This window comes from Hypanus sabinus, chromosome 7 (genome assembly GCF_030144855.1).
Source record: "Hypanus sabinus isolate sHypSab1 chromosome 7, sHypSab1.hap1, whole genome shotgun sequence".
Lineage (NCBI taxonomy): Eukaryota > Metazoa > Chordata > Chondrichthyes > Myliobatiformes > Dasyatidae > Hypanus > Hypanus sabinus.
The window spans coordinates 10,894,228-10,966,316 of NC_082712.1; the positions used below are offsets into that span (position 1 = coordinate 10,894,228).

Genomic DNA, 72,089 nt, shown 5'->3' on the forward strand with positions numbered 1-72,089 from the left:
AGACTTGGCCTCCACTGCCTTCTAGGGCAGAGCATTCCACATATCCACCACTCTCTGGGTGACAAAGTTTTTCCGCATCTCTGTTCTAAATGGCCTACCCCTTATTCTTAAACTGTGGCCTCTAGTTCTGGACTCACCCATCAGTGGGAACATGCTTCCTGCCTCCAGCGTGTCTAATCCCTTAATAATCTTATATGTCTCAATCAGATCCCCTCTCATTCTTCTAAATTCCAGTGTATACAAGCCCAGTCGCTCCAACCTTTCAACATATGACAGTCCCGCCATCCCAGGAATTAACCTTGTGAACCTACGCTGCACTCCCTCAATAGCAAGAATGTCCTTCCTCAAACTTGGAGACCAAAACTGCACACAGTACTTCAGGTGGGATCTCACCAGGGCCCTGTACAACTGCAAAAGGACCTCTTTACTCCTATACTCAATTCCTCGTTATAAAGGCCAGCATGCCATTAGCTTTCTTCACTGCTTGCTGTACCTGCATGCTTTTTTTCATTGACTGATGTACAAGAACACCTAGATCTCATTGTACTTCCCCTTTTCCTAACTTGACTCCATTTAGATAGTAATCTGCTTTCCTGTTCTTGCCACCAAAGTGAATAACCTCATATTTATCCACATTAAACTGCATCTGCCATACATTCGCCCACTCACCTAGCCTGTCCAAGTCACCCTGCATTCTCATAACATCCTCCTGACATTTCACACTGCCACCCAGCTTTGTGTCATCAGCAAATTTGCTAATGTTACTTTTAATTCCTTCATCTAAATCATTAATGTATATTGTAAACAGCTGTGGTCCCAGCACTGAACATTGTGGTACCCCACTGGTCACAGCCTGCCATTCCGAAAGGGACCCATTAATCACTACTCTTTGTTTCCTGTCAGCCAGCCAATTTTCAATCCATGTCAGTACTCTGCCCCCAATACCATGTGCCCTAATTTTGCCCACTAATCTCCTCTGTGGGTCTTTATCAAAGGCTTTCTGAAAGTCCAGGTACACTACATCCACTGGCTCTCCCTTGTCCATTTTCATAATTATATCCTCAAAAAATTCCAGAAGATTAGTCAAGCATGATTTTCCCTTCATAAATCCATGCTGACTTGGACTGATCCATCTACTGCTATCAAAATGTGTCATAATTTCCTCTTTTATAATTGACTCCAGCATTTTTCCCACCACTGACGTCAGGCTAACTGGTCTATAATTCCCTGTTTACTCTCTCCCTCCTTTCTTGAAAAGTGGGACAACATTAGCCACCCTCAAATCCTCAGGAACTGTTCCTGAATCTACAGAACATTGGAAAATGATTACCAATGCATCCAAGATTTCTAGAGCCATCTCTTTAAGTACCCTGGGATGCAGACCATCAGTCCCAGGGACGTATCAGCCTTCAGACTCAACAGTCTATCCAACACCGTTTCTTGCCTAATATAAATTTCCTTCAGTTCATCTATTACCCTAGTTCCTTTGGCCACTATTACATCTGGGAGATCATTTGTGTCTTCCCTAGTGAAGACAGATCCAAAGTAACTGTTCAACTCATCTGCCATTTCCTTGTTCCCCATAATAAATTCACCCGTTTCTGTCTTCAGTGGCCCAATTTTGGTCTTAACTATTTTTTTGCTATTCACATACTTAAAGAAGCTTTTACTATCCTCCTTTATATTCTTGGCTAGTTTACCTTTGAACCTCGTTTTTTCTTGGCGTAGTGCCTTTTTTGTTATCTGTTGCTCTTTAAAAGCTTCCCAGTCCTCCGGTTTCCCGCTCATCTTTGCTATGTTATACTTCTCTTTTATTTTTACACTGTCCTTTACTTCCCTCATCAGCCATGGCCTCCCCTTACTCCCCTTAGGATCTTTCTTCCTCTTTGGAATGAACCGATCCTGCACCTTCTACATTATTCCCAGAAATATCTGCCATTGTTGTTCCACTGTCTTCCCTGCTAGGGTATTGTTCCATTGAACTTTGGCCAGCTCCTCCCTCATAGCTCCATAGTTCCCTTTGTTCAACTGTAATACTGACACATCCGATTTTCCCTTCTCCTTCTCAAATTGTAGGTTAAAACATATCATATTATGGTCACTACCTCCTAATGGTTCCTTTACCTCGAGGTCCCTGATCAAATCCGATTCATTGTACACTAAATCTAGAATTGCCTTCTCTCTGGTAGGCTCCAGTACAAGCTGTTCTAAGAATCCATCTCGGAGGCACTCCACAAGCTCCCTTTCTTGGGGTTCAGTACCATTCTGATTCTCCCAGTCTACCTGCATGTTGAAATCCCCCGTGACAGCTGTATCATTACCTTTGCGACATGCCAATTTTAACTCTTCATTCAACTTACACCCTGCATCCAGACTGCTATTTGGGAGCCTGTAGATAACTCCCAATAGGGTCTTTCTACCCTTAGAATTTCTCAGTTCTATCCATACTGACTCTACATCCCCTGATTCTATGTCCCTCCTCGCAAGGGACTGAATATCATTCCTCACCAGCAGAGTCACCCCAACCCCTCTGCCCCTCAGTCTGTCCTTTCGATAAGATGTATATCCTTGAATATTCATTTCCCAGGCCCTGTCCGCTTGAAGCCATGTCTCTGTTATTCCCACAACATCGTACTTGCCAATTTCCAACTGAGCCTCAAGCTCATCTGCTTTATTCCTTATACTTCGTGCATTCATATATACTTTTAATTCGTTACTCCCCTCACCTTTCATATCAATTCCTATTTCACTTGACCATATTGTATGATGTCTTCTTGAAGTTTCTGCTCCATTGATTCTGTTGTCCTTTTTAACTTTTCCTATTTTCACTTTCCCTTTAACTCCATCTTTATATTTCCAGTTTGTCTCCTCCCCCCCACTTATTAGTTTAAACACACCCGTGTAGCAGTGGCAAACCTGCCTGCCAGAATGCTGGTCCCCCGCCTGTTAAGGTGCAACCCTTTTAAGGTTATTAAGATGGCCTACACCTACTCCTATTTCTTATCTTCTTATAAATTGCTATCGGAAAGATGTCATCCCAGGAATCGTTGATCACTGGCAGCAATTTGACCGGAAGTCACAATCTCTGTAAAACCCTTTTACTTTTAACAGACCCTGACTCAATGATTCAGGAAGAGCTTCTTTCCCTCCACCATCCGATGTCCAAACCCGTGAACACTCCATTACTCCAGAACACGAGATTCTGCAGATGTTTGAAACCCTGAACAATACACACGAAATGCTGGAGGAACTCAGCTGGTCAAACAGCATCTGCAGAAGGAAATGGACTGTTGATGTTTCATGCCGGGACCCTTCATCAGGACTGAGAGGGAAACAGGGGAATTAGGGGAGGGTGGGGGTGGAACAGGAGCTGCCGTCTTCAAATAAACTTCGAGCACAGGTCTTGCCGATTCTGTGATTCTTCTTCTTGTGTTGGCAAACCAGCTTTAAGGTGCATTACCGCCACCTACTGGACTGGAGTGTGTGGATCGTTTGATAAACAGGAGGAATGAAAAGAATTGCATTCCCTAAGTTCTATATAATAAACCAGAGCCTTTCAGATACTTCATGATATAGGTCTGTATTTCTCTTGAACTCCAACCTAAAATGTCTTCTACACCCACAGCAGTTTTTTTGTTTATCTGAAGCGCTGCTATCATCTTCACTCTTTCTCTTTCATACTCCTTACATTTTATCAATACATGTTCGACTGTTTCTGGCTGATTACAGTATTCACACAACCCAGTTGGATGTTTCCCTATTTTGTATAATGTGTAATTAAGACTTGTGTGACCAATTCTTAAACGACTGATGATCACTTCTATCTTTCTATGCCCACCTGGGATTCTTTGGTATCTGGCTTGCCTTTGTATTTTGTACAATTGTCTCCCTGTTTCACTCTCATCCCAATGCTTCTGCCATGTCTCCTCAATACGTGCTTTTATAACAATTTTGACCTGCTTTGCTTAGAGGGATCTGGACCTCTATTATAGATGATTTGAGTGATTGTTTAGCAATAATGTTCACTTTTTCATTACCCTCCACACCACAATGAGCAGGAACCCAAAGGAAGCTGACTTCTACTCCATTTTCAGTCAGTATATACAACTTGCATAGAATCTCCAATAAAATATCTTGTCTACTTTCTAATTTTCTTGATTTGATAGAGATTAATGCAGACAAACTGTCTGAACAGATTACAGCCTTTTGACATTATTTTCTTCTATCCAAGATAATGCACTCGATATTGCCGTTAATTCTGTTGTACACACTGATAAATGGTTTGATGTTCTATTCTGTGATTCTGGCTCAAGGCCTCCATCTTGTGGCCAGCTGCCAGCATTGCCTCAGAGAGATCTCTTGCAGTGGAGGTAATTGCCACAGTCGTACCTACAAAAGGTATCAAAATTTCAAGTTTTAAATCATGTTTATTGTCTTTCGACTGTATACATGTATACAGCTAAATGAAGCATTATTCCTCAGGGATTAAGGTGCAAAGCACAATACATGTTTCACATATGACACATAAAGTAATATTACCAGGTCCAAAAAATATTATTCTGAAGATGTACAAGTTCACATAAGGTCCATGTACCAACTTATAGGAATGCCATGAAAGTTAGCAACAGCACAGAACATCACAAAACTGCAGTGAACCAAAACACAATCAATCATACTCCCCCAACCCCTCCGTCGGCAAGAAGGTACAAAAGCCTAGAAATCTGAGAGCGGGTTGCGGCACCGAGCTGTAAGCGAGCTCTGGCCAGCAGCCAAACCGGACGTCAGATGTTTGCGAGGAGGGAATTCCACTGCCCGAGTTGCAAAAAGCAGTGGCAGATCACTGCAGCCAGGACAGGAGTATCACGGGGTGCGGAAAGGGATCAGTCCTCCCAGGCGGAACTTGTCTGTGCTTTCCTGAGGCTCCCAAGTCCCAGTCCCCGGCTCCGACAGGGGCTTCACCTAAAGGTGCACTAGCACCAATAAACTGGTCGCCACCAGAGCCAGTCTGTGCACAGCAAGGTGCCACAAACTGCGAGCGTGGTGCCTGAATCTGATTGCTTATTGCTGCTGATTATGACAGACAAGAGACCGCAGATGCTGGAATGCAGAAACACCTCACGTTTGGTACAGTAGCAGAGCAGTTAGAGTTACAGCAACAGCAACCCATGTTCAATTCCCACCGCTGTCTGTAAGGAGCTTGCACGTTCTCCCCGTGACCACGTGGGTTTCCTCTGGGTGCTCCAGTTTCCTCCCACAGTCCAAAGATGTACGGGTTAATAGGTTAATCGGTCGTCTGGGTGTAATTGAGGGCATGGGCTCATTGGGCTGGAAGGGCCTGTTATTGTGCGGTATCTCTACATATAAATAAATCTAATCTAATCTGCTCATTGCTCACTGGCTCCCTGCTCCCACCACCCCCTACCCCCTCCCCGACACTGTTTCCCACCTCCCTTTATTTGGTTCCACACTCCACCTTCCTCTCCTATCAGACTCCACAATCACAGATGGCAACCAGTTGTCATCTCCACCCATCACCTCCCAGTCTCTGTCACTATTCCCACTATCCCCTCCTCTGTCCGTCCATCACTCTCCCTCACCTGGATCCACCCATCCCCTCCCAGTCTCTGTCACTATTCCCACTATCCCCTCCTCTGTCTGCCTATCACTCTCCCTCACCCGGATCCACCCATCACCTCCCAGTCTCTGTCACTATTCCCACTATCCCCTCCTCTGTCCGTCCATCACTCCCCCTCACCCGGATCCACCCATCACTTCCCAGTCTCTGTCACTATTCCCACTATCCCCTCCTCCGTCCGTCCATCACTCCCCCTCACCCGGATCCACCCATCCCCTCCCAGTCTCTGTCACTATTCCCACTATCCCCTCCTCTGTCTGCCTATCACTCTCCCTCACCTGGATCCACCCATCCCCTCCCAGTCTCTGTCACTATTCCCACTATCCCCTCCTCCGTCCGTCCATCACTCCCCCTCACCCGGATCCACCCATCACCTCCCAGTCTCTGTCACTATTCCCACTATCCCCAACTCCGTCCGTCCATCACTCCCCCTCACCTGGATCCACCCATCACTTCCCAGTCTCTGTCACTATTCCCACTATCCCCAACTCCGTCCATCCATCACTCCCCCTCACCTGGATCCACCCATCACTTCCCAGTCTCTGTCACTATTCCCACTATCCCCAACTCTGTCCGTCCATCACTCCCCCTCACCCGGATCCACCCATCACCTCCCTGTCTCTGTCACTATTCCCACTATCCCCTCCTCTGTCCGTCCATCACTCTCCCTCACCCGGATCCACCCATCCCCTCCCAGTCTCTGTCACTATTCCCATTATCCCCTCCTCCGTCTGCCTATCACTCCCCCTCACCCAGATCCACCCATCACCTCCCAGTCTCTGTCACTATTCCCACTATCCCCAACTCTGTCCGTCCATCACTCTCCCTCACCCGGATCCACCCATCCCCTCCCAGTCTCTGTCACTATTCCCACTATCCCCTCCTCCGTCTGCCTATCACTCTCCCTCACCCAGATCCACCCATCACCTCCCAGTCTCTGTCACTATTCCCACTATCCCCAACTCTGTCCGTCCATCACTCTCCCTCACCCGGATCCACCCATCCCCTCCCAGTCTCTGTCACTATTCCCACTATCCCCTCCTCCGTCTGCCTATCACTCCCCCTCACCCGGATCCACCCATCACTCTCAGCTTTTGCTTCCGCCCCCCATCCCCCATTCTCTTCTCTTTTTACCAGCTATCACCCCCACCATCCCCATCCCTCCAATCTGCCATTAAAAAGCAGTCCTTCCAGGTGAGGTGATGGCTCATTTGCGAGTCAGTTGTGGTCATCCCGTGTATCTGGTGGCTCCCAGTGTGGCCTCATCTACACTGGTGACACTGGGTCGTAGGTTCATCGAGCACCTTCATGCCATCTGCCACAAAGGTGGAATTTCCTGGTGGTCACCCATTTCAATCTGCCCTCCCATTCACATCGGTCTATCCATGATGTCTTCTGCTGGTAGAATGAGGTCACACTGAGTTCGGAGGAGCAACACCTCATATTCCGTCTGGGTAGCCTCCACGAGCATCGGTTTCTCTAACATTTCTCCCACTTCCCCTTCTGAATTTTACCATTCCTCGTTCTAGTTGCCTTCTCACCTCCACACTCCTCCTTTCCCCACCCCCGCCCATCACCTCCCTCTGGTTCCTGCTCCTTCCCTTTCTCCCATGGTCCACTCTCCTCCCCAATCAGATACCTTCAACCATTTACCCCTTCCATCTATCGTCTCCCAGCTTCTTATTTTATCCCCTTTGCCCCCTCACTTGGTCTCACCTATCACCTGCCAGCTTGTATTCCCCCCTCCCCCTTATTCTGGCTTCCTCCCCCTTCTTTCCCAGTCCTGGTGAAGGGTTTCAGCCCAGAACATTGACAGCTTAGTCCCCTCCATGGACGCTGCCTGACCTGCTGAGTTCCTCCAGCATCTGCTGTCTGTGCCACTGAGTTCTTACCCCAGCCAGTCCCACCTGTAGGTGACCTCAGGCCCTCTAAATCATTGAGAACTGCACTCAGTGGACACCATGTATAGAACATAGAACAGTACAGGCCCTTCGGCCCACAATGTTGTAACGACCCTCAAACCCTGCCTCCCATATAAACCCCCACCTTAAATTCCTACATAAACCTGTCCAGTAGTCTCTTAAATTTCACTAGTGTATCTGCCTTCACCACTGACTCAGGCAGTGAATACCACGCACCAACCACTCTCTGAGTGAAATATCCCCCTTGAATATTAGAGTGAAAAACCTTCCTCTAATATCCCCCTTGAACTTCGCTCCCTTTACCTTAAAGCCATGTCCTCTTGTGCTGAGCAGTGGTGCCCTGGGGAAGAGGCGCTGGCTGTCCACTCTGTCTATTCCTCTAAATATCTTGGCAACTGGTGTGGTTATCTGCTGATGTAGCCCGTCCACTTCAGAATTCAACGTGTTGTATGTTCAGCGATGTTCTGCACACTACTGTTGTGGTGGTTGTTCATCCTGTCTGACATGCGGGAGAGTGTTTAAGTGGAAAAGCCGTTGCACTGGGGCGGTTCCACTCTCTCGATCTTGGAAGTCTGGGTCCAGTGCTACGAACAAACTGGGGTCTTCCTCGGTTGCAGTGGGTAACCATGACGTCTTCTGTGTCTTGTTTTGCCGTTCGCTCCCCACAGAACCACCTTCCTGGCCGTTGGATCTCTCTGTAGCTCTCATCCACCCAGACCACCGGAGTTGACTTTGGATGGTCAGACAGGCAGGTCCCTATCTCACTGGGGTATGAGACCATCGGCTGTCCTCACTTGCTTTGCCCACCTATCGAAGGAGGGCTAAGGCACCGGTGACCTCTGTTTCCATCCAGGGGGTCAGTGTGGACATGGTGGAGGATTACAAATACCTGGGGATACGAATGGACAATAAACTGGACTGGTCAAAGAACACTAAGACTGTCTACAAGAAGGGTCAGAGCCATCTCTACTTCCTGAGGAGACTGAGGTCCTTTAACATCTGCCGGACGATGCTGAGGATGTTCTATGAGGCTGTGGTTGCCAGTGCTATCATGTTTGCTGTTGTGTGCTGGGGCAGCAGGCTGAGGGTAGCAGACACCAACAGAATCAACAAACTCATTCCTTAGGCCAGTGATGTTGTGGGGGTGGAACTGGACTCTCTGACAGTGGTGTCTGAAAAGAGGATGCTGTCCAAGTTGCATGCCATCTTGGACAATGTCTCCCATCCACTCCATAATGTACTGGTTAGGCACAGGAGTACATTCAGCCAGAGACTCATTCCACCGAGATGTAACACTGAGCGTCATGGGAAGTCATTCCTGCCTGTGGCCATCAAACTTTACAACTCCCCCCTCGGAGTATCAGACACCCTGAGCCAATAGGCTGGTCCTGGACTTATTTCCACCTAGAAATTATTTATGGTTTTATATTGCTATATTTCGACATTATTCTTGGTTGGTGCGGCTGTAACGAAACCCAGTTTCCCTCGGGATCAATAAAGTAAGTCTGTCTGTCTGTCGGTCTGTCTGTCTGAACCGGTGCACCAGGGTGTGGCCACTGTCACATGCACACAGCTACTTGGAGCCACAGGTGAGATCTCAGTGTCTGGTGGGCACCAAAGGTGAGTGAGCTGCCCCAGAATGGACACGACAAGCACCTTCACCAGTGGTGCCACACCTCCCTGGACACCTCATTCGCCCCATCACTGTTGTAATGTGTGGTTGTTTGAGTTACTGTCTCCTTCCCGTCAGCTTGAACCAGTCTGACCGTTCTCCTCTGCCCTCTCCCATTAACAAGATGTTTTAACCCACTGAACTGCTGCTCGGTTGTTTTGTGTAAACTCTACAGACGGTTGTGTGTGAATATCCCAGGAAATCAGCAGTTTCTCAGATACTCAAACCACCCCATCTGGCACCAAAAATCTTTCCAAGATCAAAGTCACTTAGATCACATTTCTTCCACATTCTGATTTTTGGTCTGAGAAACTGAATCTTTTGACAGTGTCTGCATGCTTTTATGCATGGAGTTCCTGCCACTAAATTTTGCATTGATGAGCTGGGGTACGGGTGTACCTAATAAAGTGGCCATTGAGTGGCTGGCGGGTGACATACGTTTCCACCAAAGGAGGGGAAAGGTGCTCCTCCCCTCCTCTAGCCTGCAGGTCACCCTTGGTCAAACACCTGCTAGCAACCCCCTTCTCACCCCTTGTCGTATGAGCAGCCGGTGCAGACCTCCAGTCCTGGTTTTGTGACCAGCGATGCCAGGCAGACGATCTCTGAAGAGACACGTACAAACAAGCTGGAGGAACTCAGCAGGCCAGGCAACATCCGTTGAAATGAACAGTCAACGTTTCAGGCTGAGAGCCTTCGTCAGCACTGAAGAAGGAGGGGGCAGGGGCCCTATAAAGAAGGTGGGGGGAGGGTGGAAGGTGCCAGGTGAAAAACCAATCAGAGGAAAGATATATAACCATATAACAAATACAGCACGGAAACTGGCCATCTCAGCCCTTCTAGTCTGTACCGAATGCTTTACTCTCACCTAGTCCCACCGACAAGCACTCAGCCCATTACCCTCCATTTCTTTCCTGTCCATATACCTATCCAATTTTACTTTAAATGACAATACTGAACCTGCCTCTACCACTTCTACTGGAAGCTCATTCCACACAGCTACCACTCTCTGAGTAAAGAAATTCTCCCTCATGTTACCCTTAAACTTATGCCCTCTAACTCTCAACGCATGTCCTCTTGTTTGAATCTTCCCTACTCTCAATGGAAAAAGCCTATCCATGTCAACTCTATCTATCCCCCTCATAATTTTAAATACCTCTATCAAGTCCCCCCTCAACCTTCTATGCTCCAAAGAATAAAGACCTAACTTGTTCAATCTTTCCCTGTAACTTAGGTGCTGAAACCCAGGTAACATTCTAGTAAATCTTCTCTGTACTCTCTCTATTTTGTTGACTCTTTCCTATAATTCGGTGACCAGAACTGTACACAATACTCCAAATTCAGCCTTACCAATGCCTTGTACAATTTTAACATTACATCCCAACTCCTATACTCAATGCTCTGATTTATAAAGGCCAATATACCAAAACCTTTCTTCACCACCCTGTCCACATAAGATTCCACCTTCAGGGAACTACGCACCATTATTCCTAGATCACTCTGTTCTACTGCATTATTCAATGCCCTACCATTTACCATGTATGTCCTATTTGGATTATTCCTACCAAAATGTAGCACCTCACACTTATCAGCATTAAAATCCATCTGCCATCGTTCAGCCCACTCTTCTAACTGGCCTAAATCTCTCTGCAAACTTTGAAAACCTACTTCATTATCCACAACTCCACCTACCTTAATATCATCTGCATACTTACTATTCCAATTTACCACCCCTTCATCCAGATCATTAATGTATATGACAAACAACATTGGACCCAGTACAGGTCTCTGAGGCACACCACTAGTCACCGGCCTCCAACGTGACAAACAGTTATCCAGCACTACTCTCTGGCATCTCCCATCCAGCCACTGTTGAATCCATTTTACTACTTCAATATTAATACCTAACGATTGAACCTTCCTAACTAACTTTCCATGTGGAACCTTGTCAAAGGCCTTACTGAAGTCCATATAGACAACATCCACTGCTTTACCCTCGTCAACTTTCCTTGTAACCTCTTCAAAAAATTCAATAAGATTTGTCAAACATGACCTTCCACACACAAATCCATGTTGACTGTTCCTAATCAGACAATGTCTATCCAGATAATTATATATACCATCTCTAAGAATAGTTTCCATTAATTTACCCATCACTGACATCAAACTTACAGGCCGATAATTGCTAGGTTTACTCTTAGAACCCTTTTTAAACAATGGAACCACATGAGCAATGTGCCAATCCTCCAGCACCGTCCCCGTTTCTAATGACATTTGAAATATTTCTGAGAGCCCCTACTATTTCTACACTAACCTCCCTCAAGGTCCCAGGGAATATCCTCTCAGGACCCAGAGATTTATCCACTTTTATATTCCTTAGAAGCGCCAGTACTTCCTCCTCTTTAATCGTCATAGTTTCCATAACTCCCCTACTTGTTACCCTTACCTTACACAATTCAATATCCTTCTCCTTAGTGAATACCGAAGAAAAGAAATTGTTCAAAATCTCCCCCATCTCTTTCAGCTCCACACATATCTGTCCACTCTGATTCTCTAAGGGACCAATTTTATCCCTCACTATCCTTTTGCTATTAATATAACTGTAGAAACCCTTCGGATTTATTTTCACCTTATTTTCACCTTACTTGCCAAAGCAACCTCGTATCTTCTTTTAGCTTTTCTAATTTCTTTCTTAAGATTCTTCTTACATTCTTTACATTCCTCAAGCACCTCATTTACTCCATGCTGCCTATATTTATTGTAGATATCTCTCTTTTTCCAAACCAAGTTTTCAATAACCCTTGAAAACCACGGCTCTCTCAAACTTTCAACCTTTCCTTTCAACCTAACAGGAACATCAAGATTCTGTACCCTCAAAATTTCACCTTTAAATGACTTCCATTTCTCTATTACATCCTTCCCATAAAACAAATTGTCCCAATCCACTCCTTCTAAATCCTTTCGCATCTCCTCAAAGTTAGCCTTTCTCCAATCAACAATCTCAACCCTGGGTCCAGTCCTATCCTTCTCCATAATTATATTGAAACTAATGGCATTGTGATGACTGGACCCAAAGTGCTCCCCAATACATACCTCCGTCACCTGACCTATTTCATTCCCTAACAGGAGATCCAACACTGCCCCTTCTCTAGTTGGTACCTCTATGTATTGCTGCAAAAAACTATCTTGCACACATTTTACAAACTCCAAACCATCCATCCCTTTTACCGTATGGGCTTCCCAATCTATGTGTGGAAAATTAAAATCTCCCACAGTCACAACCTTGTGCTTCCTACAAGTATCTGCTATCTCCTTAAATATTTGCTCCTCCAATTCTTGCTCTCCATTAGGTGGTCTGTAATACACCCCTATAAGTGTTACTACACCTTTCCCATTCCTCAATTCCACCCAAACAGTCTCCCTAGACAAGCCCTCTAATCTATCCTGCCATAGCACCTCTGTAATATTTTCTCTGACCAGTAACGCAACACTTCCCCCTCTTGTCCCTCCGATTCTATCACACCTAAAGCAACGAAATCCAGGAATATTTAGTTGCCAATCACACCCCTCCTGCAACCATGTTTCACTAATAGCTACAACATCATATTTCCAGGTATCAGTCCATGCTCTAAGCTCATCCACCTTTCTTACAATGCTCCTAGCATTAAAATAAATACATTTAACAAACTCTCCACCTCTTCCTCTCTGTTTATCTCTAACAGTACAAAGAACTTTACTGTCTTCTTTTTCTTCCTTCCCCCATACATCTGTTCCTACACTCTGGTTCCCCTCCCCCTTATATCTAGTTTAAATCCACTGGAGCCTCTCTAGCAAACCTACCTGCAAGAATATTTGTCCCCCTCCAGTTCAGATGTAAACCGTCCCGCTGGAATAGGTCCCACCTTCCCTGGAAAACTGCCCGATTATCTATAAATCTGAAGCCTTCCCTCCTGCACCATGTCCTCAGCCATGTGTTGATCTCCACTATCTTACTATTTCTAAACCCACCTGCACGTGGCACTGGTAGCAATCCTGAGATTGCTATCCTGGAGGTCCTGTCCTTTAACTTGGCACCTAGCTCTCTAAACTCACCTTTCAGGACCTCCTCACTCTTCCTAACCATGTCATTGCTCCCTACAAGGACCACGAATCTGGCTGCTCACCCTCCCTCTTGAGAATACGGAGAACATGATCCAAGATATCGCAGACCCTGGCACGAGGGAGGCAACAAACCATCCAGGATTCTCAATCTCTTCCACAGAACCACCTATCTGTCCCCCTAACTATCGAATCCCCTATCACTACAGATCTCCTCTTTTCCCTCCTTCCCTTCTGTGCTGAGGGACCAGTCTCGGTGCCAAAGACGCAACCACTGCAGCTTGTCCCTGGTAGGTCATCCCCACCAACAGTAACCAAAACAGTATACTTATTGTTGATGGGAACGGCCACAGGGGTGCTCTGCTCTTCCTGTCTATTCCCCTTCCCTCTCCTGACAGTCACCCAACTACCTGTTTCCCGACTCCTAGGGGTGACTATCTCCCTGGGTGGGATCAAGGGGTGGGGGAGGGGAAGCAGGGAGGGGATAGGCAGGAAATGTGAAGAAGGAATGTAAGGGGAAAGCTCTATGGGTAGTAGAAGAAGGTAGAATCATGAGAGGTGATAGGCAGCTAGAAGAGGAGAAAGAGTGAAGGTGGGATGGGGGAAGGGAGAGGGAGGGAATTACCGGAAGTTGGAGAATTCAATGTTCATACCAAGGGGCTGGAGACTACCCAGACGGTATATGAGATGTTGCTCCTCCAACCTGAGTTTGGCCTCATCATGGCAGTAGAGGATCTCTGAAGAGTATTGATAATGGCTGGGGTCACCTGACTTGTAAAGACCCTGCCCAGAAGAAGGCAATGAACAAACATGGCGATGGAAAGACCATGATCGCCCACGTCATACGACACGGCACAAAACGAATGAATGAACTGAGTTTGAATGTCTGCAATACTTGGAGAGGAAGTCGGTTTTCGGTATCCTGTGGTTAAATGGTTGCATCTCAGTTAGTGATATCTCTGTGCATCGCAGTATTTCCAACACTGTCTGCACGGCGAAGGGGCTCGGTCCCATCAGGGATGAGGTGGGTGCCATAGAAATGCAGCCTCCCGGGAAACTTGTCAATCACTGCAGCGGTTGCGCAGCAACAGGCAAACACACCGTGTCCCAGGGTCGACCATCAATCACGAGCTAAGAGACGCGTTGATTGGCGGCGATGCAGGCTGGAGTCCCGCCTTTACGCTGGCCTTCGCCTGCCATTGGTGGGAAGGCCGCTGTCAGTCAGAAGCGAGCGGCGGCCGGCGGGGCAGGTGTGGTTTGGCGGCTGCGGTGGTGCGGAACCGGCAGGGACCGGAGCCGGTACAGGGACATCCAACAGGTGAGGCAGAGCCAGCGACCATCATCGGCCGGTTCACAGGTATAGGAGGGGCAGAGGGTTAATAGACTATGGTCAGGGTGTGGTGTAGGGAGAGCAAAGGGTTAGTGGACCGTGCATGGCTTGGTTTATGGGGGAAAGGGGTTAATTGACACATGGTGTAAACAATGGGAGGGAGAAAGGGGTTAATGGCCTTACAGGCTGTGAATTATGGGGGGAAGAGGCTGAAAGACTTTCAAGCTGTTGTCTGTATGGACAAGGGATTAATAGGCTGTGAACTATAGGGGCAAGGAGTTAATAGATCGTGTACAGGATGTGGCTTATAGGAAGTAAGGGGTTAATATACACTGTAGTCTATGGAGGTGAAAGAAGTTAATAAGCTGTTCAGGATGTGCTTTATGGAGGGCAAGGGGTTAATACACTATGTTCAGTGTGCAGCTTATGAGGAACAAGCTGTTAATAGACTATGAACAGGGTGAGGTTTATGGGGTAAAAGGGGTTAATAAACTATACAGGGTATGACCTCTTGATGGCAAGGGGTTAGTTGGCTCTACAGAGTGTGGTCTATTGGGTGCAAGGAGTTAATGGACTGGGTTGTAATAGTGGATCAGTCTATTGAAGTGGATCAAGGGTTAATAGGATATATGTATTTGATGGAATTCTTCGAGGGGATCAGGGTTAATTGACAGTATGCACAGGGTGCAATCTGTTGACGAGATTCAGGGGTTAATAACCTGTATCAATAGAGGAGGTTCAGGTGCTAATGATGTGTGTAAGATTCAGTATACTGAAGATGTTCACATATAGACTGAGAGTGCTCTGTATCGATTGGACTGGATAGTTAATAGAGCAAACAGGTTGAGGATGATTGATTGAGGGTGTTCACAGGTTAATGCATGGTTTTCCGGACACCTGCTGGTGGTAGAATCTCAGCAGATGAATACTCAGGAGTGTTATAATGCTAAAGATTAACGATTAGCTTTATTTGTCACGCGTACAATGAAATGCATCATTTACTGTCCGAGGATGTGCTGCACGTACTGTGTAGCAACACAGGATGCCCAGAACTTCCTAACCCTAACTTGTATGTCTTTGGGATGTGGGAGGGACCTGGAGCAGCTGGAGGAAACGCACGCGGTCACGGAGAGAATGCGGAAACTCCTTACAGACGGCGGCAGGAATTGAACCCAGATTGCTGCCCCTATAAAGCATTGTACTAACCGCCACACGACCATGTCGTCCCTGGGCTAAAACACACTCGTTGCAGAGTCTCAGTACGTGATGGGGTAAATCATTCAGTGTGAGGGACGTGAGAGTGAGGTCTGACTCAGTGATGAATTTACTGGACTAGTAATCTAGGCTGGCACACACGAAGATAACGGTTAGTGTAATGCTTTACAACAGCATGGAGCAGGGTTCAATTCGCGCTAGCACAAGAGGGCACAGTTTTAAGGTGCTTGGAAGTAAGTATAGTGGAGATGTCAGGGGTAACTTTTTTTACACAGAGTGGAACGGGCTGCCAGCGACGGTGGTGGAGGCAGATACGATAGGGTCTTTAAAGAGACTCCTGGATAAGTACATGGAGCTTAGTAAAGTAGAGGCTATGGGTAACTCTAGGTTATTTCTAAGGTAAGGACATGTTTGGCACAGCTTTGTGGGTTGAAGAGCCTGTATTGTGCCGTAGGTTTTCTATGTTCACCCCCGAGACTGTGAGGGTTTCCTCCGGGTGCTCTGGTTTCCTCCCACAGTCCAAAGACATATGGTTAGGGTTAGCGAGTGCTGTGTTGGCACTGGGTGCGTGGTGACTGTGGTGGGCTGCCCCCAGCACGTACCTGGAGTGTGTTCATCACTGATGCAATAAAGAAGGTGGATTGCAGTGGCTGTTTGGATTAGTATTGGTAACAATCGGCATGAAAATGACCAGATTGTGATGAGACTGACCTACTTACTCCCCATTTCACTGCTGCCATTTAGAGCAACGATGAAGTCTCTCAGTTGTTTCTGTAACGACATTTTTTTGACCAGTGAGGGTTGTTAGCCCTGATCTGAACTCTCAAACCTGGAGGACTGGTGGCCCACTCTTACTCTGGCCTCTACCCTTTGATCTGTTTGGCATGGGTAACCCCACCGAGAACCAAAGCCTAAAGCCCTGACTCCAGCCAACGTAGCTGTCCGGATCATTGAGGCACACAGGAGTCCAAACCCAATGACAAGGTTGTGGTCCTCTTGAAGGATAAGACTAACTCGTTGTCTCATATCCTCAGTGTAGTGTTCTCGCTCGGGTGTAACGGAACACCGAACTAAACACCGAGTTAAACCTTTGTCAATGACAACAGGATCACAGTAAGATTAACCATTTACTGTTCACTCTTCCACATTAACGTATGGTGAAAAAGCGTTGCCTTTACTATGTTTCTGGTGCGTTGAGAGAAAACATTGCTGCTGCTTGCGCTCGCACATGTCTCGACCCCCACCTTCCCGTTTCTCCAAACCGGTATTTTCCCACAGGACGCGGCGAAACCGGATGTGACGTCATCGCATGCCGCGATATCTCACAGACAATGAATTTACTTTAAACAATCCTAACTTTAACTAGAATGCTAACAAACGAATTACTAAGCGAAAATATTATAAACTAAATAACTGCCATAAAGGCAACACACTCAGAGAAGGAGTTCTGGTGCCCTCGGCCAGACTAATCGTGTGAGTGTGAAACAACCAAGTGAGGCACTCGGTTGTGTTATTGTCATGGGTACCGTGATACAGAGAGAAACTTGTTCATACAGGTCAGATCATTACACAGTGCACTGAGGTAAAAGTATAACAATGCAGAATAGAGTGTAACAGTTACGGAGCAGGCAGAGAATAAGGTGCAAGGGTCAACATGAGGTCAAAAGCCCAGTTTTATCTTCTTCTTCTGGCCATCCATCCCATAGGATGACAATGGTTCCTTTCAGTCAGTTGGTGGGGTTTGAACTGTGCGTCCTGGAGTGGCCGTACAGGCCGATCCTTGACAGGCACTGCTTGCCACATACTTGGCAGGTGAGGCCTGGAGGGGCAGCAGGGGCAAAGCTCTGTGGTGGTGCTTCCTGTGCCTTTCCTCTGTTGCCTCTATGAGCTTGTTCTCAGCAGCGTCCACACCTTTTCTGATGGTGCCCCTCCACTGTGAGTGATCTTGAGCCAGATCCTCCCATGCTGATGGGGCAATGTCAGCTTTCTTGAGGCTCCAGTGCAGAACATCCTTGTACCACAGTCGCTGGCCTCCTCGTTTTCGGGTACCACTGGACAAGATGTCCTTGGGCAGTCTCCCGTCAGGTATTCTGACAACATGTCCTGCCCAGCGCAGTTGGGCTGACATCACCAGGGTTGAAACTGCTGGCACTCTGGGTCAAGAGAGGACCTCGGTATTGGAGACCTTGTCTCGCCAGGTGATCTTCATCAGAGAACGTAGGTGAGGCTGCTGCGGTTGGTCAAGCTGGCGTAGTGACTCTGATATGGGCACCACGTCTCACATCCGTACAGCAAGGCTGATATGACAACGACCCTGTATACCTTGCACTTGCTGGCCAACCTGATGTTCTGTGAACAAAATCAATCTTTCAGCTGACCAAAGGCAAAGCAGGCTCTTCTGGTTCTTGACTCAATCTTTACATCCAGAGAAGCTGAGGATGTTATTATGCTGCCCAGGTAGCAAAACTTGGTGACAGCATTGAGACGAGTGTCATCAATGAGGGCAGTTGGTTTTTTGTAGCTTGAGCCAGGACCCGGTTGGTACAAAACTTAGGTCTTTTTCAGGCTGACTGTCAGTCCGAAGCTTTTGGCTGCACTGGCAAAGCGACTGGTGATCTCCTGTAAGTCTTCGAGAGAGTGGGCAACAGTGCCCAGTCATCAGCAAACGGTAATTCATGCACCACAATGTCCCTGACTTTTGTTTCTGCTCTCAGTCTTGCGAAGTTGAGGGGCCCGCCATCAACCCTCGTTTGTAGGAAGACCCCTGACTTCAGGTCTGATGTGGCATCCTGAAGAACAGCAGCGAAGAATAGTCCAAACAGAGTAGGAGCCAAAACACAACCCTGTTTTACGCCGTTGCTGATGGGAAATGGGTCTGACAATTCACCATGCATGATGATGTGGCCCTCCATGCCTTTGTGGAACTGACGGATGATGTTGGTTAGGTGTGGGGGGCAACCGAATTTTGGTAGGAGCTTCCACAAGCCATCTCTACCAACAGTGTCAAACGCTTTGGTTAGATCAACAAATGTGACATAGAGACTTTCAACACATTTCTCTTGGAGCTGCCTCAGTGAGAAGATCAAGTCCTCTGTGCTATGGCTTGTTCAAAAACACTGGCCTTCTGCAAGGATGTTGTCACTGATGTTGGACACCAAGCGTCTAAGGGTGATCTTCGCGAGGCATTTTCCCACAACTGACAGAACAGAGTTGCCACGGTAATTGTTGCAGTCTCTCTTGTCTCCCTTGTTCTTGTAGATGGTGATGATTGATGAATCTTTGAAGTCTTGTGGTAGTTCTGCAGCTCCCCACAACTTTGTGAACAGCCGGTGCAGGCATGATGTCAGTGTGTTACCACCATACTGGTAGATCTCGGCTGCGATACCGTCAGGCCCTGGTGCTTTGTTGGGTTTTAGCTGTTTGATGGCTTTGACGACCTCGTGAAGAGTAGGGGGAGCACCTAGCTCGAGGGTGTACTCTTCCCAGTGCTTCATCGGTGAGGTTCCTATTCTGCTCAGCAGCTCGTGGAAGTGTTCTTGCTATCTTTTCACGTGCTGTGACGTCTCAGTGAAGATGGATGTACTGTCATTGCTCAGGAGCTGTGTGGTGCCTTGTTTTGATGAACCATACACAACCTTGATTGCTTCATAGAAGCTTCTTGAGTCATTACAGTCAGTGAAGGCTTATAACTCCTTGGTCTTATTTGCCCACCACTGGTCTTCCATAGCTCTCAGCTGCCTCTTCAAAGTTGAATTTGCACTCAAAAAGGCACGTTGATTGGAACTTGAGTTTTATCATACAGTAGTGATAAGAGTAGGGTAGAAGCAGTCCTTGAGCCTGGTGGTACATGCTTTTGGGCTCTTGTATCTCCTGTGCAATGGGAGGAGGGAGAGGAGAGAATGTTGAGGGTTCACTGACTATACCTGCTGGTTTACCAAGGCAGCAGGAAGTGTAGGGTCCAAGGAGGGGAGGTGCTGCGCTGTGCCCATAACTCTGCAGTTTCTTGTGGTCACGAGCAGAGTTCCCACACCAAGCAGTGATGCATCAGGTTGGAATGCTTTCTATGGTGATGCAATAGCAGTTGGTAAGGGTCACTGGGGACATCCTGAATCTTTTTAGCCTCCTGACGAATTTTCTCTATTTCTGCACAAATATGACCTAAAATGTGATTAGATCTTCATGTTAAGTCCTAAAACTAGGTAAAGAGAACCCGAATAAACATCGTACTTGTTCATTTAATTATTGAGAAAAAATGATCCAAAATTACATCTATTTGTTGGAAAATGTATGTGACCCTCTGGGGTAATGCCTCCTCCAAAAGCTATTTGGAGTCAGGTGTTCCAATCAATAAGATGAGATTGGAGGTGTGGGTTGCAGAGGTTCCCTGCCCTACAGGGTTCACAAACTTTCTAGCGCCACTGTAAGATTAACCTACACAGTACCTATAAAAAGTATTCACTCCCCCCCCCCCCGAAAGTTTTCATGTTTTATTGTTTTACAACATTGAATCACAGTGGATATAATTTGGCTTTTTTGACACTGAACAACAGCAAAAGACTTTTTCATGTCAAAGTGAAAATAGATCTCTACAAAGTGACCTAAATTAATTACAAATATAAAACATAAAATAATTGATTGCATAAGTGTTCACCCATTTCAAGTCAGTATTTAGTAGATGCACCTTTGGCAGCAATTACAACCTTGAGTCTGTGTAGATAGGTCTCTATCAGCTTTGCACACCTGGACACTGCAATATTTCCCCGTTCGTCTTTACAAAACTTGCTCAAGCTCTGTCAGATTGCATGGGGATCATGAGTGAACAGCCCTTTTCAAATCCAGCCACAAATTCTCAACTGGATTGAGAGGTCTGGACTCTGACTTGGCCAATCTAGGACATTAACTTTGTTTTTTTTATGCCATTCCTGTGTAGCTTTGGCTTTGTGCTTGGGGTCATTGTCTTGCTGGAAAACAAATCTTCTCCCAAGTCACAGTTCTCTTCAGATTTTCTATGTCAGGTTTTCCTCCAGGATTCCCCTGTATCTTGCTGCATTCATTTTACCCTCTACCCTCACAAGCCTTCCAGGGCCTGCTGCAGTGAAGCATCCCCACAGCATGATGCAGACACCACCGTGCTTCACGGTAGGGATGGTGTGTTTTTGATATTGTGCGGTGTTAGGCTTACACCAAACATAGTGTTTAGTCTGATGGCTTAAAAGCTCAATTTTGGTTTCATCAGACTGCAGAACTTTCTTTCAGCTGATTTCAGTCTCCCACAGCCTTCTGGCAAACTCTAGCCAAGATTTCATGTGAGGTTTCTCAACAGTGGCTTTCTCTTCGCCACTCTCCCGTAAAGCTGTGACTGGTGAAGCACCCGGGCAATAGTTGTTGTATGCGCAGTCTCTCCCATCTCAGCCACTGAAGCTTGTAACTCCTCCAAGCTTGTCTCGTGGTGGGCTCTCTCACTTGTCCCTTTCTTGCACGGTCACTTGGATTTTGAGGATGGTCTGCTCCCGGCAGATTTACAGCTGTGCCATATCCTTTCAATGTCTTGATGATTGGTTTATCTGTACTCCAACGGATATTCAGTGACTTGGAAATGTTCTTGTATCCATCTCCTGACTTGTGCTTTTCAATAACCATTTTTGCAGAGTTGCTTAGAGTGTTTTGTCTACATGATGTAGTTTTTGTCAGGATACTGACTCACCAGCAGTTGGACCTTCCAGATACAGGTGTATTTTTACTACTGTCAATTGAAACACCTTGACTGCATACGGCGATCTCTACTTAACTAATATGTGACTTCTAAAACCAATTATCTGCCACCAGTGATTATTTGGTGTGTCATATTAAAGGGGGTGAATACTTATGCCATCAATTATTTTGTTTTATATTTGTAATTAATTTGGATCACTTTGTAGAGATCTGTTTTCACTTTCACACAAAAGAGTCATTTTTTTTGTTGAGCGGTGTCAAGAAAGCCTAATTAAAACACACAGAGAGTGCTGGGGGAGCTCAGCAGGTCGGGCAGCATCTACAGAGGGGAATAAACAGTTGACATTTCGTGCAGAGTCTTGTTTTCATGAAATTTCTCCTTGTGCTGCATCTCTGGTTGCTGGCGTTAGTTAAATTTTGCTGGTTTATTTTAATTTAATCTTCAGTAGCTTTTAAGTGTTTCCCTTCAAAGAAATTCATGTACCACATCCTGAATAACAAAGTAAGGCAGCTTTAAAGGAAGCCTCCAGCAACTGGCTTCATTGATTCGCAGATGAGATGATGTAAACACCTGGTTACGAAAGCTCCCATCAGACCCAGCTCTACTCTGTTCACTAATTGGCTCATCTACATATGAATGCCTTCTTGGAGTGTCCATCAGCTACGTGAATGTGCAAACTCGGGATGTTTGGTGTTTTGTTGGAATCGAGAGATGGAAATGCTACACCTGCCCATTCACCTCCATTCAGGGCCCCAAACAGAGAGGCAACACTTGCCCTGTGAATCTGCTGGGGTCCTTTATTGTATCCAGTGCACCTCTACATTGGTAAGACCGGTCATAAGTTGTGGGACTGCTCCTTTGAGCACCTCCACTCCATCCGCCAAATGGAGCCAAATAATTTAATTCCCATTCCGACAGTCCATGGTCTCTGCTACTGCCACGATGAGGCCACACCTCAGGGTGGAGGAGCAATCCCTCATATTCCGTCTGGGGAGCCTCCAATCTGATGGCATGAACATCGATTTCTCCTTCTGGTAAAAATAATTTCCCCCCCCCCCTCTTCCATTCCCCACTCTGGCCTCTTGTCTCTTTTCACCTGCCTATCATCTCCCCATGGGTCCCCTCCTCCTTCCCTTTCCCTTACGGTCCAGTCTCCTATCAGATTCCATTCTCCCAGCCCGTTACCTTCCCCACCCACCTGGCTTCACCCATCACCTTCCTGCTCTCCTCATTCTGCTCCCCCCTCCACCCCCACTTTCATATTCTGGTGTCTTCCCCTTTCCTTTCCAGTCCTGAAGAAGGACCTCAGTCCAAAGCATCGACTGTTCAGTCGCCTCCTGCCTGGCCTGCTGAGTTCCTCCAGCATTTTGTGTGTGTTGCAAAGGTTTGAAGGGCAATGGACCAAACAGGGTAAATGGGATTAGTTTAGATAGGAATTTTCAAGATTCAAAATAGTTTAATATCATTTCCTGTGTAGAAGTACAAAGGAGAACAAAATAATTGTTATTCCAGATATGATGCAGTACAAAGAATACACAATAGGATAATTAACTCAATAATTTAAAAAATCACAACAAATATAAGTACGTAAGTGAAGTCAAGTGAAGTAAAGTCAATTTTTATTGTCATTTCGACCATAACTGCTGGTACAGTGCACAGTAAAAATAAGACGACGTTTTTCAGGATCATGGTGTTACATGAAACAACACAAAAACTACACTGAACTACGTAAAAACAAAATAGTTTACATTGATTATAAACATGGGTTGTACACATACATAGGTTGGGGAATAATACAGTGGTGGTGGAGTTAGTGAGTGGAGGTGTTGATCAGCCTTGCTGATTGGGGAAAGAGACTGTTTATGTGTCTGCTCGTCCTGGTGCGGATGCTGGGTAGCCTGCTCCCTGACGGGAAAGGGAGAAACAGTCCTTGGGCAGGGTAGGTGATGTTACCTGCCCTTTTCTGGAACCTTTCTATGTTAGTGCCCTTGCTGAGGGTGGACCGGTGCCAGTGATGTGGTGGGCAGTTGTGACGACCCGTTGTTGAGCCTCCCTATCCGCCGCAGTGCAGTTTCCGTTCCAACAGTGATGCAGCCTGTTGGAATTCCCTGCACATCTGCAGAACTTTGGTCAACGTGGACCAGTTGCGGTCAGAGTTCTGAAAGGTCCCTTCCCGTTCGTCCTTTGCTCTGGTTGTCAATGTTTTCTGATGTTTTGCACTGTGCTGCTACTGCAAAGCAACAACTTTTTATTCGATGCAAACAACACATTTCACTGTATGTTTCGATACACATGTGACAAATAAAGCTCCTCTAAATAAAAGGGAAGATTTAATCTTCAAATCTTTCTCTTTGTTTCACAGTGACGATAAGCCTGGCTCTGATTCTGGGGAGGTCTGTCTTGGTCCTGGTGAATCGCGGCTCAGGAAGAGGGGCAGGATTCAATTTGCCACGCTCTGCTCTTCTGGGGGAGGCTGTCGGGGGACTGGGGGTACAATGGCCAGGGACATCAGCCATGGCATTATTCAATGTCCTTACTGGGATAGGTTCAAAGAGCAGAATGGCACATCTGAACTCTCCACATCCCTTTGTCCCTCAGTCTCTCTCTTTCTCTCCCCCCTCTCTCCCCCCTCTCTCCCCCTCTCTCCCCCTCTCCCCCTCTCTCCCCCTCTCCCCCTCTCTCCTCCTCTCTCCCCCCTCTCCCCCCTCTCCCCCCTCTCCCCCTCTCCCCCTCTCCCCCTCTCCCCCTCTCCCCCCTCTCCCCCCTCTCCCCCCTCTCCCCCTCTCCCCCCTCTCCCCCCTCTCCCCCCTCTCCCCCCTCTCCCCCCTCTCCCCCTCCCTCTCTCTCTCCCCCTCCCTCTCTCTCTCCCCCTCCCTCTCTCTCTCCCCCTCCCTCTCTCTCTCCCCCTCCCTCTCTCTCTCCCCCTCCCTCTCTCTCTCCCCCTCCCTCTCTCTCCCCCTCCCTCTCTCTCCCCCTCCCTCTCTCTCCCCCCTCTCTCTCCCCCTCCCCCCTCTCTCTCTCCCCCTCCCCCCTCTCTCTCTCCCCCTCTCTCTCTCCCCCTCCCCCCTCTCTCTCTCCCCCTCCCCCCTCTCTCTCTCCCCCTCCCTCTCTCTCTCCCCCTCCCTCTCTCTCTCCCCCTCCCTCTCTCTCTCCCCTCCCTCTCTCTCTCCCCCTCCCTCTCTCTCTCCCCCTCCCTCCCTCTCCCTCCCTCCCTCTCTCTCCCTCCCTCTCTCTCCCTCCCTCTCTCCCTCCCTCTCTCTCCCTCCCTCCCTCTCTCTCCCCTCATTCTCTCCCCCCTCATCCTCTCTCTCTCCCCCTCCCTCTCTCTCTCCCCCTCCCTCTCTCTCTCCCCCTCCCTCTCTCCCTCCCTCCCTCTCCCTCCCTCCCTCTCTCTCCCTCCCTCTCTCTCCCTCCCTCTCTCTCCCTCCCTCTCTCTCCCTCCCTCCCTCTCTCTCCCCCTCATTCTCTCCCCCCTCATTCTCTCCCCCTCATCCTCTCTCTCTCCCCCTCCCTCTCTCTCTCCCCCTCCCTCTCTCTCTCCCTCTCTCTCTCCCCCTCCCTCTCTCTCTCCCCCTCCCTCTCTCTCTCCCCCTCCCTCTCTCTCTCCCCCTCCCTCTCTCTCTCCCCCTCCCTCTCTCTCTCCCCTCCCTCTCTCTCTCCCCTCCCTCCCTCTCTCTCTCCCCTCCCTCTCTCTCTCTCTCCCCCTCCCTCTCTCTCTCTCTCCCCCCTCTCTCTCTCTCTCCCCCTCCCTCTCTCTCTCCCCTCCCTCTCTCTCTCTCCCCCTCCCTCTCTCTCTCTCCCCCCTTCCTCTCCCTCTCTCCCCCCTTCCTCTCCCTCTCTCCCCCCTTCCTCTCCCTCTCTCCCCCTTCCTCTCCCTCTCTCCCCCCTTCCTCTCCCTCTCTCCCCCCTTCCTCTCCCTCTCTCCCCCCTTCCTCTCCCTCTCTCCCCCCTTCCTCTCCCTCTCTCCCCCCTTCCTCTCTCTCTCTCCCCCTCCCTCTCCCTCTCTCTTTCCTCCCCTCCCTCTCTCTCTCCCTCTCTCCCCCCTCCCTCTCCCTCTCTCTTTCTCCTGCCCTTCTCCCCACTTGTTTGTGTCACATCCTGTACTCTGGGACTGTGCGGTCATTGGGATTACTGTGTTATTTTTGACAGTTCCCTTGCCAACGGTGATTCCTCTGTCACCTCACTAACTACTCTTATCCACTGGAGATTAACCTGTGCTGGAAAAGGTCGATGAGGGATTGTCTCACAGGGTTAAATGTGAATCTCCAGCAGATCCTTATCCCCTCAAATCCCCCTGCCCTGCTAAGGAACAGTCAGGGGTAACTCTGTCACGCTTCTGTCCGCAGCCTCATGTGGGTCAGGGAAGAGAACGGTCAGAGCTTCTTGCTCGTGGGGAGAGGGTTAACTGGCATCTCCTCATGTGTGGCAGAGGGTCAGAAGCAGAGGAAAGCATCTGGTCTCGCTCACAGAACCATCCCCCAATGTACAGAGCAGTTTTATTTGTCATACATACATCGGAACAACGAACATACAGTGAAATGTGTCATAGAAACATAGGAAATAGGTGCAGGAGTAGGCCATTCGGCTCTTCGAGCCTGCACCACCATTCAGTATGATCATGGCTGATCATCCAACTCAGAACCCTGTACCTGCTTTCTCTCCATTCCCCCGATCCCTTTAGCCACAAGGACCATATCATCAACTCCCTCTTAAATATAGCCAATGAACTGGCCTCAACTGTTTCCTGTGGTAAAGAATTACACAGATTCACCACTCTCTGTGTGAACAAGTTTTTCCTCTTCTCGGTTCTAAAAGGCTTCCCCTCTGTCCTTAAACTGTGACCCCTCGTTCTGAACTTCCCCAACATCGGAAACAATCTTCCTGCATCTAGCCTGTCCTATCCCTTTAGAATTTTATACGTTTCAATAAGATCCCCCCTCAATCTTCTAAATTCCAGTGAGTATAAGCCTATTCGATCCAGTCGTTCTTCATATGAAAGTCCTGCCATCCCAGGAATCAATCTGGTGAACCTTCTCTGTACTCCCTCTATGGCAAGAATGTCTTTCCTCAGATTAGAGGACCAATTGTCGTTTGCATCAAGGACCAAGGATGTGCTGGGGGCAGCCCACGAGCGTCTCCATGCTTCCCTTGCCTGCAACATAGTGACCCCAACCTGTGTGTCTGTGGACTGTGGGAGGAAACTAGAGCACCCAGAGGAAACCCACATGGTCATGGGGAACGTACCAGCTCCTCACAGACGAGTGGGAACGGAACACGGGTTGCTGGTGCGTTAGCCACGACCCCACTGTGTGGTCCCATTTGTAAGGTAGTTGCTAACAGGAGGCTTTAATAGTGTTGGATATCATCAATACCGGGCCATCATTGATAAGAGGTGATCACTGATATGGGAATCGTTCACATTGGAGAATCACTGCTTTTGTACAACGGGAATGAGGACAGGACAGTGTTTAATATGAGATTAATACTAATAAATGACCCATTTACAACGGGAATGGGGACGGGACAGTGTTTAATATGAGATTAACACTAATAAGTGACCCATTCGCCTCAGAAGCACGGTGGGTAACCTGGCCTCTTACAGCACAGGGCATTGGAATTTGGAGTTTAACTCCAGCGCTGTCTGTATGAAGTTTTTTACGTCCCTCCTGTGAGTGCGAGGGTTTCCTCCAGGTGCCTTGGTTTCCTCCCACAGACCAAAATGATGTATAGATTAGTAGGAGTGGCATTGTAAGTCGTCCTGTGACCAGGCTGGGTTTAAACAGGTGGGTCTGTGGGGCTCAGTTTGTTGGGCTGGAAGGGCCCGTCCCACACTGAATCTCTAAATCAATAAGATATTAACAAGCGACAGTTAACAATAATCACAGAACACTCTGATTCTGAATAAGCTGTGAAACCTGCTGTTTGGCAGCAGTACATAATCATAGAAACTGTAAGTTATAATAAGTGTAACTTAAAAAAAGAATAAGTAATGCAAGAAGTAGTGAGGTAGTGTTCATGGGTTCATTGTTCATTCAGAAATCTGCTGGTGAAGGGGAAGAAGCTGTTCCTGAATCATTGACTGTGTGTCTTCAGGCTCCTGGACATCCTGCCTGGAGGTAGCAATGAGAAGAGGGCATGTCCTGGGTGATGGGGGTCCGTAATGATGGATGCTGCCTTTCTGAGGCACCATTGCTCCATGAAGATGTCCTGGATATTGGGGAGCCTAGTGCCCATAGTTAACAAATTTCATGACACACGCTGGTGATGATACCCCTGATTCTGATGATGGAGCTGGCTGAGTTTCCAACTCCGCAGCTTTTTCTGACCCTGTGCAGTGGCCCCTCCAGACCAGATGCTGATGCAACCAGTTAGAATGCTGCCCACTCATTAATAATATAGTTAACAATTTAGATGTAGCCATCAAGCAGTCATTAATAAAAGGCAGCAGCACACACAAAATGCCAGAGGAACTCAGCAGGCCAGGCAGCGACTGTGGGAGAAAGCACAGGTCCTGCCGAAGGGTGTCGGCCTGAAATGTTGACTGTATTCATTTGCATAGATGTTGCCTGACCAGCTGAGTTCCTCCAGCATTTTGTGTGTGTTACTCTGGATTTTCCCTTGTTTTTTAATAAAGGGCTGTTATTAATACAGGAGGGTGATTAGTGTTGGCTGCTATTTAAACAGTGGCTCATTAACAGACAATTGTTATTGAGAGTGAGAGGACGAGGCCAACAGGGGAGTCATTAGTGTTGCATCTTCACTCGCCAAGGAGAGTACAATGTCATCACAGAGCAGCACACACACACACACACACACACAATCACGCTCACACACACACACACACACACACACACACACACACACACACACACACACACACACACACACACACACACAATCACGCTCACACACACACACTCTCTCTCACACACACACGCTCACAGTGCTGGAGGAACTGAGCAGGCCAGGCAGCATCTACGGAGAGGAATAAACGGTCTACGTTTTGGGCTGAGACCCTTCAGGACTGGAAAAGAAGGGCAAAGGCAGCAGAATGAAAGGTGGGGTGGGGCAAGGAGGCTCGCTGGAAGGTGATGGTGGTAGGAGCAGAACCATTAGAGACAGGATCTCTTGGACAGACACGTGGATGATAGAAAAATGGAGGGGCTACGTTGGAGGGAAGGATTAGATTGATCTTAGAGTGGGTTGTCAGCATAACATTGTGGGCTGAAGGGCCTGTACTGTTCTGTGTCTGGACGTGGCTTCAGGTCTCTGAGACTGTATCAACAACCTTCAGCCTCCAAGCCAGCGGAAACATACAGGAGCCTGTTGTCTCGTCGTTTAATCTCCAAATTTCACAGCAGGCGCGAGTTGCTTTCGTTCACGGTGCTTGTGCTGACCCTCTGAAAGGAGCTCTTGAATTCCTCTCCTTACCCAGAGCCGAAAGCTGTTCTTTAGAAAGAAAACTATTTGCGGTGGGATGGGTTAAATATGGGATAATGGAACTGACAGAAAAGCTCTGTTGGGTGATAGCACATATTCAGTGGGCTGAATGGCAGGCTCCCTGGATTGACTTTCCCTGAAGGTGGTAACGAAAGTGGGTAGGGTGGTAGAGACGTTCCGGAGTGACAGTATCTCTGATGCTGGGCCCATAATCCCTCCTCGGCCAAACATACTGATGCAATGACAAAGAAGGCACACCAGCGGCTACTTTTCATTCAGAGTTTGTTTGTCACCAACGGCATTCGCAAATTTCTACAGATTTACTGTGGAGAGCATTCTAACTGGTTGCATCACTGTCTGGCCTGGAGGGGCCACTGCCCAGGGTCGGGAAAAGCTGCAGAAAGTTGTAAACTCAGCCAGCTCCATCACCGGTATTAGCCTACCCAGCATTGGGGACACTTTCAAATTTCTTACAGTCATTTATATTTACAATATACCTTATTGTAATTTATATTTTAACTGTATTACGAAAGAACATATTTCATGAAATCTATCAGTGATAGCACCGGGGTTCTGATTCTGGAAGAACGTCACCAGCCTCTACCGATGTACAGTAAAAACCATCGTATCCAGACGCATCATGGCTTGGCATTTCAACAGCTGTGCCTGAGACCTCAAGACTGCAGAGAGATACAGCTCAGCACATCACAGTCACTAGCATCCCCCCTTGCTGCCGGTAAAGACCCCTCCCACCCAAACATTCTCTCTTCTCCCCTCTCCCATCGGGCAGAAGATACAAAAGTCTGAAAGCACGGACCTTCAAGCTCGAGGAGAGCTTCTACCCGACTGTTATCAGACTCCAATACAGTCAGATGGACGTCTGACCTCTGAACCTCCATCTTATTGTCTCTCTGTCACTGTACGAGAACACGCTCCACTCTGACATTGTTTTACCCTGCACCAAAGGTTTTAAAGATAAGTATCAGCTTTAATTTTCACGCGCTCATTGAGATAGCAGAACATGCAGTGAAACACATTGATTCAATGCCCAACGCAGTCCGAGGATGAGCTGGGTGTCGTCGCGCTTCTGGCGCCAAAGCAACGTGGCAGCGACTCGCTAATCTAAACCCTGAGGCACATCTTTGGAATGTGGGTGGGAAGCAGGGTATCACGGACCTGGTACAGCGTTGTGCTCACTACCCTGCTGCCCCACTACAGTACTGTGCAATTCTGAGGCATTTACGTAGAGCTGCAGTCATTGTATGTATTGCTCTGAACAACTGCCGCAAAAACAAAAACACATTTCATCACCTATGTGAGCGATGATAAACCTGATTCTGATACGGATCTCTATTGAGGACTGAGAGTGGGAAGGGGGCCAGGGAGAGGGGAATCACGGTTGGGAAAAGGGGATGGGAGAGGGGAGGCAGCGGAGAGACATTCTGTAATGATCAATAAGCCAATTGTTTGGAATCAAATGGCCTTGCCTGGTGTCTCAGGATTGGGTGTTTTCACCCGTGTCACTATCCCCCTCCCCTGGCATTCCTTCTCTGTCGCCTGTCCCGCACCCTTTCTGCAGTGCTCCACACTCCACCATTCCCAACATCCTTATTCCTGGCTGATTTACAAACTCAGTCTTCGCTCCACATGCAGAACAGTACAGGAGTCTTTGGCGCCCTAGCCACTGTGTGTATATAAGACTTGCACAGTCCTGTACATTGACGTGTGGATGTGATTAAATGATCCCTATGGACGGTCTGTATGAAAGATGAGTTTTTCACTTTACCTCTGTACAATAATCAACCTGTTTATCAATTCCTTGCATCAGTGACTTTGCTGAGTATAACAGGCATGTTCCAGCTCTATAAAACTTCTGCTGGGTCACATGTAGAGTATTGTGTGCATTTCTGCTTGCCCCAGTACAGGAGGGGTGTGGAGGCTGTACAGAGGGTGTAAAAGGGGTAGGGGGTCACCAGGATACTCAGCAGGCCAGACAGTATCTATGGTAAAAAGTACAGTTGACATGGGGTCAGATGTGGGATTTCCAGACCTCTGGCCTCCCTGTTTGCCACGTCTGCACCAAATGCATTGAGAACGTGTGAGGGAACTGGAGCTGCAGCTCGATGACCTTCGGCTTGTTAGCAAAAGTGATGGACAGGAGCTACAGGGAGTTACAGGATTCAGATAAATGGGTGACCATCAGGAGAGGGAAGGGAGAACATGTGGAGAGAACCATCAACAATAAATACTCCATTTTGAGTACTGTTGCGGGGGGGGGGGGGGGAATGACCTACCGGGGGGAGGCAACACACATCTGTGCCTCTGCCACTGAGTCTTGTAGCTCAGAAGCGTAAGGAACTGAAGACGATGGCAGCAGTGATAGGGAACTCTGTAGTCAGGGGGACAGATAGGTGATTCTGTGGATGCTGGAAGGAAACACAGATGGTAGTTTGCCTCCCAGGTGCCAGGGACCATGATGTTTCTGAACCTGTCCACGATATCCTGAAAAGGGAGGGTGAGCAGCCAAAAGTCATGGTACATATTGATACCAACGACATAGGTAGAAAAGGGGAGGAGATCCGGAAAACAGAATACAGGGAACTAAGAAAGAAGCTGAGAAGCAGGACCTCAAGGGTAGTAATCTAGGGATTGCTACCTGTGACGCGACTGAGGTTAGGAATAGAATGAGATGGCAGATAAACGTGGTTGAAGGATTGGAGCAGGGGGCAGGGATTCAGATTTCTGAATAATTGGGACCACTTCTGGGGCAGGTGTGACCTGTACAAAAGGGACGCGTAGCACTTGAATCCGAGGGGGACCAATATTCTTAACCGGCAGGTTCACTGGAGCTATTGGGAGTGGTTTAAACTAATATGGCAGGGGGATGGGAACCAGGATGACAGAGCTGAGGATGAGCCAGCATGTTTATAAGTAGATAATGGATGTAATATGAATGTAAGGAAGGACAAGCCAATGATTGGGTACAAATGCAGACAGAGCAAAGAGTTAGAAATTCACAGAGGCAAACCTCAAAAGGGTGAAAATACAAGACTGAAGGTGCTGTATTTAAATGAGTGTAGCATTCAGAATAAAGTGGCTGTACTTGTGGCACAATTAGAGATTGGTCGGTATGACATTGTGGGCATCACTGAGTTGTGGCTGAAAGAAGGCCAAAGTTGGCAGCTTAACATCAAAGGATATACTTTGCATCGAAAGGACAGGCAGGAAGGCATAGGCTGTGGTGTGGCTCTGTTGGAAAGAGATGGAATTACATCTTTAGAAAGAGGTGTCAGAGAATGTTGAATCTTTGTGGGTGGAGTTAAGAAACTGCAAGGGTAAAATAGCATTATGGGAATCACGTATAGGCCTCCAAATAGTAGCCAAGAGCTAGGGTTGAGATTGCAAAGTAAGCTGGAAAGGGCATGTAATAATGGTACTGACACAATTGTGGTGGGGGACTTCAACATGCAAGGGGATTGGGAAAATTAGGTTGGTGTCGAATCACAAGGGAGGGAATTTGTTGAATGCCTACGTGATGGCTTTTTAGAGAAGCTTGTGCCTGAGCCTACTCGAGGAAAGGCTGTGTTAGATTGGGTGTTGTGTATTAATCCAGATCTTATTAGGGAGCTTAATGGAAAGGAACCCTGAAGGAGGATGACCTGAAATGCATTAATGCTTTTGAAATGTGGTTCTATCGACGAATGTTGAAGATCAGCTGGGTAGAGAATGTTTCAGATGAGAGGGTTTTGTCTGAAGTTGATAGACGATGGACATTGCTGGAGAAGATCATGAAGGTAAAAGTTGCTTATTGTGGACACGTTACAGGGAGAGATAACATCTTGTCAGACTTGCTGTATGGAAAGGTGGAGGGAATGAAAGGAAGAGGAAGGCAAAGAACAATGTGGCTGGATAACATCAACGATTGGACCAAGCTGGACAAGACTGGGGATGTTGTGGACAAGTGTCGGGACAGAGCGGCATGGAGGGAAATCATCTGCCAATTGGAAATTCCAGATGCGACCTAATGACGATGAATGGAAAGGGCCACTTAGGTGAGAGTTACTATTGGACTACTGTAAAGTGATGCTGGTGAGGTAGGAATGGGGGACAAAGAAATGTCAGGTGAACTTAGTAAGTACTTTGCTTCAGTCTTTACAGTGGAAGACTCTAGCAGTGTGAAAAGTCACCTGGACCAGATGGACTACATCCCAGACTCCTGAGAGAGGTTGCTGAAGAGATAACGGATGCATTGGTCATGATCTTTCAAGAATCACTTAATTCTCGCATGGTCCTGGAGGGCTGAAAGATGTCAATACTCTTTAGTGGGGGGGGGGAGGCAAAAGAAAGGAAATTATAGCCAGTTAGCCTAACCTCAGTGGTTGGGAAAGTGTTGGAGTCCATTACTAAGGATGAGGTTTTGGGATACTTGGAGACTAATGATAAAATAAGTCAAAGTCAGCATGGTTTCTGTAAAGGGAAGTCTTGCCTGACAAATCTGTTAGAGTTCTTCAAGGAAGTAACAAGCAGGGTGGACAAAGGAGATGCAGTGGATGTCATTTACTTAGATTTTCAGAAGGTATTTGATAAGGTGCGTCACATAAGAGACTTAACAAGATAAAATCCTCTGGCACTACAGGAAAGATACTGACATGGATAGAGGAGTGGCTCACAGGCAGGAGGCAGTGAGTGGGAATAAAAGGGGCCTTTTCTGGTTGGCTGCCAGTAACTAGTGTTGTTCCTCAGGGGTCAGTATTGGGACCACTATTTTTCACATTGTTTGTCTATGATTTAGATAATGGAATTGATGGCTTTGTAGCAAAGTTTGCGAACGATACAAAGATAGGTGGAGGGGTAGGTAGTGCTGAGGAAGCTATGTGATTGCAGCAGGACTTAGACAAATTGGAGGAATGGGCGGAAAAAAAGTGTCAGATGGAATACAGTGTTGGGAAATGTACGAACATCATTTTGATTAAAGGAACAATAGTGCAGACTATTATCTAAATGGGAAGAAAATTGAAACATCAAAGGTGTAAAGAGACTTGGGAGTCTTCGTGCAAGACTCCCAGAAGATTAATTCACAGGTTAAGTTTGTAAAAGGCAAGTGCAATGTTGGCATTTATTTCAAGGGGAATAGAATATAAAAACAAGGAGATAATGCTGAGCCTTTATAAGACACTAGTCAGGCTACACAGAGTATTGTCAACAGTTTTGGGCCCCATATCTCAAAAACGATGTCATTGGAGAGAGTCCAGAGGAGGTTCATGAGGATGATTTCAGTAATGAAGGGGTTAATATATGAGGAGTGTTTGGCAGCTTTGGGCCTGTACACACTGGAATTTAGAGGAATGCATGGGGATCTCATTGAAACCTATCGAATGTTGGAAGGACGAGATAGAGTGGAAGTGGAGAGGATGTTTCCTCTGGTCGGGGTATCCAGAAATAAAGGGCACTGCCTCAGAATAGAGGGGCAACCCTTTTAGATCAGAGGTAAGGAGGATTGTTTTTTTTAGTCAGTGAGAGGTGAATCTGTGGAATGCTCTGCCACAGACTGCGGTGGAGGCAAGTCTTCAAAACAGAAATTGATAGTTTCCTGATCAGTCAGGGCATCAGGGGATCCTGTGAGAGGTTGAATGTGATCTGGGATCAGCCATGATGGAGTGGTGGAGCTGATTCGATGGGCTGAATAGCCCAATTCTGCTCCTATGTCTTAGGGTCTTGTGGTTTTGAGACGGGACCCTTCATCAGGACCTTCAGAAGTCCCGTTGAAGGGTCTTGACCCGAGATGTCAATGTACTCTTTTCCATCAATGCTGCCTGGCCTGCTGAGTTGCTCCAGCAGTTTGTGTGTGTTGCTCAGATTTCCAGCTTTGGCAGATTTCCTCGTGTTTGCCAGGATTACAGAGGATTGGCTTATGAGTAGAGGTTGTAGAAAGGAACACACGGAGAATGCTGGAGGAATTCGGCAGGTTTATTGGGAGGATCCCTTTAGAGATGGCGGAAGCTGTGGAGAATGATGTGGTAGCTCAGTGGGCCGGACAAACCTGGGTTGTTCCCCTGGAGCATCAGAGGCTGAGGGTACCTGATAGGTCACAGAATTAAGAGAGCTGTAGAGAGGGTCGACGGTCTTTTTGCTCGGTAGAAATGTCAAATGCTTCGTTTAAGGTGAATGGAGTGGTTTAGTAAAGATCATAAGCACAGGAGATTCTGCAGATGCTGGAAATCCAGAGCAATGGTCACAAAATGCTGGAGGAACTCAGCAGGTCGGGCGGCGTCTACAGAGAGGAATAACAGTCAATGTTTCAGGCTGAGACCCTTCATCAGGGCTGGAAAGGAAGGCGGAAGAAGCCAGAATAAGAAGGCGGGGTACAAGCTGGCAGGGCAAATGGTGGAAACATTGATGTGTAAGGCCAATTAGACAGGCCAATGGGGTCTTTAAAGAGCCTCTTAGATAGGTACATGGAGCTTGGAAAGGGCTATGCGCTAGGGGAATTCTGGGCAGTTTCTAGAGTAGGTTGCATGGTCGGCACAACATTGTGGGCGGAAGGGCCTGTAATGAGCTGTAGATTTCTATGTTCTAACAGGGAGGCGGTGGAGGTAGCTGGGACAGACATTGTGGGACCAAGGGCCTGTTCCTGGGCTGGACTTTTCCAAATCCTACCAGTTTTGAAACGGCCTTGTTCCATCTGTGGAAACGTGATGGTCTAATCAAACAGCTAATTAACCCGGAGCGTGAACAGTGCAGCAAGTGAGGGGACGAGGCTGATGAAGCAAGTTATGACGTAGCGTCAGACTTCACAGTGCAGGAAGAGATTATTCCACCAGCAACATTTAATCACAATCAAATCAACTGGAAGCAAGATTGAATTTGCGCAGTAAGGGTGTTCATCGATATCTTCGGAGGAGATGCCGGTTCAGGAGTCCGATGGTTGAGAGGTAGTTACTGTTCCTGAACCTGGTGGTGTGGGACCTGAGGCTGCTGTACCTCTCGCCCGATGGTCTTAGAGAGAAGAGAGCGTGGCCTGGGTGGTGCGGCCCTTGATAGTGAACGCTGGCACATGCTGGGGCAGAGAGTGCAATTAGATCCCATCAGCCCTCTGTCACCTCCACCCATCACCTCCCAGGTTACTGTCACTGCCCCACTCTCCCCCCACTCCCCTAGAGACCCCTGGATCCAGCTCCCAATCACCCCAACCTATTTACACTGGCTCCCTCCCTCCAGTCCTGATGAAGGGCCCCGATCCAAAACACCAACAGTTTATTCCCCTCCTTAGATGCTGCCTGACTTGCTGTGTTCGTAACTTAAGGTTCAAAGTAAATTTATTATCAACATCATACACATCACCATATACAATCCTGAGATTCATTTTCTTGTGGGCATACTCAATAAATCCATAGAATTATAACCATAACACAATCAGTGAAGGACTGCACCCACTTGGGTATTCAACCAGACTACAAACTCTGCAATTGCAAAAAGAAAGAAAGAATAATAAATAACGAGAACATGAGATGAAGAGTCCTTGAAATTGAGTCCATAGATTGTGGGATGGGCTGAGTGAAGTTACTCTCTTTGGTTCGAGAGCCTGATGGTTGAGGGGGTAATAACTGCTCCTGAACCTGGTGGTGTGGGTCCTCAGCTCCTATACCTCCTTCCTGGTGACAGTAGCAAAACGAGAGCATGGGTCTGGGTGGTGGGTGGTCCGTGATGATAGAAGGCTGCGACATCATACTGTGATGTTCTTAATGGTGGGGAGGGCTTCACCCGTGATGGACTGGGCTGATCCACTACTTTGTGTAGGGTTTTCTACTCAAGGGCATTGGTGTTTCCTTGCCAGGCTGTGATGCAGCCAGTCAATATACACTCCACTATACTTCAAAGTTTTAGATGTCACACTGAGTTCCTCCAGCACTTTGTGTGTGTGTGTGTGTGTGTGTGTGTGTGTGTGTGTGTGTGTGTTGCTGGAGATTTCCAGCATTTGTAGAATGTCGTGAATTTATTAATTGGTACAGTGAAAATCTTTGTTTTACATGTCATCCATAGAGATCAGTTCGTTACACAGTGCAGTGAGGTAGAGCAGGGTGCAGAATGAAGTGTGACAGTCAGTGAGAAAGTTCAGTGCAGGCAGACGAGAGAAACCCCCATGAGCTCACAGGGAGTACGTAGCAGCAGAATTAGGCCACGTGGCCCATACAGTACCCTGCAAAAGTCTAGGGCACAAATATGTAGCTGTGGTGCCTAAGACTGTATTTGTCAATGTGGAGTGGAGAGCGAGTTTGTAAATCTGACCCGGGAGCAAAGGATGTGGGAGTGGCGAGGGGGGAAGGGTGCCACGGGAAGGGTGTGGACAGGTGGCAGTGCCAGGGGTGGGGATAGTGACATGGGTGCAGACACACCCAGACCCAGAGACACCAGGCAAGGTCATTTGATTTCAAGCTATTAGTTTATTGATCATTACAGAATATCTCTCTGGTGCTTTCTGCTCCCTCCCCTCTCCCCCTTTTCCCAACCATGATTCCCCTCTCCCTGCCTCCTTCCCACTCTCATTCCACAATAGAGACCCGTATCAGAATCAGGTTTATTACCACTCACATGTGTCATGAAATTTGATTTTTTTGCCGCAGCAGTTCACCATTATACATAAAATCAACACAGTACTGTGCAAAAGTGTTAGGCACCCCAGCTATATACTTAACTGAGAGGTATACTGCCCAATAGTTTTCCACAGAACTGTACAAACTCCTTCACACATCGCAGGAACTAAACCCTGGTGACTGGTGTAATCACATTGTACTAACCACTACACTACCGTGGCACCCCTAATGGTCAGAATTAATTCAGCCATCCCTTCTCACATGCACAAGCCAGTCTCCACCAGACATTGCCATTTGAGGCCTTCATACAAATCCCAAGAAACCTTGTTTGTTCTGAAGTTAATTCTGATCATTACAGAGTTACTGAATTTCATCTGCATTTTTTCCCTCAGGGGGAAACATCCTTGTGTCTACTTGGCCTGAGGTTGACCATACAGACAGACCGTCAGAGGAGAGCGTGGGACGAGGGAGCTGGTTCATTCTCCCATCCTCGGCCGTGGAGATTCTGCAGGGAGACGAGTCCCTTTGGCCCATCGCATCGTGCTGGCTCATGAAGGAGGGCGGAGTCAGTGTGAGAGAAATGAGCAGTGCCCTCTCCCCATCCTAACTCTACAGGCCAAACCTCATCCACAACCCAAATTCCTCCCTCGGGGTCCCCACAACTGGTGTTGGCTCACTCTCTGACCTGCAGGGTGAGGGTAGGATTTAGGACGAGGTCGCTGAGGCCTCCTGAGGCAAGGGCTTGGGGTGACGAGGGAGGGCAGGACTACTGTGAGAGTCCTCCCCAAACCGGACCACCAGGAGGGCTTTGAACTGCCTCACGGCTTGACCAGCCCGCTGAGTCCCAAGCTGAGGAGATGCCAGGGGGAGGAGAAGCCTGCTGGGAGGGTGAACTCAGCCCATCGTTGGCGGCTGTCCCCGGGTCTCCGTCCTGAACCAGCTGAGGGCCAAGGCCGGAAGGGAGCACTCTGCCGGGGGACGGTGGAAATCCGTGTCGAGGTGGGGTCTGAGGTCCACCGGCTATCGCCACGCAGACCAGACCTGCGAAGGGAACTGCCCCTCCCCCCCCCAACTCCCCAGGGAGCCTCTCGTAGACAGCATCACTTCTGGAGTAAGAAACGGTATCCTCCAGGTTTTCCACGGGATGTAAGATCGGTGTCCAGTATGTCCCCAAGCTCCCGGGGGCCACGGGAAGGTGCAGTCAGATCCCACTGAAGACAATGTGAAAATGGCCGGGTGAACGGTGACACAATTGGCGGAGGGACGCTCACCCCAGACTCCCGTGGGTGAACCCACCCGTTCCGGGACACACTCTACACCCACCCCCCCCCACGCGACCCCTGTGTGAGATTGAGGCCCCCCCTCCCGCTACGATGTAGAAGGAAAGAGAAAGCTGACAGCCTGGTTCCCCGGAGCATGACGGCGGTCTACGCCATTGGCACGACCGTGGTCAGTCACCGGTACGCCGGCTGGCCCGAGGAGAAAGGGGACGGCGAGCCGCGGCGGCTGACCCCGCTGGAGTTGCTCTCCCACCAGATGGCCCACGATGAGCAGACGGTCAGGGAGGTGACGCTGGGCAAGAGGATCGGCTTCTATCGGCTACGTGGACAGATCGGTGCTGGCAACTTCTCCCGGGTCAAGCTGGCCATCCACTCGCTGACCAGAGGTAGTCCTGACGTTGTCTTTTCACTCTGCCCCCCCCACCTGGGGACATAGAACATTACATTGCAATACTGTACATTACAGTGCCAACCTGCTAATCTCCTTGAAGATCGATGTGTTCCCCTCCCCACGTAGCCCTCCATTTCCCTATCATCCGTATACCTGAAAAAGAGTCTTTTAAATGTCCCTAATGTATCTGCCTCTATAACCACCCCGCAGGGTGTTCCACACACCCCCCACTCTGTTTTTTTTTAAAAATTTACCTCTGACATTCAGGCTGTGACCCCATTTCTTCTCCTCAGCTGCCCATCAGCTCTCTCTGGGGGAGGGTGGAAAGGAGAAGGCTGGTAGGTGCCAGGTGAAAAACCAATCAGACCGTGTCTGGGTCAGGACATGATCGAAGAGTCGAAGATCACAGAGGGTGAGCAGTGAGAAAGGGTCTTACTGAACTCCCGTCAAAGAGAAGATTTAAACTCCTTCAGGGTAGGCATCCCTCGAAGAGACTTCGCAGTGGAGTAACGAATAGTAAACACAAACTTATCCTAGCGTCTGAGGATGTCCTGATTAATGAAAGCATCAGAAGTCTTCTTCACCACCCTGTCTGCCTGGGGCTCCACTTTCGGGGAACCACGTGCAATGCCCTTGTACTCCCAGGACTCCCGATGTACAACACTCACCAGGGCCTCAGTGTTCACTGTGAAGTTCCTATCAAGTTCAAGTTTAATTGTCATTCAACCATACACGAATACCAGTGAATACAGCCAAACAGAACAGTGTTACTCCAGGACCAAGCTGCAAAACATAGTGACAACACCCTCACACAACACAAGGCACGTGTCAGATATTGGTAAGAAACAGTCAGAAAAGAAAACCCTGAATGTTGTGGCAGTCTGCTGAGCACACAGTGGGGGCAGCACTAACGCCTATGCCTGTCACGCTGTCTCCGGCACTCCAGGGGGGTGCACCGACTCTCGCGCCTCACCACAAACCAACGGCACCATGGCTTGAGGTCTAGTCCCCGCCACAACCGAAACCACGCAGCTCCTTTACCGTTCACCAGTAAACTGGTGCATCGGACTTGCTGCATTCCACATTAACAATGTCCAACAGGGTCTTGCGATCACAAGGAGAGCGACAAAGACCAACACTCGCTGTTAGACTGCACACCTTCGCACATCCACTCCGACGTCTCTCCGATGCAGGCAGCGTCACGGTCCACACCAAGTCCAGCTCCTTACGTTTCTCCGCCAGCAAGCAGCTCGCTGATGGGGTGGACCCTCAGTACTTTTTGTTCTTAATGTCCAGCAGGGTGTTGCGATTGTGTGTTTAAAACAGACAGTAACACCTTTGGTTGACCCCGTGGAAGCTGCTGTGTCCAAGTTCACTGCAGTCTTATTCTGATTTGTCTTTCCGAAGTACAAGAGTCATCCAGACTGAACTTCATATGCCATTCCTCGGATCACTTACTCAGCTGATCAAAAATCCTTCTGTAAATCCCGATAACCACCTTCACTGTCAGTGAGAGCACATCTTTTAGTGTGATCTGGAATCTTACTGTCCAGATAGACCAATGGCCCAATTCTTCATGGGGGGGCCCACATCCATGGATCCCTCAAAGTTTCTGTGCAAATTGATCTGTTGGCTTCAGTTAGCCGAGGGATTGAGTTCAAGAACTGCAAGAGCTCTATAACACCCTGGTAAGTCGACACTTGGAGTAATGTGTTCATTTCCAGTCTCATTACAGGAAAGATGTGGAAGCTTTAGAGAGGGTGCAGAGGAGATTTAGCAGGATACTGCCTGGATTCAAGCCGATATGTAATGAGGAAAGATTGAGTGAGCTCTTTTGGAGTGAAGGAGGATGAAAGGTGACTTGATAGAGAAGTCGAAGATGATAAGAGAGATGGATCAAGTGGACAGCCAGAGAGTTTTTCCCAGGGCAACAATGGCTTATAGCGGAGGACATTTACTTAAGATGTTTGGAGAAAAGTTTAGGGTGGATGTCAGGGCTAGGTTCTTTACACGGAGAGTGGTGAGCGCGTGGAACCTGCTGCCAGGGGTGGTGGTAGAGCCAGATACATCGGGGACATTTCAGAGATAGACACTTGGATGAAAGGAAAATGGAGGGATACGTGGGAGGGAGTTGCAGTTGTACAAGAGGTTGGTCACAGCACACTTGGATAATGGGCACAGTTTTGGTCACTCATCTAACATGGTTAAACGGGAAAGGATGCGGAGACGATTTACCAGGATGGTGCCAGGTGGCCTGAGTCATGGCGAGGCTGGGCTGATTAGGTTTTATTCTTTGGAGCGTAGGAATAGGGGTTGTAAAATCGATAAAATAGGATGAATGGACAGTCTGGTTCCTGGTGAAAGGGAGCCCCAAACTAAAGAGCAAAGGTGAGAGGTGAGAGCTTTGACAGGGAAGTTATCCACCCAGAGGGTGGCCATTATATGGAAAGTGCTGCCAGAGGAAGTGGTGGAGGCACTCGGACAGGAACATGGTCTCAGGGAGGCGTGACCCAAAAGCAGAGCAGTGGAGACGATTCAGCTGTGAGCAATAACTTTAATAATAGACTGTAAAGTAACAAGCCACAGGGGTGGGGACACAAAACGAGGAGACTGAAACTGAACACAACAGGTAACAAGGTAAACTTTAGGCAGGGAGAGTGAGGATTGGGAGCAACTATTTGAGGTCAGCTCATTCGATGAGTGAACAAGGAGTGTGGATGAGAGCAGGGTTTAAATAGGCTGCCGGTAATGAGTTTGGAACAATCAGCAGGTGAATCCTATTGGCTGGGTGGAGATATGACATATAAATAAGGAAGGTGTAGAAAGGTTTGGGACAAATAGCATCATCTTAGCAGCATTGTGGTTGGTGTGGACAGGCCTGTTCCCATGATGCATTGCTGAATGACCCTATGTTGGGGCTTTTCCCAGCAGGAGCCCAAAATTGCCAGGGTGGGTGGCCGGTCAAATTCTCCCCGCCGTTCTGATTGGTGAATTTGGAGGTGGGTGCCATGGGACAGACGGGTGGGATTAACCCTTCCTTCCTGTCCTTCCCATCAGAGAAAGTGGCCATCAAGATCCTGGACAAGACCAGGTTGGACCAGAAGACCCAGCGGCTGCTCTCGCGGGAGATCGCTAGCATGGAGCGGCTGCACCACCCCAACATCATCAGACTGTACGAGGTGATTGAGACGCTGTCCAGGCTGCACCTGGTGATGGAATACGCTGGCGGTGGCGAGCTCTTCACCAAGATCAGCACCGAGGGCAGGTTACCAGAGGCCGACAGCAAGGCCATCTTTGCCCAGATCGTCTCGGCCGTCAAGCACATGGTGAGCCTCTGGTGCTTAGTCAGTGTCTCCTCCTCGGTAACTCGGCTTGGCGTCACCACATGTACTGAGGTACAATGAGCGACTTTGTTCTGCCTCCCAACCGAAGCGGTAATTTCAGACTTTATAAATCATTGCTCAGAACTCACTTCGAGTACTGAGAACAGTTCTGAGCCCCTTACCTAAGAAAGGATGTGCTGGCATTGGAGAGGGTCCACAAGACTGATCCCAGGAATGAAAGGGTTAATGTATGAGGAGCTTTCGATCGCTCCGGGCTGGTACTCACTACAGTTCAGAAGAATGCGAGGAGATCTCACTGAGATGTATTGAATATGCAAAAACCTAGACTGAGTGGATGTGGAGAGGATGTTTCCTATAGTGGGCGAGTCCGGGACCAGAGGACACAGATAGAGTGGATGTGGAGAGGATGTTACCTATAGTGGGTGAATCTAGGACCAGAGGACACAGATAGAGTGGATGTGGAGAGGATGTTTCCTATAGTGGGGCGAGTCCAGGACCAGAGGACACAGATAGAGTGGATGTGGAGAGGATGTTTCCTATGGTGGGGGAGTCTAGGACCAGAGGACACAGATAGAGTGGATGTGGAGAGGATGTTTCCTATAGTGGGGAGTCTAGGACCAGAGGACACAGATAGAGTGGATGTGGAGAGGATGTTTCCTATAGTGGGGGGAGTCTAGGACCAGAGGACACAGATAGAGTGGATGTGGAGAGGATGTTTCCTTTAGTAGGCGGGTCCAGGACCAGAGGGCACAGACTTAGAATAGAGGGACGTTCATTTAGAACAGAGATGAGGAGGAATTTCTTTAGCCAGAGGATGGAGAATCTGGGGAATTCATTGTCATAGACTGCAGTGGAGGCCAAGTCACTGGGTATATTTAAAGGGGAGGTTGATATTTCGTGATTAGTCAGGATGTCAAAGATTACAGGGAGGAGGCAGGAGACTGGGGTTGAGAGGGATAATAAATCAGCCATGATGGAATGGTGGAGCAGACTCGATGGGTGAATAGTCCAACTCTTTATGTTTTATGGTCAGTGTATTGAGGTAGTACAAGATAAAACGATAAGAGAGTGCAGAATAATGTGTTTCGCTGACGGAGAAGGGGCAGTGCAGGCAGACAATGAGGCGCAAGGGTTATTGAAGAGGGGGTTATGGGGTCGAGAGTCTATCAGACAACAGGTTGTTTTCTTCCTCTCTCTCCATGGACACCGTATCCCTCTGTGGGTCAGAACGAGTGTAGCAGATCGGGGTTCAATTCTACTGCTGTCTGTGAGGAATGTGTACGTCTTCCCAGTGCAGAGCCTCGTGTTTAAAAATAGAGTAAGTCTGTCCTTTCTGGATTGCAGGGGGTGGAGAGCTGACCTCGATGGAGATTTAGACAGCCATGAGGGGCGTGAAATTGGCCGGTTAGCGGGGGTCTTATGACATCTGGGGGCATCAGCTCAGTTCAGGAGTCTGTATGTTCTCCATGTAGAATGCGAGAGTCCAAGAATGTATGGGTCGGTGGGTTAACTGGTCATTGTAAATTGTCCCGTGAATATACTAGGGTTAAATCGGAGGTTGCTGGGGCAATGTGACTCAGTGGACGAGAAGGGCCTGTTGCTGTCAGTAACGTTAAATAAAGAAATAAAAGATTTGTAGATCGAGGTAGTGTGCGGGGGGGGGGGGGGTCGGCTTCAGACCTCGGGCTGACAGACTGTCTTTGCATCTCCCCACCCCACCCAATCTTCCCTCCCGCCTTCCTTCCCACTCTCCTCACACACTCCAACCCACCTACCTCCCCCCCCGCAGCACGATCAGGGCACCGTCCACCGGGACCTGAAGGCCGAGAACATTTTCTACACGGATAGTGGCCGGGTGAAGGTGGGCGACTTCGGCTTCAGCACGGCCTGCCAGCGGGAGCAGAGCCTGCGCACCTTCTGCGGCTCGCCGCCCTACGCTGCGCCTGAGCTCTTCCGTGACGAGAGCTACGCGGGGCCCTCCGTGGACGTGTGGGCGCTAGGGGTGCTCCTCTACTACATGGTGGTCGGCACGCTGCCCTTCCGGGCGGACACAGTGGCGCGGCTGAAGCGCTGCATCCTGGCCGGGGCCTTTGCCGAGCCGGCCTACCTCTCGGAGGCCTGCCTGAGGCTGATCAGGGCTATCCTGCGGCCCGAGCCCAGCCAGCGGCAGACTCCGGCACAGATCCTGGCCAGCGAGTGGATGAAGGGCACGCGGTCCCCTCGGCCCCTGCGGCCCTTCCCGCTAGAGCCGGGGCACCTGGCTGGCACAGGGCCGGGGCCCAGGCCGCTGCTGGAGCCCGAGCAGGCTGAGGTGAAGCAGACGCTGGCCAGCCTCGGAGTGACTGACAACCAGCTGAGGGAGAGCCAGGGCCGGGGCCCCCGGAGCCCCCTCACCGGCACCTACCGAATCGTCTTACACCGGGTGCAGAGGAGGCAAGGACTGGAGTTAGCGGCGGCCATGGGCCCTGACCCTGAACCAGACCTGGACCCGTGCCAGACCGAGGAGCTGGGGAAGGGACAGGTGAAATTTAGCACAGCAGCGAGGCACACCTCCAGGTTCTGTTCCATCCTGTAGGGGCGGCTCACTCATCACACCATCCCATAACTCCTGGCCCACGCCCTCCCCATCCCCACCTGCCATTCCGACCTCCTCCTCACCCCCTTCTTCCCCTCCCACCCATCCCCTCTCTGAGCTCCTATCCCAAAACGTCCCCAACTCCCCCAGGAGTTTCTGCCTCACCTCCCATCCCTACACCTCCCCTCTCAGCCCCTACCCAATCCCTCACGACACACTTCTCACTACCCTCCTCTCCCATCCCTTCAGCCCCTCCCAATACCACCCTCCCCTCTCATCCCCTCTCCTTCCTACTCCCTCCCCTCCTCTGCATTCCCATCTCCTTCCCCTCCTCTCCCCCTTCACCCTCCCCTCCTCTCCCCCTCCACTCTCCCCTCTCCCCTCTCCTTCCACCTCCTCCCCGGTGTGTGCCATCGCTCCACACTCCCTCTGTGCCAGACGCAGGGAGATGGGAGACCTGGTGACTGACTCCCTGGCCAAGGACGGGAGGAAAGTCATGGTGGATGAGTGGTCACCCTTGGAGAAGCTGCTGAAGACATCGGTCCAGTTCTCCGATCCCGATGGAATAAGGATTCGTACCTCGCCTGCATCCTGCAACCTGCTGCCCTCGGGACTTTACGCTCAGCAGGACGGATAACCAGCCCCACCCATACTGTAGCAGACTCCAGTCAGTCCTGATGGCAGCTTTTTAACTTCTCTCCATGGATGCTGTCCGGTCTGCTGCGTCTTTCCATGTCTGATCTCCAGTAAGCATCAGCGGTGTTGTCTCCCTCTAGCAGCCAGCCGAGCTGTGAACAGGCCCCTCGGCTCTTCGAGCTGGGCCACCAGCAACCCCGGCCTAATCAGAGGACCATTTCCAGTGACCAATTAACCTCCTAACCCGTACATCTTTGGACTGTGGGAGGAAACCAGAGCACCCAGAGGAAACCCACACATTCACGGCGAGTGCGTACAAACTCTTTACGGAACTCCGACGTCCCAAACTACAATGGCGTAACGCTAACCCTGTTACCATGGGGCCCATTCACCACGCGCTCTCAGCCGGCACCCCTCCTTCATCCACCACCTTGCATTTCATTGACTCTCCACCCCATCCACTTTCCCTTTCTCTGGTGCGTTGAAATTCCTGTTCTGGTGAAGTTCCGTTTGCCTGGAGCATTGACTCCACACGGAGGATGCCTGACCTGATCATTCCTGCTTTTATTTTAAGAGCTCATCTTTGAGTTCAGACCCCCTCCCGGCCGTGAGCCCCCTCCTCCATACCTTCTGTCCCTGATGTTTGACGACTGAGCCCTTGGCAATCTCAAGCCAAAACTCTGGAGCTGACTTCCTGTGCCTTTCTCCTGCAGGACACCAATTAAAACTGGCTCAAGTAAAACTAGTCCCTCTGCTTTCTGTTGTAACCGAGACATCATCCCGGTTAAAGGTGCAGAGAGCTGACGTTTGAGTGGTGTCCCGGTTAGGGTGAAGGTCACACTGGGATGTATTAATGCAGGGCCCAGACTCGTATCCAGGATATTCGCAGTACATCTCGTTCCTGGAGGCCACGGTTCTCCTGATTCAACATTAACATGTGGTTAAAGATGAAAGATTTATTTATCACATGTACATTGAAACACACAACAAAATGCACCGTTTGCATCGGGGATGAGCTGGGGGCAGTCTGCAGGTGTCACCACACTTCCGGTGCCAACGTAGCACGCCCACACTTGCTGCCCCCAGCACAATGTGCTGTATTTCGCTGCCTGTTTCAATGTACATGTGTCAAAGCTAATCTTAACCTTAAGGAGATGAAACAACTTCCTGGTATCTAATCTGCAAGAACTGAGACCTGCAAGAAACATATTCTATTTTTGAGTTCTCTAAACCAGAGCGCTAATCTTTCCAACTGTCCTGAGGAGTTTTGGGCCTGTGTCCGTGGATTTAGAAGACTGGGTGGTGGGGGATCTCATTGGAACCTGTTGAATATTGAAAGGCCCAGATAGAGTGGAAGTGTTTCCCATACGGGGTGAGTCTAGAACCAGAGGGCACAACCTCAGAATAGAGGGACGTCCATATAGAACTGAGGTGAGGAGGAATTTATTTAGCCAAGGGAGTGGTGAACTGTGGACTCATTGCCAGAGACGGCTGTGGAGGCCAAGTCATTGGGTGTGTTCAAAGCGGAGGCTGGTGGGTTCTTGATTAGTCGGGGATTCAGAAGTGATGGGAAGAAAGCAGGAGGATGAGGGATAATAAATCAGCCATATTGGAACGGGGTGAATTCTGCTCCCCAGTTTTATGGTTCTCTGGTGGTGGACCTGCCTTGCAATGTTTAGATCTGGAAGTTCTCCCAGTCTGCCCTGCAACTTTGCGAGGACAGCGGATAGGCCAAAGAGAACCTTGTGCACTGCCATGCTGGTAAGGCAGGGTTCGATTCCCACCGCTGCCTGTCAGTCTCCCTGTGACTGGGTGGGGGGGGGGGGGGAACGGGAGACGATGGAACACAAGTTCAACATACAGTCAATATATCAAAGGCAAACTGAGCCCTCTGGACAGCATTTACCACCCACGGAGCAACAGACCTGTTTACCCAATGAAGCAGGCTGTGTCCTTTTACTTGTTCTACACATTAAAGATTAAATCCAGCAAAGAGCAGGGAGAGAGATAAAGGAGATGGGTGCGGTGGTGCGTGGCGAGGACTGTGTGATTTGATTTGAGAGCATTTAGAAGAAATGGTGTCTTCTATTACTGGAAGTCATTTAAAACAGTGATTATCTCAAGGGGTCACACAGAGAGCAACATCAAATTTAGTCTGACCATGGGAATATAGAGCAGAGAATGATGGCGAGTCACCGTACTGGTTAGGGGAATGTTATTACAGTGACCAGGGTTCAAATCCTGCCGCTGTCTGTCAGGAGTTCGTACGTTCTCCACGTGACCACGAGGGTTTCCTCCCACTTTCCAAAGACATACAGGTTAAGGTTAGAGCACTCTTGTATTTGCATAGTGCTTTTTATGGCTTTGAGATGCCCCAAAGCCAGCCCAGTTGGAAGAGTAGTCATACCACAGGAAGAAGAGGGTATAAATATTGGTCTCGACACTTGGGAAAGGGGCTAGCATGGATTACTGGGCCGAAAAGCCTGTTCTTGTGTTGTAAAACTGTGTGAGGGAAGATGCCCTTGCAAGTCCGGGTGGGTTCTCAGGTAATTATTTAACCCGAGCGGTTGCACGTCAGCTAGATCTTGGGGTCACATCACTGGGGTGGGAGATGAACCTCAGAGTTGAGAGCAGAGAATCCCATCCTTCCCTCTGCTGTTGGTTCATTGATCACCAACCCTCCCCTTCATCCACGGAGATTTCCCCAGGTGCTGGACCATCTCAACAGTTAAATGTTACAAGGTTCATGAAAATAGACTTGCCTGCACCACCTGTTGACTCCCACACTGACAGGGAGAGGTTGAATAGGTGAGGACTTTATTCCCTGGAGCATAGGAGAATGGGGAGATTTGATAGAGGTGTATAAAATTACGAGGGGCATCAATAGGGTAAATACAATCAGGCTTTTTCCACACAGGTTGGGTGAGACTAGAGCTGAAGGTCATGGGGTTAAGGGTGAAAGGTTTAAGGGAAACCTGAGGAAGAGCTTCTTCACTCAGAGGGAGAGCAAGGAACGAGCTGCCAGTAGAAATGGTGGATGTGGGTTCAAAGAACGCATTTAAGAGAAATTAGGATGTGCATGGACTAGATGGGCTGAAGGGCCGCACTATATGATTCTATTCAGCCCCTCGAGGATGCTTCGCCCATTCAATAAGGATCTTTTACATCAGCTCACTTACCCCAATCCCCTCCATCCTTGTACCCCAAACACTCAGAAATCTGTCCAACTCTCTGAATGAACGCAGTGGCTGAACCATTAGTGGAAATCTCCACAGGTCCTCAACTGTTCTCCTCGTCTCAGTAATAACCAGCTGTCTTGGATGGGGACGCAGGTGGGAGAGATATGGAGGGCTATGATCCAGGAGCAGGTTAATAGTCTGGCATGGCCTAGATGGGCTGAAGGGCCTATTCTGTGCCTTTAGAGCAGACGGGATTCAACGCTTGCCGCACGAGACCACAGCTCCGCATTCACACTCGATGGTGACCTAAGCGGATGTGAACTTTATCTTGTGACCTTACAGCTGGTGGAGATGATTTAATTAAGTTTGATTAAATTGAATTAAAGCAAATTAATTGGAAGGTCCATGTCAAAGTGTCTTGTAAACATTGTAAACTTACCCACTTCCACTGGCAGCTCGTTCCATAAACCCTCCGTCCTCTGGGTGGCAAATGTTGCCACTGAGCCCTGTAGTTTCAGGGAAAGACTGACCACCCACTGGTGTAGTGGATAGCTTTACAGCACCAGTAACTCGGTTCAGATCCCACCGCTGTCTGTAAGGAGTTTCTACGCTCTCCTGGTGACTGTGTGTGTTTCCTCCGGGTGCTCTGGTTTCCTCCCACAGTCCGAAGGCATACAGGTGAGGCTCAGTAAGTTGTGGGCATGTTATGCTGGTGCTGGAGGTATGGCGGTACTTGCGGGCTGCCCCCAGCTCACCCTCGGACTGTGTCGGTCGTTGATGCAAACTATACCTTTCGATGTACATGTGACAAAGCTAATCTTTCATCTTTATCTGTGCCCCAACACAAGAGACAGGAACAATAACACCATTTAAGAGATACTCGAGCAGGTAAGAGGTTCTAGAAGATCCACTTCATTTGTTGTGTTTATATTGAAGCATACAGTGAAACGGGCAATTTACGTCAAGTATAATCAGCGAGGGTTGTGCTGGGCAGCCCACAAGTATCACCACACTTCCTGTGATATGGGCCAAGTCCGGGCAAGTGGGACTGGCATAGAAAGTTAATTTTGGTGGGCGGGGGAGAGTTTCTATGCTGTGTTGATGTACTGTATACCGCCTGACTCGCTGAGTTCCTCCAGCACCTTATTACGTTTTTAAACCTTCGAGTACTGACAATCCCTGATTCCCCCCCAAGTGGAAAATACACGGCGTTTGTGTTTCCAGCACACAGGACGCTGGAGGAACACGGTGCGTGGGGGAGAGAGTGAGATTGTGTGTGCGTGTGTCTCGGGAGGGGGTGTGGGGGTGGACATTCGATGTTCCGAGTCAAGACCCTTCATCCAGATTCAGCACCGATGTGATTGGTTTAGCGAAGGAGTGGATTAGTTTTGTCCGGCGCTCACCCTCTTCTCCACCAAACTCTGGGAGCTTTTGAGACAAGTGCCAACAGCCGACTCCCTGGGAAGGGAAGGAGGCCCTTCCGTCCAATTTGTCCATGCTGACCCGCACCCTCACCCTCCCCTCTTTCACTGTGTCGGTTCCCTCCGTGCCCAAGCCTGGCTGAGAGAGGACGAGGGAAGAGTATGGGGCTAGCAATCCCAATCCCATAAAAACCCAGAGCTGCAGACCGGATCTCCAAATCTCGGGCCGCACTTGGAGCATTGAAAGCAGTTTTGGGCCCCTGACCTAAGAAAGGATATGGAGCACTGGAGAGGGTCCAGACGTTCACGAGAATGATCCCGGGAATGAAAGGGTTAACACGTGAAGGCTCTGGGCCCGTACTCGCTGGAGTTCGGAAGAATGAGGAGGAGATCTCATTGAAACCTATCGGATAGTGAAAGGCCTCAACAGAGTGGATGTGGAGAGAATGATTCCCATAGTGGGGGAGTCTAGGACCAGAGGGCACAGATAGAGTGGATGTGGAGAGGATGATTCCCATAGTGGGGGAGTCTAGGACCAGAGGGCACAGATAGAGTGGATGTGGAGAGGATGATTCCCATAGTGGGGGAGTCTAGGACCAGAGGGCACAGATAGAGTGGATGTGGAGAGGATGATTCCCATAGTGGGGGAGTCTAGGACCAGAGGGCACAGATAGAGTGGATGTGGAGAGGATGATTCCCATAGTGGGGGAGTCTAGGACCAGAGGGCACAGCCTCACAATAGAGGGACGTCCACAGAACACAGGTGAGGACTTTTTCTTTAGCCAGAGGGTGGTGAATCTGTGGAATTCACTCACTGCCACACATGGCTGTGGAGACCACTGGGTATATTTAAAAGAGGTTGATAGATTCGTGGTCAGCGTCTTAAAGATTACAGGGAGAAGACGGGAGAATGAGGTTGAGAGGGGCAATAAATCAGCCATTTCGGAATGGCAGAGCCGACTCGATGGGCTGAATGACCTCATTCCGCTCCTGTGTAATATGTAAACTGGCCCAAGGCAGAGGGCTCTGGGGAGTTGCTGTCGGCGGCCGATGCCCCGGTCAGTGAGATAGGGTTAGGTAAGGAGGCAGGTTCTCCTGTGTGCTCACGGCCTCTGGAAACAGCTCAGAGTAACGAGGAGCCGAGGATCGACCCGTCCCGGCTGAAGGTCACATACCGTCTGATCCATCACAGCACAGGAACAGGCCCAGGGATGGCCAGGGAGACAAAGTCACTGGGTATATTTAAAGCGAAGGTTGACATTAGTAAGTGCAACCAAGGTTACTGAGAAAAGGCAGAAAAGTGGGTTTGAGTGGGCCACGATGGAATGGCGGAATAGAGTCGATGGGCCGAATGGCATGATTTGCTCCTCTGCCTTATGGTCTTCTGTGGCGCGTTCGAAGCTGGGTGTTGAGTCCGGGCTGAGAGCGATATGAACGTCCACAGCAGAAGATAGAAAAGCAGATTATGAAACTGCTCTAAGAAACCTGTGCAGGAGAGTGTTTCCCCACCCCCCCAGTGGAAAAGTCACCACCACACGGGGGCAGTTCCATTCCCTCGGCCTCGGAAGCCCGGATCCAGTGGTACATGCAAACACAAAGTACACTGCAGATGCTGTGGTCAAATCAAGACGTACAAACAAGCTGGATGAACTACGTCATGAGCTGAGTTCCTCCAGCTTGCTTGTAGTACATGTAATCGCCACAAACTGGGGACTTGCTCGATTGTAGTGAGTCTTCCTCTGTGCGTTGCGGACCTCGCCCTTCCTGCCGTTGAATCTCTCTGTTGACCTCACCCTTCCTGCCGTTGAATCTCACCGGAGACCTCACCCTTCCTGAGTTGAATCTCACCGGAGACCTCACCCTTCCTGCCGTTGAATCTCACTGTTGACCTCACCCTTCCTGCCGTTGAATCTCACCGGAGACCTCACCCTTCCTGCCGTTGAATCTCACCGGAGACCTCACCCTTCCTGCCGTTGAATCTCACTGCGGACCTCACCCTTCCTGCCTTTGAATCTCACTGCGGACCTCACCCTTCCTGCCGTTGAATCTCACCGGAGACCTCACCCTTCCTGCCGTTGAATCTCACCGGAGACCTCACCCTTCCTGCCGTTGAATCTCACCGGAGACCTCACCCTTCCTGCCGTTGAATCTCACCGGAGACCTCACCCTTCCTGCCGTTGAATCTCACTGCGGACCTCACCCTTCCTGCCGTTGAATCTCACTGTTGACCTCACCCTTCCTGCTGTTGAATCTGACTGCGGACCTCACCCTTCCTGCCGTTGAATCTCACTGCGGACCTCACCCTTCCTGCCGTTGAATCTCACCGGAGACCTCACCCTTCCTGCCGTTGAATCTCACTGCAGACCTCACCATTCCTGCCGTTGAATCTCACCGGAGACCTCACCCTTCCTGCCGTTGAATCTCACCGGAGACCTCACCCTTCCTGCCGTTGAATCTCACCGGAGACCTCACCCTTCCTGCCGTTGAATCTCACCGGAGACCTCACCCTTCCTGCCGTTGAATCTCACCGGAGACCTCACCCTTCCTGCCGTTGAATCTCACTGTTGACCTCACCCTTCCTGCCGTTGAATCTCACCGGAGACCTCACACTTCCTGCCGTTGAATCTCACCGGAGACCTCACCCTTCCTGCCGTTGAATCTCACTGCGGACCTCACCCTTCCTGCCGTTGAATCTCACTGCGGACCTCACCCTTCCTGCCGTTGAATCTCACCGGAGACCTCACCCTTCCTGCCGTTGAATCTCACCGGAGACCTCACCCTTCCTGCCGTTGAATCTCACCGGAGACCTCACCCTTCCTGCCGTTGAATCTCACTGCGGACCTCACCCTTCCTGCCGTTGAATCTCACTGTTGACCTCACCCTTCCTGCCGTTGAATCTCACTGCGGACCTCACCCTTCCTGCCGTTGAATCTCACCGGAGACCTCACCCTTCCTGCCGTTGAATCTCACTGCGGACCTCACCATTCCTGCCGTTGAATCTCACTGTTGACCTCACCCTTCCTGCCGTTGAATCTCACCGGAGACCTCACCCTTCCTGCCGTTGAATCTCACCGTGGACCTCACCCTTCCTGCCGTTGAATCTCACCGTTGACCTCACCCTTCCTGCCGTTGAATCTCACCGGAGACCTCACCCTTCCTGCCGTTGAATCTCACCGTTGACTTCACCCTTCCTGCCGTTGAATCTCACCGGAGACCTCACCCTTCCTGCCGTTGAATCTCACCGGAGACCTCACCCTTCCTGCCGTTGAATCTCACCGGAGACCTCACCCTTCCTGCCGTTGAATCTCACCGGAGACCTCACCCTTCCTGCCGTTGAATCTCACCGGAGACCTCACCCTTCCTGCCGTTGAATCTCACCGGAGACCTCACCCTTCCTGCCGTTGAATCTCACTGTTGACCTCACCCTTCCTGCCGTTGAATCTCACCGGAGACCTCACCCTTCCTGCCGTTGAATCTCACCGGAGACCTCACCCTTCCTGCCGTTGAATCTCACCGGAGACCTCACCCTTCCTGCCGTTAAATCTCACCGGAGACCTCACCCTTCCTGCCGTTGAATCTCACCGGGGACCTCACACTTCCTGCCGTTGAATCTCACTGCGGACCTCACCCTTCCTGCCGTTGAATCTCACCGGAGACCTCACCCTTCCTGCCGTTGAATCTCACCGGAGACCTCACCCTTCCTGCCGTTGAATCTCACCGGAGACCTCACCCTTCCTGCCGTTGCATCTCACCGGAGACCTCACCCTTCCTGCCGTTGCATCTCACCGGAGACCTCACCCTTCGGTGAGACCTCACCCTTCCTGCCGTTGAATCTCACCGGAGACCTCACCCTTCCTGCCGTTGAATCTCACCGGAGACCTCACCCTTCCTGCCGTTGAATCTCACCGGAGACCTCACCCTTCCTGCCGTTGAATCTCACCGGAGACCTCACCCTTCCTGCCGTTGAATCTCACTGTTGACCTCAACCTTCCTGCCGTTGAATCTCACCGGAGACCTCACCCTTCCTGCCGTTGAATCTCACCGGAGACCTCACCCTTCCTGCCGTTGAATCTCACTGGAGACCTCACCCTTCCTGCCGTTGAATCTCACTGTTGACCTCACCCTTCCTGCCGTTGAATCTCACCGGAGACCTCACCCTTCCTGCCGTTGAATCGCACCGGAGACCTCACCCTTCCTGCCGTTGAATCGCACCGGAGACCTCACCCTTCCTGCCGTTGAATCTCACCGGGGACCTCACCCTTCCTGCCGTTGAATCTCACCGGAGACCTCACCATTCCTGCCGTTGAATCTCACCGGAGACCTCACCCTTCCTGCCGTTGAATCTCACCGCGGACCTCACCCTTCCTGCCGTTGAATCTCACCGGAGACCTCACCCTTCCTGCCGTTGAATCTCACCGGAGACCTCACCCTTCCTGCCGTTGAATCTCACCGGAGACCTCACCCTTCCTGCCGTTGAATCTCACTGTTGGCCTCACCCTTCCTGCCGTTGAATCTCACCGCGGTCCTCACCCTTCCTGCCGTTGAATCTCACCGGAGACCTCACCCTTCCTGCCGTTGAATCTCACTGTTGACCTCACCCTTCCTGCCGTTGAATCTCACCGGAGACCTCACCCTTCCTGCCGTTGAATCTCACCGTGGACCTCACCCTTCCTGCCGTTGAATCTCACCGTTGACCTCACCCTTCCTGCCGTTGAATCTCACCGGAGACCTCACCCTTCCTGCCGTTGAATCTCACCGTTGACTTCACCCTTCCTGCCGTTGAATCTCACCGGAGACCTCACCCTTCCTGCCGTTGAATCTCACCGGAGACCTCACCCTTCCTGCCGTTGAATCTCACCGGAGACCTCACCCTTCCTGCCGTTGAATCTCACCGGAGACCTCACCCTTCCTGCCGTTGAATCTCACCGGAGACCTCACCCTCCCTGCCGTTGAATCTCACCGGAGACCTCACCCTTCCTGCCGTTGAATCTCACCGGAGACCTCACCCTTCCTGCCGTTGAATCTCACCGGAGACCTCACCCTTCCTGCCGTTGAATCTCACCGGAGACCTCACCCTTCCTGCCGTTGAATCTCACCGGAGACCTCACCCTTCCTGCCGTTGAATCTCACCGGCGACCTCACCCTTCCTGCCGTTGAATCTCACTGCGGACCTCACCCTTCCTGCCGTTGAATCTCACTGTTGACCTCACCCTTCCTGCCGTTGAATCTCACCGGAGACCTCACCCTTCCTGCCTCTGAATCTCACCGGAGACCTCACCCTTCCTGCCGTTGAATCTCACCGTTGACCTCACCCTTCCTGCCGTTGAATCTCACCGGAGACCTCACCCTTCCTGCCGTTGAATCTCACCGGAGACCTCACCTTTCCTGCCGTTGAATCTCACCGGAGACCTCACCCTTCCTGCCGTTGAATCTCACTGCGGACCTCACCCTTCCTGCCGTTGAATCTCACCGGAGACCTCACCCTTCCTGCCGTTGAATCTCACCGGAGACCTCACCCTTCCTGCCGTTGAATCTCACCGGAGACCTCACCCTTCCTGCCGTTGCATCTCACCGGAGACCTCACCCTTCCTGCCGTTGAATCTCACTGTTGACCTCACCCTTCCTGCCGTTGAATCTCACCGGAGACCTCACCCTTCCTGCCGTTGAATCTCACCGGAGACCTCACCCTTCCTGCCGTTGAATCTCACCGGAGACCTCACCCTTCCTGCCGTTGAATCTCACCGGAGACCTCACCCTTCCTGCCGTTGAATCTCACCGGAGACCTCACCCTTCCTGCCGTTGAATCTCACTGTTGACCTCAACCTTCCTGCCGTTGAATCTCACCGGAGACCTCACCCTTCCTGCCGTTGAATCTCACCGGAGACCTCACCCTTCCTGCCGTTGAATCTCACTGGAGACCTCACCCTTCCTGCCGTTGAATCTCACCGGAGACCTCACCCTTCCTGCCGTTGAATCTCACCGGAGACCTCACCCTTCCTGCCGTTGAATCTCACTGCGGACCTCACCCTTCCTGCCGTTGAATCTCACTGTTGACCTCACCCTTCCTGCCGTTGAATCTCACCGGAGACCTCACCCTTCCTGCCGTTGAATCTCACTGCGGACCTCACCCTTCCTGCCGTTGAATCTCACTGCGGATCTCACCCTTCCTGCCGTTGAATCTCACCGGCGACCTCACCCTTCCTGCCGTTGAATCTCACTGCGGACCTCACCCTTCCTGCCGTTGAATCTCACCGGAGACCTCACCCTTCCTGCCGTTGAATCTTACTGCGGACCTCACCATTCCTGCCGTTGAATCTCACCGGAGACCTCACCCTTCCTGCCGTTGAATCTCACCGGAGACCTCACCCTTCCTGCCGTTGAATCTCACCGGAGACCTCACCCTTCCTGCCGTTGAATCTCACCGGAGACCTCACCCTTCCTGCCGTTGAATCTCACCGTTGACCTCACCCATCCTGCCGTTGAATCTCACTGCTGACCTCACCCTTCCTGCCGTTGAATCTCACTGCGGACCTCACCCTTCCTGCCGTTGAATCTCACCGGAGACCTCACCCTTCCTGCCGTTGAATCTCACTGCGGACCTCACACTTCCTGCCGTTGAATCTCACTGCGGACCTCACCCTTCCTGCGGTTGAATCTCACCGGAGACCTCACCCTTCCTGCCGTTGAATCTCACCGGAGACCTCACCCTTCCTGCCGTTGAATCTCACTGCGGACCTCACCCTTCCTGCCGTTGAATCTGACCGGAGACCTCACCCTTCCTGCCGTTGAATCTCACTGCGGACCTCACCCTTCCTGCCGTTGAATCTCACCGGAGACCTCACCCTTCCTACCGTTGAATCTCACCGGAGACCTCACCCTTCCTGCCGTTGAATCTCACTGCGGACCTCACACTTCCTGCCGTTGAATCTCACCGGAGACCTCACCCTTCCTGCCGTTGAATCTCACTGTTGACCTCACCCTTCCTGCCGTTGAATCTCACCGGAGACCTCACCCTTCCTGCCGTTGAATCTCACCGGAGACCTCACCCTTCCTGCCGTTGAATCTCACCGGAGACCTCACCCTTCCTGCCGTTGAATCTCACCGGAGACCTCACCCTTCCTGCCGTTGAATCTCACCGGAGACCTCACCCTTCCTGCCGTTGAATCTCACTGCGGACCTCACCCTTCCTGCCGTTGAATCTCACCGGAGACCTCACCCTTCCTGCCGTTGAATCTCACTGTTGACCTCACCCTTCCTGCCGTTGAATCTCACCGGAGACCTCACCCTTCCTGCCGTTGAATCTCACTGCGGACCTCACCCTTCCTGCCGTTGAATCTCACCGGAGACCTCACCCTTCCTGCCGTTGAATCTCACCGGAGACCTCATCCTTCCTGCCGTTGAATCTCACCGGAGACCTCACCCTTCCTGCCGTTGAATCTCACTGTTGACCTCACCCTTCCTGCCGTTGAATCTCACTGTTGACCTCACCCTTCCTGCCGTTGAATCTCACTGCGGACCTCACCCTTCCTGCCGTTGAATCTCACCGGAGACCTCACCCTTCCTGCCGTTGAATCTCACCGGAGACCTCACCCTTCCTGCCGTTGAATCTCACCGGAGACCTCACCCTTCCTGCCGTTGAATCTCACCGGAGACCTCACCCTTCCTGCCGTTGAATCTAACCGGAGACCTCACCCTTCCTGCTGTTGAATCTCACCGGAGACCTCACCCTTCCTGCCGTTGAATCTCACCGGAGACCTCACCCTTCCTGCCGTTGAATCTCACTGCGGACCTCACCCTTCCTGCCGTTGAATCTCACTGTTGACCTCACCCTTCCTGCCGTTGAATCTCACCGGAGACCTCACCCATCCTGCCGTTGAATCTCACCGGAGACCTCACCCTTCCTGCCGTTGAATCTCACCGGAGACCTCACCCTTCCTGCCGTTGAATCTCACTGTTGACCTCACCCTTCCTGCCGTTGAATCTCACCGGAGACCTCACCCTTCCTGCCGTTGAATCTCACCGGAGACCTCAACCTTCCTGCCGTTGAATCTCACTACGGACCTCACCCTTCCTGCCGTTGAATCTCACTGCGGACCTCACCCTTCCTGCCGTTGAATCTCACCGGAGACCTCACCCTTCCTGCCGTTGAATCTCACCGGAGACCTCACCCTTCCTGCCGTTGAATCTCACCGGAGACCTCACACTTCCTGCCGTTGAATCTCACCGGAGACCTCACCCTTCCTGCCGTTGAATCTCACCGGAGACCTCACCCTTCCTGCCGTTGAATCTCACTGCGGACCTCACCCTTCCTGCCGTTGAATCTCACTGTTGACCTCACCCTTCCTGCCGTTGAATCTCACCGGAGACCTCACCCTTCCTGCCGTTGAATCTCACTGCGGACCTCACCCTTCCTGCCGTTGAATCTCACCGCGGACCTCACCCTTCCTGCCGTTGAATCTCACCGGCGACCTCACCCTTCCTGCCGTTGAATCTCACTGCGGACATCACCCTTCCTGCCGTTGAATCTCACCGGAGACCTCACCCTTCCTGCCGTTGAATCTCACTGCGGACCTCACCATTCCTGCCGTTGAATCTCACCGGAGACCTCACCCTTCCTGCCGTTGAATCTCACCGGAGACCTCACCCTTCCTGCCGTTGAATCTCACCGGAGACCTCACCCTTCCTGCCGTTGAATCTCACCGGAGACCTCACCCTTCCTGCCGTTGAATCTCACCGTTGACCTCACCCTTCCTGCCGTTGAATCTCACTGTTGACCTCACCCTTCCTGCCGTTGAATCTCACTGCGGACCTCACCCTTCCTGCCGTTGAATCTCACCGGAGACCTCACCCTTCCTGCCGTTGAATCTCACTGCGGACCTCACCCTTCCTGCCGTTGAATCTCACTGCGGACCTCACCCTTCCTGCCGTTGAATCTCACCGGAGACCTCACCCTTCCTGCCGTTGAATCTCACTGCGGACCTCACCCTTCCTGCCGTTGAATCTCACTGCGGACCTCACCCTTCCTGCCGTTGAATCTCACCGGCGACCTCACCCTTCCTGCCGTTGAATCTCACCGTTGACCTCACCCTTCCTGCCGTTGAATCTCACTGTTGACCTCACCCTTCCTGCCATTGAATCTCACTGCGGACCTCACCCTTCCTGCCGTTGAATCTCACCGGAGACCTCACCCTTCCTGCCGTTGAATCTCACCGGGGACCTCACCCTTCCTGCCTTTGAATCTCACCGGAGACCTCACCCTTCCTGCCGTTGAATCTCACCGCGGACCTCACCCTTCCTGCCGTTGAATCTCACTGCGGACCTCACCCTTCCTGCCGTTGAATCTCACTGCGGACCTCACCCTTCCTGCGGTTGAATCTCACCGGAGACCTCACCCTTCCTGCCGTTGAATCTCACTGTTGACCTCACCCTTCCTGCCGTTGAATCTCACCGGAGACCTCACCCTTCCTGCCGTTGAATCTCACCGGAGACCTCACCCTTCCTGCCGTTGAATCTCACCGGAGACCTCACCCTTCCTGCCGTTGAATCTCACCGGAGACCTCACCCTTCCTGCCGTTGAATCTCACCGGAGACCTCACCCTTCCTGCCGTTGAATCTCACCGGAGACCTCACCCTTCCTGCCGTTGAATCTCACCGGAGACCTCACCCTTCCTGCCGTTGAATCTCACCGGAGACCTCACCCTTCCTGCCGTTGAATCTTACTGCGGACCTCACCATTCCTGCCGTTGAATCTCACCGGAGACCTCACCCTTCCTGCCGTTGAATCTCACCGGAGACCTCACCCTTCCTGCCGTTGAATCTCACCGGAGACCTCACCCTTCCTGCCGTTGAATCTCACCGGAGACCTCACCCTTCCTGCCGTTGAATCTCACCGTTGACCTCACCCATCCTGCCGTTGAATCTCACTGCTGACCTCACCCTTCCTGCCGTTGAATCTCACTGCGGACCTCACCCTTCCTGCCGTTGAATCTCACCGGAGACCTCACCCTTCCTGCCGTTGAATCTCACTGCGGACCTCACACTTCCTGCCGTTGAATCTCACTGCGGACCTCACCCTTCCTGCGGTTGAATCTCACCGGAGACCTCACCCTTCCTGCCGTTGAATCTCACCGGAGACCTCACCCTTCCTGCCGTTGAATCTCACTGCGGACCTCACCCTTCCTGCCGTTGAATCTGACCGGAGACCTCACCCTTCCTGCCGTTGAATCTCACTGCGGACCTCACCCTTCCTGCCGTTGAATCTCACCGGAGACCTCACCCTTCCTACCGTTGAATCTCACCGGAGACCTCACCCTTCCTGCCGTTGAATCTCACTGCGGACCTCACACTTCCTGCCGTTGAATCTCACCGGAGACCTCACCCTTCCTGCCGTTGAATCTCACTGTTGACCTCACCCTTCCTGCCGTTGAATCTCACCGGAGACCTCACCCTTCCTGCCGTTGAATCTCACCGGAGACCTCACCCTTCCTGCCGTTGAATCTCACCGGAGACCTCACCCTTCCTGCCGTTGAATCTCACCGGAGACCTCACCCTTCCTGCCGTTGAATCTCACCGGAGACCTCACCCTTCCTGCCGTTGAATCTCACTGCGGACCTCACCCTTCCTGCCGTTGAATCTCACCGGAGACCTCACCCTTCCTGCCGTTGAATCTCACTGTTGACCTCACCCTTCCTGCCGTTGAATCTCACCGGAGACCTCACCCTTCCTGCCGTTGAATCTCACTGCGGACCTCACCCTTCCTGCCGTTGAATCTCACCGGAGACCTCACCCTTCCTGCCGTTGAATCTCACCGGAGACCTCATCCTTCCTGCCGTTGAATCTCACCGGAGACCTCACCCTTCCTGCCGTTGAATCTCACTGTTGACCTCACCCTTCCTGCCGTTGAATCTCACTGTTGACCTCACCCTTCCTGCCGTTGAATCTCACTGCGGACCTCACCCTTCCTGCCGTTGAATCTCACCGGAGACCTCACCCTTCCTGCCGTTGAATCTCACCGGAGACCTCACCCTTCCTGCCGTTGAATCTCACCGGAGACCTCACCCTTCCTGCCGTTGAATCTCACCGGAGACCTCACCCTTCCTGCCGTTGAATCTAACCGGAGACCTCACCCTTCCTGCTGTTGAATCTCACCGGAGACCTCACCCTTCCTGCCGTTGAATCTCACCGGAGACCTCACCCTTCCTGCCGTTGAATCTCACTGCGGACCTCACCCTTCCTGCCGTTGAATCTCACTGTTGACCTCACCCTTCCTGCCGTTGAATCTCACCGGAGACCTCACCCATCCTGCCGTTGAATCTCACCGGAGACCTCACCCTTCCTGCCGTTGAATCTCACCGGAGACCTCACCCTTCCTGCCGTTGAATCTCACTGTTGACCTCACCCTTCCTGCCGTTGAATCTCACCGGAGACCTCACCCTTCCTGCCGTTGAATCTCACCGGAGACCTCAACCTTCCTGCCGTTGAATCTCACTACGGACCTCACCCTTCCTGCCGTTGAATCTCACTGCGGACCTCACCCTTCCTGCCGTTGAATCTCACCGGAGACCTCACCCTTCCTGCCGTTGAATCTCACCGGAGACCTCACCCTTCCTGCCGTTGAATCTCACCGGAGACCTCACACTTCCTGCCGTTGAATCTCACCGGAGACCTCACCCTTCCTGCCGTTGAATCTCACCGGAGACCTCACCCTTCCTGCCGTTGAATCTCACTGCGGACCTCACCCTTCCTGCCGTTGAATCTCACTGTTGACCTCACCCTTCCTGCCGTTGAATCTCACCGGAGACCTCACCCTTCCTGCCGTTGAATCTCACTGCGGACCTCACCCTTCCTGCCGTTGAATCTCACCGCGGACCTCACCCTTCCTGCCGTTGAATCTCACCGGCGACCTCACCCTTCCTGCCGTTGAATCTCACTGCGGACATCACCCTTCCTGCCGTTGAATCTCACCGGAGACCTCACCCTTCCTGCCGTTGAATCTCACTGCGGACCTCACCATTCCTGCCGTTGAATCTCACCGGAGACCTCACCCTTCCTGCCGTTGAATCTCACCGGAGACCTCACCCTTCCTGCCGTTGAATCTCACCGGAGACCTCACCCTTCCTGCCGTTGAATCTCACCGGAGACCTCACCCTTCCTGCCGTTGAATCTCACCGTTGACCTCACCCTTCCTGCCGTTGAATCTCACTGTTGACCTCACCCTTCCTGCCGTTGAATCTCACTGCGGACCTCACCCTTCCTGCCGTTGAATCTCACCGGAGACCTCACCCTTCCTGCCGTTGAATCTCACTGCGGACCTCACCCTTCCTGCCGTTGAATCTCACTGCGGACCTCACCCTTCCTGCCGTTGAATCTCACCGGAGACCTCACCCTTCCTGCCGTTGAATCTCACTGCGGACCTCACCCTTCCTGCCGTTGAATCTCACTGCGGACCTCACCCTTCCTGCCGTTGAATCTCACCGGCGACCTCACCCTTCCTGCCGTTGAATCTCACCGTTGACCTCACCCTTCCTGCCGTTGAATCTCACTGTTGACCTCACCCTTCCTGCCATTGAATCTCACTGCGGACCTCACCCTTCCTGCCGTTGAATCTCACCGGAGACCTCACCCTTCCTGCCGTTGAATCTCACCGGGGACCTCACCCTTCCTGCCTTTGAATCTCACCGGAGACCTCACCCTTCCTGCCGTTGAATCTCACCGCGGACCTCACCCTTCCTGCCGTTGAATCTCACTGCGGACCTCACCCTTCCTGCCGTTGAATCTCACTGCGGACCTCACCCTTCCTGCGGTTGAATCTCACCGGAGACCTCACCCTTCCTGCCGTTGAATCTCACTGTTGACCTCACCCTTCCTGCCGTTGAATCTCACCGGAGACCTCACCCTTCCTGCCGTTGAATCTCACCGGAGACCTCACCCTTCCTGCCGTTGAATCTCACCGGAGACCTCACCCTTCCTGCCGTTGAATCTCACCGGAGACCTCACCCTTCCTGCCGTTGAATCTCACCGGAGACCTCACCCTTCCTGCCGTTGAATCTCACCGGAGACCTCACCCTTCCTGCCGTTGAATCTCACCGGAGACCTCACCCTTCCTGCCGTTGAATCTCACCGGAGACCTCACCCTTCCTGCCGCTGAATCTCACCGGAGACCTCACCCTTCCTGCCGCTGAATCTCACCGGAGACCTCACCCTTCCTGCCGTTGAATCTCACCGGAGACCTCACCCTTCCTGCCGTTGAATCTCACTGTTGACCTCACCCTTCCTGCCGTTGAATCTCACCGGAGACCTCACCCTTCCTGCCGTTGAATCTCACCGGAGACCTCACCCTTCCTGCCGTTGAATCTCACCGGAGACCTCACCCTTCCTGCCGTTGAATCTCACTGTTGACCTCACCCTTCCTGCCGTTGAATCTCACTGTTGACCTCACCCTTCCTGCCGTTGAATCTCACCGGAGACCTCACCCTTCCTGCCGTTGAATCTCACTACGGACCTCACCCTTCCTGCCGTTGAATCTCACTGCGGACCTCACCCTTCCTGCCGTTGAATCTCACCGGAGACCTCACCCTTCCTGCCGTTGAATCTCACCGGAGACCTCACCCTTCCTGCCGTTGAATCTCACCGGAGACCTCACCCTTCCTGCCGTTGAATCTCACCGGAGACCTCACCCTTCCTGCCATTGAATCTCACCGGAGACCTCACCCTTCCTGCCGTTGAATCTCACCGGAGACCTCACCCTTCCTGCCGTTGAATCTCACCGGAGACCTCACCCTTCCTGCCGTTGAATCTCACTGTTGACCTCACCCTTCCTGCCGTTGAATCTCACCGCGGTCCTCACCCTTCCTGCCGTTGAATCTCACCGGAGACCTCACCCTTCCTGCCGTTGAATCTCACTGGAGACCTCACCCTTCCTGCCGTTGAATCTCACCGGAGACCTCACCCTTCCTGCCGTTGAATCTCACTGCGGACCTCACCCTTCCTGCCGTTGAATCTCACTGTTGACCTCACCCTTCCTGCCGTTGAATCTCACCGGAGACCTCACCCTTCCTGCCGTTGAATCTCACCGGAGACCTCACCCTTCCTGCCGTTGATTCTCACCGTTGACCTCACCCTTCCTGCCGTTGAATCTCACCGGAGACCTCACCCTTCCTGCCGTTGAATCTCACCGGAGACCTCACCCTTCCTGCCGTTGAATCTCACCGGAGACCTCACCCTTCCTGCCGTTGAATCTCACTGTTGACCTCACCCTTCCTGCCGTTGAATCTCACCGGAGACCTCACCCTTCCTGCCGTTGAATCTCACCGGAGACCTCACCCTTCCTGCCGTTGAATCTCACCGGAGACCTCACCCTTCCTGCCGTTGAATCTCACCGGAGACCTCACCCTTCCTGCCGTTGAATCTCACTGTTGACCTCACCCTTCCTGCCGTTGAATCTCACCGGAGACCTCACCCTTCCTGCCGTTGAATCTCACCGGAGACCTCACCCTTCCTGCCGTTGAATCTCACCGTTGACCTCACCCTTCCTGCCGTTGAATCTCACCGGAGACCTCACCCTTCCTGCCGTTGAATCTCACCGGAGACCTCACCCTTCCTGCCGTTGAATCTCACCGGAGACCTCACCCTTCCTGCCGTTGAATCTCACCGGAGACCTCACCCTTCCTGCCGTTGAATCTCACCGGAGACCTCACCCTTCCTGCCGTTGAATCTCACCGGAGACCTCACCCTTCCTGCCGTTGAATCTCACCGGAGACCTCACCCTTCCTGCCGTTGAATCTCACCGGAGACCTCCCCCTTCCTGCCGTTGAATCTCACTGCGGACCTCCCCCTTCCTGCCATTGAATCTCACCGGAGACCTCACCCTTCCTGCCGTTGAAGCTCACCGGAGACCTCACCCTTCCTGCCGTTGAATCTCACCGGAGACCTCACCCTTCCTGCCGTTGAATCTCACTGTTGACCTCACCCTTCCTGCCGTTGAATCTCACCGGAGACCTCACCCTTCCTGCCGTTGAATCTCACCGGAGACCTCACCCTTCCTGCCGTTGAATCTCACCGGAGACCTCACCCTTCCTGCCGTTGAATCTCACCGCGGACCTCACCCTTCCTGCCGTTGAATCTCACCGGAGACCTCACCCTTCCTGCCGTTGAATCTCACTGCGGACCTCACCCTTCCTGCCGTTGAATCTGACCGGAGACCTCACCCTTCCTGCCGTTGAATCTCACTGCGGACCTCACCCTTCCTGCCGTTGAATCTTACCGGAGATCTCACCCTTCCTACCGTTGAATCTCACCGGAGACCTCACCCTTCCTGCCGTTGAATCTCACTGCGGACCTCACACTTCCTGCCGTTGAAGCTCACCGGAGACCTCACCCTTCCTGCCGTTGAATCTCACTGTTGACCTCACCCTTCCTGCCGTTGAATCTCACCGGAGACCTCACCCTTCCTGCCGTTGAATCTCACCGGAGACCTCACCCTTCCTGCCGTTGAATCTCACCGGAGACCTCACCCTTCCTGCCGTTGAATCTCACCGGAGACCTCACCCTTCCTGCCGTTGAATCTCACCGGAGACCTCACCCTTCCTGCCGTTGAATCTCACCGGAGACCTCACCCTTCCTGCCGTTGAATCTCACCGGAGACCTCACCCTTCCTGCCGTTGAATCTCACCGGAGACCTCACCCTTCCTGCCGTTGAATCTCACCGGAGACCTCACCCTTCCTGCCGTTGAATCTCACCGGAGACCTCACCCTTCCTGCCGTTGAATCTCACCGGAGACCTCACCCTTCCTGCCGTTGAATCTCACCGGAGACCTCACCCTTCCTGCCGTTGAATCTCACCGGAGACCTCACCCTTCCTGCCGTTGAACCTCACCGGAGACCTCACCCTTCCTGCCGTTGAATCTCACCGGAGACCTCACCCTTCCTGCCGTTGAATCTCACCGGAGACCTCACCCTTCCTGCCGTTGAATCTCACCGGAGACCTCACCCTTCCTGCCGTTGAATCTCACCGGAGACCTCACCCTTCCTGCCGTTGAATCTCACCGGAGACCTCACCCTTCCTGCCGTTGAATCTCACCGCGGACCTCACCCTTCCTGCCGTTGAATCTCACCGAGACCTCACCCTTCCTGCCGTTGAATCTCACTGCGGACCTCACCCTTCCTGCCGTTGAATCTGACCGGAGACCTCACCCTTCCTGCCGTTGAATCTCACTGCGGACCTCACCCTCCTGCCGTTGAATCTTACCGGAGATCTCACCCTTCCTACCGTTGAATCTCACCGGAGACCTCACCCTTCCTGCCGTTGAATCTCACTGCAGACCTCACACTTCCTGCCGTTGAAGCTCACCGGAGACCTCACCCTTCCTGCCGTTGAATCTCACTGTTGACCTCACCCTTCCTGCCGTTGAATCTCACCGGAGACCTCACCCTTCCTGCCGTTGAATCTCACCGGAGACCTCACCCTTCCTGCCGTTGAATCTCACCGGAGACCTCACCCTTCCTGCCGTTGAATCTCACCGGAGACCTCACCCTTCCTGCCGTTGAATCTCACCGGAGACCTCACCCTTCCTGCCGTTGAATCTCACCGGAGACCTCACCCTTCCTGCCGTTGAATCTCACCGGAGACCTCACCCTTCCTGCCGTTGAATCTCACCGGAGACCTCACCCTTCCTGCCGTTGAATCTCACCGGAGACCTCACCCTTCCTGCCGTTGAATCTCACCGCGGACCTCACCCTTCCTGCCGTTGAATCTCACCGGAGACCTCACCCTTCCTGCCGTTGAATCTCACCGGAGACCTCACCCTTCCTGCCGTTGAATCTCACTGTTGACCTCACCCTTCCTGCCGTTGAATCTCACTGTTGACCTCACCCTTCCTGCCGTTGAATCTCACCGGAGACCTCACCCTTCCTGCCGTTGAATCTCACTACGGACCTCACCCTTCCTGCCGTTGAATCTCACTGCGGACCTCACCCTTCCTGCCGTTGAATCTCACCGGAGACCTCACCCTTCCTGCCGTTGAATCTCACCGGAGACCTCACCCTTCCTGCCGTTGAATCTCACCGGAGACCTCACCCTTCCTGCCGTTGAATCTCACCGGAGACCTCACCCTTCCTGCCATTGAATCTCACCGGAGACCTCACCCTTCCTGCCGTTGAATCTCACCGGAGACCTCACCCTTCCTGCCGTTGAATCTCACCGGAGACCTCACCCTTCCTGCCGTTGAATCTCACTGTTGACCTCACCCTTCCTGCCGTTGAATCTCACCGCGGTCCTCACCCTTCCTGCCGTTGAATCTCACCGGAGACCTCACCCTTCCTGCCGTTGAATCTCACTGGAGACCTCACCCTTCCTGCCGTTGAATCTCACCGGAGACCTCACCCTTCCTGCCGTTGAATCTCACTGCGGATCTCACCCTTCCTGCCGTTGAATCTCACTGTTGACCTCACCCTTCCTGCCGTTGAATCTCACCGGAGACCTCACCCTTCCTGCCGTTGAATCTCACCGGAGACCTCACCCTTCCTGCCGTTGATTCTCACCGTTGACCTCACCCTTCCTGCCGTTGAATCTCACCGGAGACCTCACCCTTCCTGCCGTTGAATCTCACCGGAGACCTCACCCTTCCTGCCGTTGAATCTCACCGGAGACCTCACCCTTCCTGCCGTTGAATCTCACTGTTGACCTCACCTTCCTGCCGTTGAATCTCACCGGAGACCTCACCCTTCCTGCCGTTGAATCTCACCGAGACCTCACCCTTCCTGCCGTTGAATCTCACAGGAGACCTCACCCTTCCTGCCGTTGAATCTCACCGGAGACCTCACCCTTCCTGCCGTTGAATCTCACTGTTGACCTCACCCTTCCTGCCGTTGAATCTCACCGGAGACCTCACCCTTCCTGCCGTTGAATCTCACCGGAGACCTCACCCTTCCTGCCGTTGAATCTCACCGTTGACCTCACCCTTCCTGCCGTTGAATCTCACCGGAGACCTCACCCTTCCTGCCGTTGAATCTCACCGGAGACCTCACCCTTCCTGCCGTTGAATCTCACCGGAGACCTCACCCTTCCTGCCGTTGAATCTCACCGGAGACCTCACCCTTCCTGCCGTTGAATCTCACCGGAGACCTCACCCTTCCTGCCGTTGAATCTCACCGGAGACCTCACCCTTCCTGCCGTTGAATCTCACCGGAGACCTCACCCTTCCTGCCGTTGAATCTCACCGGAGACCTCCCCCTTCCTGCCGTTGAATCTCACTGCGGACCTCCCCCTTCCTGCCATTGAATCTCACCGGAGACCTCACCCTTCCTGCCGTTGAAGCTCACCGGAGACCTCACCCTTCCTGCCGTTGAATCTCACCGGAGACCTCACCCTTCCTGCCGTTGAATCTCACTGTTGACCTCACCCTTCCTGCCGTTGAATCTCACCGGAGACCTCACCCTTCCTGCCGTTGAATCTCACCGGAGACCTCACCCTTCCTGCCGTTGAATCTCACCGGAGACCTCACCCTTCCTGCCGTTGTATCTCACCGCGGACCTCACCCTTCCTGCCGTTGAATCTCACCGGAGACCTCACCCTTCCTGCCGTTGAATCTCACTGCGGACCTCACCCTTCCTGCCGTTGAATCTGACCGGAGACCTCACCCTTCCTGCCGTTGAATCTCACTGCGGACCTCACCCTTCCTGCCGTTGAATCTTACCGGAGATCTCACCCTTCCTACCGTTGAATCTCACCGGAGACCTCACCCTTCCTGCCGTTGAATCTCACTGCGGACCTCACACTTCCTGCCGTTGAAGCTCACCGGAGACCTCACCCTTCCTGCCGTTGAATCTCACTGTTGACCTCACCCTTCCTGCCGTTGAATCTCACCGGAGACCTCACCCTTCCTGCCGTTGAATCTCACCGGAGACCTCACCCTTCCTGCCGTTGAATCTCACCGGAGACCTCACCCTTCCTGCCGTTGAATCTCACCGGAGACCTCACCCTTCCTGCCGTTGAATCTCACCGGAGACCTCACCCTTCCTGCCGTTGAATCTCACCGGAGACCTCACCCTTCCTGCCGTTGAATCTCACCGGAGACCTCACCCTTCCTGCCGTTGAATCTCACCGGAGACCTCACCCTTCCTGCCGTTGAATCTCACCGGAGACCTCACCCTTCCTGCCGTTGAATCTCACCGGAGACCTCACCCTTCCTGCCGTTGAATCTCACCGGAGACCTCACCCTTCCTGCCGTTGAATCTCACCGGAGACCTCACCCTTCCTGCCGTTGAATCTCACCGGAGACCTCACCCTTCCTGCCGTTGAATCTCACCGGAGACCTCACCCTTCCTGCCGTTGAATCTCACCGGAGACCTCACCCTTCCTGCCGTTGAATCTCACCGGAGACCTCACCCTTCCTGCCGTTGAATCTCACCGGAGACCTCACCCTTCCTGCCGTTGAATCTCACCAGAGACCTCACCCTTCCTGCCGTTGAATCTCACCGGAGACCTCACCCTTCCTGCCGTTGAATCTCACCGCGGACCTCACCCTTCCTGCCGTTGAATCTCACCGGAGACCTCACCCTTCCTGCCGTTGAATCTCACTGCGGACCTCACCCTTCCTGCCGTTGAATCTGACCGGAGACCTCACCCTTCCTGCCGTTGAATCTCACTGCGGACCTCACCCTTCCTGCCGTTGAATCTTACCGGAGATCTCACCCTTCCTACCGTTGAATCTCACCGGAGACCTCACCCTTCCTGCCGTTGAATCTCACTGCGGACCTCACACTTCCTGCCGTTGAAGCTCACCGGAGACCTCACCCTTCCTGCCGTTGAATCTCACTGTTGACCTCACCCTTCCTGCCGTTGAATCTCACCGGAGACCTCACCCTTCCTGCCGTTGAATCTCACCGGAGACCTCACCCTTCCTGCCGTTGAATCTCACCGGAGACCTCACCCTTCCTGCCGTTGAATCTCACCGGAGACCTCACCCTTCCTGCCGTTGAATCTCACCGGAGACCTCACCCTTCCTGCCGTTGAATCTCACCGGAGACCTCACCCTTCCTGCCGTTGAATCTCACCGGAGACCTCACCCTTCCTGCCGTTGAATCTCACCGGAGACCTCACCCTTCCTGCCGTTGAATCTCACCGGAGACCTCACCCTTCCTGCCGTTGAATCTCACCGGAGACCTCACCCTTCCTGCCGTTGAATCTCACCGGAGACCTCCCCCTTCCTGCCGTTGAATCTCACTGCGGACCTCCCCCTTCCTGCCATTGAATCTCACCGCAGACCTCACCCTTCCTGCCGTTGAAGCTCACCGGAGACCTCACCCTTCCTGCCGTTGAATCTCACCGGAGACCTCACCCTTCCTGCCGTTGAATCTCACCGTTGACCTCACCCTTCCTGCCGTTGAATCTCACTGTTGACCTCACCCTTCCTGCCGTTGAATCTCACTGCGGACCTCACCCTTCCTGCCGTTGAATCTCACCGGAGACCTCACCCTTCCTGCCGTTGAATCTCACCGGAGACCTCACCCTTCCTGCCGTTGAATCTCACCGGAGACCTCACCCTTCCTGCCGTTGAATCTCACCGGAGACCTCACCCTTCCTGCCGTTGAATCTAACCGGAGACCTCACCCTTCCTGCTGTTGAATCTCACCGGAGACCTCACCCTTCCTGCCGTTGAATCTCACCGGAGACCTCACCCTTCCTGCCGTTGAATCTCACTGCGGACCTCACCCTTCCTGCCGTTGAATCTCACTGTTGACCTCACCCTTCCTGCCGTTGAATCTCACCGGAGACCTCACCCTTCCTGCCGTTGAATCTCACCGGAGACCTCACCCTTCCTGCCGTTGAATCTCACCGGAGACCTCACGCTTCCTGCCTTTAAATCTCACTGTTGACCTCACCCTTCCTGCCGTTGAATCTCACCGGAGACCTCACCCTTCCTGCCGTTGAATCTCACCGGAGACCTCACCCTTCCTGCCGTTGAATCTCACTACGGACCTCACCCTTCCTGCCGTTGAATCTCACTGCGGACCTCACCCTTCCTGCCGTTGAATCTCACCGGAGACCTCACCCTTCCTGCCGTTGAATCTCACCGGAGACCTCACCCTTCCTGCCGTTGAATCTCACCGGAGACCTCACCCTTCCTGCCGTTGAATCTCACCGGAGACCTCACCCTTCCTGCCGTTGAATCTCACCGGAGACCTCACCCTTCCTGCCGTTGAATCTCACTGCGGACCTCACCCTTCCTGCCGTTGAATCTCACTGTTGACCTCACCCTTCCTGCCGTTGAATCTCACCGGAGACCTCACCCTTCCTGCCGTTGAATCTCACTGCGGACCTCACCCTTCCTGCCGTTGAATCTCACTGCGGACCTCACCCTTCCTGCCGTTGAATCTCACCGGCGACCTCACCCTTCCTGCCGTTGAATCTCACTGCGGACCTCACCCTTCCTGCCGTTGAATCTCACCGGAGACCTCACCCTTCCTGCCGTTGAATCTCACTGCGGACCTCACCATTCCTGCCGTTGAATCTCACCGGAGACCTCACCCTTCCTGCCGTTGAATCTCACCGGAGACCTCACCCTTCCTGCCGTTGAATCTCACCGGAGACCTCACCCTTCCTGCCGTTGAATCTCACCGGAGACCTCACCCTTCCTGCCGTTGAATCTCAC

General features: G+C 51.4%; 1 protein-coding gene across 4 annotated transcripts; it reads left to right on the forward strand.

Moving 5' to 3' along the window:
* Nucleotides 1-14,533: 14,533 nt before the first annotated feature.
* Nucleotides 14,534-47,636, forward strand: LOC132396561 (serine/threonine-protein kinase NIM1-like). Of its 4 annotated transcripts, none has more exons than XM_059974206.1 (4): nt 14,534-14,642; nt 38,006-39,279; nt 42,342-42,610; nt 44,418-47,636. In XM_059974206.1, the coding sequence occupies exons 2-4, from the start codon at nt 39,030-39,032 to the stop codon at nt 45,201-45,203; spliced, it is 1,305 nt and encodes a 434-aa protein (XP_059830189.1). In that variant the 5' UTR covers nt 14,534-14,642; nt 38,006-39,029; the 3' UTR covers nt 45,204-47,636. The 4 variants fall into 4 exon arrangements, with proteins under 4 accessions (XP_059830189.1, XP_059830188.1, XP_059830190.1 ...); XM_059974205.1 differs by having other exon boundaries at nt 14,543-14,681; XM_059974207.1 differs by lacking the exon at nt 14,534-14,642 and adding an exon at nt 32,873-33,074.
* The last annotated feature ends 24,453 nt before the right edge of the window (nt 47,637-72,089 follow it).

Bases quoted from the DNA above. Each gene is read 5' to 3' on its own strand.
- LOC132396561 (XM_059974206.1), top strand. From the start codon at position 39,030: ATGACGGCGGTCTACGCCATTGGCACGACCGTGGTCAGTCACCGGTAC. The intron at 39,280-42,341 runs GTAGTCCTGACG...CCTTCCCATCAG, and splicing joins CATCCACTCGCTGACCAGAG to AGAAAGTGGCCATCAAGATC. The intron at 42,611-44,417 runs GTGAGCCTCTGG...CCCCCCCCGCAG, and splicing joins TCTCGGCCGTCAAGCACATG to CACGATCAGGGCACCGTCCA.